This window comes from Macrobrachium rosenbergii, chromosome 39, assembly GCF_040412425.1.
Source record: "Macrobrachium rosenbergii isolate ZJJX-2024 chromosome 39, ASM4041242v1, whole genome shotgun sequence".
Lineage (NCBI taxonomy): Eukaryota > Metazoa > Arthropoda > Malacostraca > Decapoda > Palaemonidae > Macrobrachium > Macrobrachium rosenbergii.
The window spans coordinates 7426643-7495000 of NC_089779.1; the positions used below are offsets into that span (position 1 = coordinate 7426643).

The window sequence follows — 68358 nt, forward strand, 5'->3', positions numbered from 1 at the left end:
GTTTGTGCATAAGACTACTGATCGACTGTGTGTGTGGCATCTGTAACTTACGGTAATTTAATGACACTAGTGGCCGAGGGATATTAAAGCTAATTGCATATGGCACCTATTGGCTGACTGACTGTGAAGGGTCCTCCGCAATGAGTGAGTTTGGCATTACTGACCATTAGTGTATTGTGTTGCTGTTAGTTCAGTCATTTTGCTACGGATTATAATGGCTTTGCATTTTCAATCTTTTATAAAACTATTCACATTTCATTTGGTGTGTCGATAAATGAACGTATAATACGATGATAATGCTCACGAAATACTCAAGCAGATTTTCAGTAGCTTAGAATACAACATGACTTACAAGTAAAAATTTTGAAACAGACGCAGCATAGAACACAACACATACTATAAACATGCTACGATATTTCTCTCTCACTCCTACCCCACCTCCATTACATCCACGTTCCAAAGAGAGACCAATTACCTTAAAAGCCCAATTTCTTTGCTCCGCATATGCACATAACCACTACACGGGGGGGGGGGGAAACGCCTCTTGAAACAACTTTTTCACTTCAGTTTCCTGGAAAAGTATTGATCTGCATGCAGTGCAGATGTTGCCTTTATCTGTACATTTAAAAACCTTTAAATTATTCAATTTCATGCTTTCCTTACTGTATCAGTAACATTATGAATATAGATATGAAATTATTAAAGAACAAACTACATTTGAACTGCTCGGATGACTGAATTAACATTCAAAGCATCATCGTCACAATGCATTGAGAGAGAGAGAGAGAGAGAGAGAGAGAGAGAGAGAGAGAGAGAGAGAGAGAGAGAACACTGTAGCATACAGAAAGTGTATCTGAACATAGAATAGATACAGTATGTTTGTGTGCAAAACCTTCAATGGTTCCAAATAAAAAAATTGAATTTTAATATCTAATCATTAATGATCATTAAAGTTTTACTTTGGTAGTTGGTAGATCAGTCTCTCTCTCTCTCTCTCTCTCTCTCTCTCTCTCTCTCTCTCTCTCTCTCTCTCTCTCTCTAAAAATAAAACTGGAAAGCATAATACCTAAAAGACGACTTAGGAGGGACATAACTCGAAAAGTTCAGGCATAAATTGTGCGTGCGTAAGAGGGCGTTTGAAGGATGTTTGGGGGAAAGGGGGACGGGGTGGGGTGGGACAACCCCCCATAGCTGATAAGGGCTGGGTTCGGGAAGGGAAAGGCAGTCAGGGAAGACTTCTCCTATCGATGGCTCTCTCTATAAAACTTTGGTCGTAACAGAGGCCACAAACTTGCACTACGAATCTGATTGATGTGTTGTGTGTCACGCCATATGACTTCTCTTCCTGGTTGCTACCGGGCCAACACGTACTAGAAAAAGTTTGGGGGGTCGTTTTGGTTGATCTATCTGATTTTGTGGAATTTAGGCTGTCAAGCCAAGTACTGGGTCACTTTCGGATATTCAGCGCTGAAGACAGTGAACAGTATGATAAAGGGATCCACAAGTAACGATGATGAAGTACAAGGATCTAAAGTGGAACTGTGAGAAAATGCCACAGCTGCAGTAAGTATACTAATAGTTAGAATGGTTGGACAGCTGGACTGAAAAAGGATGAGGAATGGAAACAAAAAGCTAAAAGAGTTGGCTAACTACGAGCCGAAGGGACGCTGCAAACACCCTTTAGCAATGCCCACAGTGCACCACATTAAGTGCACTGACGACACTACCCAGCTATGGAAGGTCGATTTGGTGAAAACTATTTGTAGTTAGCGAAGGAGGCAAATGAAACCAATAATTAGGATAGACATGTCTCGTAGTGGAAGCTTCGGAGACATATTTTGAACGTGTAGTGTTTATCGAACATGCCTACGAAAACTAGACTTTGAAACGTCCTGGAGATAAGACTTCGGAGAAAAGTATCAGAAGTCACTGGTCTAGTGGAAAAGTTTTCCATTTCCTCCCGACTGCCATAACACGGCGCGCTGAACCTCAACTTGAAGTTATCTCTAAACCCTCAACTTCAAAGAACTCACTTGTTCATCTTGTTAAAGAAATATAAAAACATTTAAACATGCGCGCATATTTCTTTGCTCACTTACCGACTTTCAAAAGTTTTATACAGGGTATGAATAAAAGCATCAAAATAATAAAAGTGTTGCAACAAGCTAATGTAAAAAAAAAAATGCAATGCTTTGATAGTATTGGAACAGCTCATTAGCTCGCCGAGTGCCGTTATTAAGTATTTCAATAAGAATAATGAAATTGATTTTGAAAAAAAAATGCAAATCTTCCGAATATTCGAAGTCAGCCTGACAACGTACACTAGTAACTGAGAGAATATTTTCTCTACGCAAAACACAGGTATGAAGTGTATTCATAAAAAAAAAAAAGTGGCACTGATTTTAATTAAAAGTCGGAGTTTTAAAGAGAACAAACGAACGAGGTTTAATGAAGAGGGGGATTTCCATTCTACGCACACATACACGGCTACATGCTTCTTACTATCCCCCCCTCCCCCTCCAAACCCGTACCACCCTTGGCCCTCTCGTAGCGCTTGCCCGTAATTGATATGGGCCGTAAGTTCGAATTAATCACCGCTGTTCTGCTCACACCACGACTTCTTTAAAGAGGAAGTGGAAATCCGAATAAGATAAAAATGTTTACGGTCATGCACGAGTGTTTCTTTCTACCAGTAGCTTTTAGGTTTACTTATTAGTTAGGGGTACAAGTGATTTCAAAGAAATCTGTCGCGGTACATGAAAAAAAAAACAGGGCAATGTGCGCACCAAGAAGAAACACAGTGAATCTGACAAAATGTTTTGAAACGTGTCTTACTCAAGAATCAGGTCAATGGAATTAGAAAAAACGCCTTCTTTGTAGCAGTGTTGGTGTAATCCATAACAATGTTAAGCTTCTGGTAAACATACTGAAGTTTTTAGAGCACACAATGGTATTCAAAATACGAGGTTCCTCTAAACAATACCTAATCATTACAACTTTATGCAAGACCTTTGCGATAAAAGACAGTCTGGGCAATCTTTATTTACAGTAACCACTTTAAATGGAACAATCTTGCAGCTGTTCACACTATACAAATTTCCAAAGCAAAAGTGGGTGAACAATCAAAACGTGTCCATTCCAAACAAGTTAATAAGTATTACCTTTATCTCCATTATCTGTTGATCTTGGACCGCGAAGGATTCAGCACTATCTCTAAGTTTCTTGCAATTATTCAATCTCTTGATCGATGGCTCTTTTTCATAAAATTTTCATAAATCCTAACATAATACACGCTTGACAGAGCTCGACCCTAAGAAAAAAGCAAGTGTTAAGAGTACGGTGTATGTCAACATTCAAGTATTCGCTCAGTCCAGCCAGGGCAACAATTCAGTCTGCTCTAAGATCCAATCTTATGCTATGAAGTCTATTTATACTGAGATCTTAAAGTCTACACTACCTCTGGGGAAGCAACTTCTATCGTCTAGTTAGACTCTAGTAGGGGAAAATTTGAAGCAGTGGATGGGTGGGAGCCATATCCCAAGGTAACAGATGAACAAGAAAATTGACAGCATGCGTCTATAGTTCCGCACCTGCGTCAAGAACGGTGACGCTGTACTGGAGAAAAACTTACATTTTTTTGCATTCTGAACTGAATGTAAACCAACTCCACCTACTCAAACTCATACATATTTCATACACATGCATACACACTACTTGACAGCATGCATATGTTTATCATATATTCACAGTTTATAACTTTTATATCACACATCCCACTGAACTTATGAGATCAAGTCTTACAGGTTCAGAGTTAGTCAAGCCATCAGAAAGTATATGGTTATATGCTGAGAGAGAGAGAGAGAGAGAGAGAGAGAGAGAGAGAGAGAGAGAGAGAGAGAGAGAGAAATAGGGTCTTTAACGTAGGTGTGTTCCAGCACGTGCTCACCGTTCTGCACCGTAGCATTAAACTTCCGACGAAGTCTCATAGTTGCAAGAAACATGTCCCAGTGAACGAGTCAATTATGTACGGTTGCTGAAAAGCAGCAAAAAATTACTGGAACATACTATTCTTTAATATACTATATTAGCAGTTCACGTGTAAAAGAATATACTATTCTGAAATGTACTATATTACTAGTTCACGTGTAAAAGAATATACTATTCTGAAATATACTATATTAGTAGTTCACGTGTAAAAGAACATACTATTCTGAAATATACTGTATTACTAGTTCGTGTGAAAGTTGTTAGAATGTATGGGTTAGAGACTACTATAATCTCCGGAGAGAAAAATAAAATTAAGATTTAAAGGTTGTGAGTAGCTTGACAGATACGATGTGTAGTGTTCTAATGACCAACTTATCGTCATAAACGAAATTACCTCTTAACGTGTATGTACACATATGAAAAAAAATCTAAATGCCTTGCTTAACTTTGTGTTAGTTATTAGTGCTATTGAGATATGTAATATTGTATATTATATATACAGATACTATTGTTTTTACAGTAAAAAAAACTGTCTCCCTTCCAGCAGATACTATTTTTTTTTTCTTAGCGACATTTATACCATCCAATTCAAGTGAAACTGATGAAACAACAATTTGGTACATGCAATATGGTTAAAACTACATGTGCAAAGTTGGAATAGTAGTCTATTACAAAAAACAGTAAAATTATCTACGATCATTGGAAGCAAATAGGCTGACAAGAGGAACTCCAACCACTTCAACTCCAACCACCTGGCGCTGTAGCAGTCCCCAGAGCGAAACACGTTCTGCAAGACGAACTTGGGAACCCATCAACCAAGGCTCAGAAGGCGTAGACAGACTACATAAGACTGTATCAGCTCCTCAAGCATAAAAAAGGAAAACTATGACTGGCTGTGAAGATCAGTTACGCATTTCAACCCCAGAGTAAAACAACGAAGGAACTGTTTGTGATAAATCATTCATACCAAGAAAGTCATATTTATCAATGGACCACTCGTGCCGAAGATGGGCACCTTTTCACCCTGTACTCTATACACTTCGTCATGACACGAAGGTCTGTTCGTGCGGCAGTATAAGCCGAGTAATATTCAAAGAAACAATGGCGAGTCGTCAAAAGTACCACAACCTATTTTTGAGTTTAGTTTTCATGCAATTATTCTTCTTGTTGCTTTGTGTGTGTGTTACTGAAAAATAGTCACGCAACTTTACAAGATGATAATCTGCAAATTACAGGAGTCAACATGTTACCTAAATCCCACACTTCGTTGTCTACCTATTTTCCATTGCTTACACAATTCAGTTAATGAGTCTAATTGTTCGTACGTTAAACTAGATTCCCAAGATCATGGACTAATAAGGGGAATTACGCATAAAACTTTAACAGATCGCATGCAATGCACTCCAGCTTATTGTACGAATCTAGTTTACGACAAGTTGGTTCATTAGGCGCATAAGCCACTGTTGTACTGAAAGGATATGCGCAGAGAGCGACGAGGTGTCAGTTGGCGGGAAAGGGTCTGCGGTTAAGTGCGGCGGGCGGCGGGGAAGGGACCCTGGTCACGATAGGACCCACCAGGTAGGAGGGGGTGACGGAGGAGTGATCCTCCATGGCCGGAGGGACCCCGGTGGAGGGACGGGTGATGTGAGATGAGGCCGAGTGTGACTCGGGATTAGACTACAGAACTGCCGCTCGCCATGTTTAAAGATCCACGGTGGGTTTTAAATTTGAACGCAAGAACGGGCATTTAAATTTGAAGCTGAACTTAGTACAGCATTGCTGATGTTGACCGGAAAAATTTATTCTGTCTTTACCAGAGAACTTGATGGGATTCTCCCTTCACCGCAGTCTACGACTGATTACAAAATTAAACCTGGTTATTGTTATTTATATAGCATTGTTGAAATTAAGAGAACTGGAGCAATGAAAAAACTTCAAAATCATTATATATTGTTATATTAAAATGTTAATGTTAAAATGTTTCTTGATTTTAATGAAATAAAACAGCAAGGCACAATTTATCACACACGGTTAGCGGTGTGTGGCAGTCATTACCCTGACACAGGTGCTCATCTCGATAAAGAACACTCCGCTTATTTCCTCCCTGGAAGAACAGGATGTAATATTACGTTCACTTTTTTTCGGTGCAATTTCTGCCTTGCTGCGTCTCCCGTTTCTACGGTCAAAGTGAAAATATGTTTGGTTTCCAATAAATGTTAAAATTTATAAGTTTACGAGCAACTTTTGACACACAAAACGTGGATGGTGTACTGACATTCACGGGAGAATAGCACCTTTCAAAACACCACTTTACGTCTCTCGCTGGAGGGTGTTACTCTAATGACATATTACGAGGCTGCAAAACACAGCTGTCAAGAATGCAAATTAATACGTCCCCTGGCTCTGTTAAATAACTCAGTTACTGACTAGATCTGCCACGCATACCTTTCTTCGCCTCATACACTACTCGCACGGTGTACAAACCTTGAATTGCATGGAAATTTTAATAAGGATATGTTCTGTGCAATAGATTTTGGAGATTAAACTGTTCAGCCAGTTAATTACATAACCAAGAGCACTAACCTGTATTAACTGTTATAAAAATTTAAAAATATCTTCTGTGAATATTATGACGATAAACCTAGACTCATAACTACTGAAGTAGAATCAAAGTTAGAATGAGAAAGAGAGAGCCGTACTATACGCTCATAACCTCGCGGCACAGGCGAATAGTAATGCTCCGAGCCCGCGAGGCATGAGTAAAGGTCACGTGAGGATCAAAAGGTCAAGAATTCCAGGTCATAAGAGAGGAAGTGATCACCTTAGTGACATCAGGTGTTCCTCCCTTCCACCTGTAACTCACGGCTCTACGCGGGACGCAATACCATGCAGGGAAAAATCAGTTGTGATATATTTATATATACATTATGAATGTGTATGCATGCTCGCAAATGCATCTCTATGTACATTAATTTGGAAGATATAATCAGTGCTGAGGGAATATGCATTGCCTTATGTAATAAATAGAGTGGAACAGTTTATAATATAACGTTACCTCATAGGTTATACGAGTCTTGTCGAGCAAGACTATTTCGAAAATATCTAAAAATACTAATTCGTCCTATTTGATCGAAAAAGATACTGAAATTACAGACTTCTCTCCAATTTGTTTTTCTAGGATTTAAATGTCATTACAGTATTTTTTCGAGTACAAATACTGTACCTATAAATAATTTTTCCCGCATATTTTCTATCTTCAGGTAAAAAGATATGTCAGATTCACTTTCTTTTATGATACCAGTTCAAGACAATGGTTTATTATGCTAAAAGATCAAGTCATTGGCAAATGTATAAAATTAATGTGGGGAGGCTTACTTCATTCAATAACTGGCAACGTCATTTTAGCAGGAAATTTACTTTCATGCTACCAAACTTATTTCAAAGTTGTCCAATATTTTTTCCTAATGTGAATTTTAGAAAGTGAACTTTCCATTTAAGAAAGTTTTCCGACATACTTTTCGCCGACATTTTAAGACTTGGTTCACGGTCCCAGTTTCACACCGGGGCGATGGTTGAAATTTTCTTATATACAACTTCACGACTAAAAGATGTGAGGACTGGCTGAATTTACTGAGGCCAAGTTTACAATATATTCCGTAAAAATCACCAAAAAGTTTCGTTTCAATAAGAATGTTTGACCCCAGTTTCATGAAAACTTAATGATAATTTTCAATAGAAGATGAATTCATTGGCATGCTAAATTAATCATCACAGCAGGTGGTAAGCAAGCACACTTTCCCATACGACAAAAATTCAAGGAATTAAAATTTCGAAAAAGAATTTCGTTAAATGCCACAATTAAGTTCAAGATGATTTTGCAGTTTAAATTTAGAATAGAAAATAGAATTTAGGATAAAGGCCAAGCGCTGGGAGCTATGAGGTCATTCAATGCTGAAAGGGCAATTGAGAGAAAAGGTGGTTTGAAAGGTGTAACAAGAAAACCTTGCAGTTACACAATGAATCAGTTGTTATGGGAGGATGGAAAGTAAGATGGAAGAGGGAGAATATGAAAGGAGGTACAATAAAGGGAACGAAAGGGGTTGCAACTAAGGGCCGAAGGCAAGCTGCAAAGAACCTAAGTAATGCCTACAGAGCACCGCATGAGGTGCACTGACGGCACTAACCCCCTGCTGTTTAGCCTTAGGCAAAAGTACGATCGCCCTGGAAGTGTTTGACAAGCTGGGCAGAAAGACCCACCTGTGCGACTTGTGACCATTTAGCCGATGCTATCCGTATCCGAATTAGTCTTCCCTTAACCGATACTGTAACCGATTAATGCGTATAATGCTGATATAGTCTCCATTAAAGATTATCATCTCTGTCCGTTTTTACTTATTCTTTTTTATTGTTAAATAAAACTCTTCTTCATGCCCATTCTTAACACGCACTCTGGGTGACTGGCTGTTTATAAAAGTTTCTCTCATCATACCGGATGTGACGCTCTGCCCTCATAAAATAAATAATACAGAGAGTATATATACATTTAACTATTTGTTTTCTGGCATTGTTCTATAGTCACCTGTAACTAGAGGAAATACATACCTCTAGGAAAGATGATATAGAATTCAACGCTTGTCCGGGTACCTGGGCTTAGCGCTTATCCGGACGGCTGGGTTCAATGCCTATCCGGATTTTATATTGGAGGGAAGAAGGATAACTTATCCGAATTCCAGAAAGCTAACTAAGAGAAAAGAAGGGTTCGAGACAGGCCTACAATGTCAGTTTCTGTGCACCAAAGAATTCTTAGCTAAAATTTCTCAACACTATTTGAATTACTATGTCCCTTAAAACTAGTATTAATACTAGTTATGAAAAATATCAGTTATTGTCAAGCAAGAAACTATTTCAATACGTGCATTCCTGATAAAAGAAAGGAACCACTTTGCTTGCTTTGTGTGTATGTTAGGCAAAGTATGATCCTACATCTGGAACAAATTTGTAAAGTTCTCATTCAGTGGGACATTAAATGAACAGCTTAGACTTTAAAAAATCAATATCTGCCACATAAAAACTAAAACGTAAAACAGTATAAATACTTTCATAACAATGAGCAATATAAATCTTCCTGCAATAATGGGACGATATCTGTCCTTATTCGGTCGAATAACTACCGCCAAATAAAAGAGCGATAAAATACTGTAAAATACAACATTTTATGAGGCTTATTGAACTTATCGGTTCTTGTCATTGCATCCCATGACTGATGTCCTGTAGTCATAACACATCCACCCACACCACCTCCCAGGTACACCCCCCCAACCAACCCCCTCCCTTAAAAAAAAAAAAAAAAAAAAACTCAGGTCCGGTTGCATGCATCTGTTCCTCCTCTGCCATCCTCTCTCTCTCTCTCTCTCTCTCTCTCTCTCTCTCTCTCTCTCTCTCTCTCTCTCTCTCTCTCTCTCTCTCTCTCTCTCTCCCCCACAAGCAGAAATCATAAACAGCCAATAATTGCTTCGCATGATGAATTTTAAAAATTTTATAAACTTCGAATGACAAAATTTCAGAAATAAAAAGTAATAGTAAGTAATAGTGAGTTTAACAATAAAAGTCAGCATATAACGAAAATTTCATCAAGGAATCAAGGTAATACGCAGGCTCAAATTTCGCAAAGCCCGGTAAGTGCTTGTGGAACAAAGGTAATTTTACTTCACAACATAATACACTACAACGACCAAAACTCTAGCGAATCTATATAAAGGTGTGACGCAAGGTGTACGTAACAACATGCGTGATATCATCAACAGGTGTACGTACACTTGTAAACCTAACTTCAGTTGTGTCAGACACTTACCCTGAACTTCATTCATTTTTTTCAAGCCATGATTGAGCAGATCAGTGTTTTGCTTCAAAACATCACTGTCCAACGCGAACGAGAGGATAAACAAGCATCATCCCTCTCTCAAAAGGCTACGTTCAAACGACCCTAGATATTCGAAAAATACTCTTGTTTTCTTTGTAAGAGGAGGAGGGATTAGTCTAGCGAGCGCTCTCTCCGCTCAAGTGCTCCGGGGACTTAGCCTAGCACGGAGGGCGGAGTAAGGAGTATCCCGGGGACGACGAGGAACGCTGAAAAGCGGAAAGGTTGAACTCCGGAGAGGAGGAGTGACCTGGAACCCGCCATCGGCGAGGTAGCTTTTTCAAGTTCAGTCACACAGCAAAAACGACTGACCAAAATGTGAAAGAATGGAGCGGTCTCGTCAAGACACTTAATGCTTAGTTTTTTTTTTTTTTTTGTGCTTTGATCTTCTCAAGTACTTTGGAAAAACATTGTACAAGCAGTACGAAAAACGCCTCCAGTGTTATTTCATGGGATTATGTGCTGTATAAGTAACCAGTTATGCAGCTTAACAGTAGATATGTCTTTAAAATCGAAATTATTATTATTATTATTATTATTATTATTATTATTATTATTATTATTATTATTATTATTATCATCGGTATATACCAAAGAAAACATTCAAATAATTGTCAGTCGGGTACCGGCCGCCGGCAACCCATGCCTGGCAAGACCATGGGCAAGACCCACTAAGCAGCCTGGTAAGCCGTACCCGTGGTCATCAGTGGCAATCGCGCTAGAAAAATAATGTACAAGCGTCAAGTATCAATATAACCTCAGCAATGTCATAGATACCAAAACGTGATATAACATTAACAGCATGAGTAGGCACTCATCAAAAACCTATGATTATACGATTATACTACAGATTATACTACAGGGACCGCTGTACATTCAGTGGAATAATGATTACTGTAAAGATGATAATAAAAGAATTATATGAAAATGCATTCGCATGCTTGGGATTTCTGGTGACATTTCGTCATTGCAATTATGTCCGCCAATAAAACACGATGAATTACAATAGAATTACAATAAACACCAAGACATTAATGAACGTTTCCGTATTCTCAGTCACACTTACAACTTCCATTTGTAGTTACAAATCTCGCAGAAATTCGAATACAATTAAAAACGGCGCCAGAGCGAAAGAGGGTCTTATCCCGTATCTTGTAATGAGCATGGCAGAAGCAGAGCCTTAACACAAGTGGAAGACTGTTCTAGCACCCTCTGGAGTAAAACCTAGTTAGCGCTGACGTCTTTTAGAGAGAGAGAGAGAGAGAGAGAGAGAGAGAGAGAGAGAGAGAGAGAGAATTCTTGCTACGAGGAAAACAGGCGCGGGTAACAATCGAATCAACGACTCGAAACGAGGGGTGTACGTCTTAATTAAGACGGAAACTTAACGAGAACGAGTCGGAGGTCTGGGAAATCATTCCTAGCTCTTTTCTGCTCATGTTGGAGCTAGGAGTCGAGTGGAAGAGATACTGAAGATAGCTTTTCTCTCTCTCTCTCTCTCTCTCTCTCTCTCTCTCTCTCTCTCTCTCTCTCTTCAGCCTGTTCTTCATTCTGAAGTAAATTGAAACAAACTCAATACCTTCGGAATAATGCACAAAGAATGTTTCAGTTCATGAAACTAAGATTTTTTGTTAAAACTGTCCATATTTATTGTCTAGATCCAGAACGACACCACTTTCTTCACAGACAATGACAACGAAAATAAACCGAAAATCAAACAAAATTATTATTCTTATTATTATTATTATTATTATTATTATTATTATTATTATTATTATTATTATCATTATTATTATTATTCTTCAGAACATGAACCCTATTCATAAGGAACAACTCCGCAGAGACCGTTGACATGAGATTCAAGCTTCCAAAGAACATGGAACAGAATTTATTTTAACAAATATAATACTAGCAACAGGCATTCATTGCATCTAAATTCAAATTCTATTATTCTGTAGCTAAAGGTGCGATTCCCTTTCAATCATCAGGGCTAAGAGAAAAGCAAGCCGGAATACGTGCATATTAGAAAGTGGTCCCTCGCCCTAAAAAAAAAAAAAAAAAAAAAAAAAAAAAGTTGACTGAAAGAGAGGAAGATTTAAACAACAGGGGAAGCAGGATGGGAAGGTGGACAGATGAAAATTGCAGTTTAAACAGAACGAAGATAAAAAAAAATAGCTTTGATGACAAGGGTGTTTCATAGGATGTCAGGAGGGCAGCAGAAGAGAAACGCACCTAAAATAGGAACAGGGAGACGAAACACACAGAGAGAGAGAGAGAGAGAGAGAGAGAGAGAGAGAGAGAGAGAGAGAGAGAGAGAGAGAGAGAGAGAGAGAGAGAACCAGTTCGCGTAACTAAGCAAAGGAGACGTGTGGGTTCAGTCTGAATGGAAGTTATGGCAAAGTTCGTTTTCATCTAAAATTTGGTATAGATAAATGTCCAGTAACATGCAAAGCAAATTAAGGAAATCAAAGATTACAAAAAAATAATAATAAAAAAAAAGAGGACGTTCACCTCAACCGTAACAAACAGTTGACTTACAAAAGTCGCAAAATATACTGAGAAGCACGATACCTCCCCCAAGGATCCAAGCTATCAGAATCCAGGTACCAAACGGAATTCAAGAAAAATTCTTAACCTGGAACTCAGTGCCAAAGAATAGGCTCTTTCCAGAATAGGAAAACGACCAACGTTCAACAAAAGGACCATCTTACCGAAAATGATCGATCTTCCTTCGGCCACGATCATCAACACCGAGCATTTACGAACTTTATTCTTAATAAGTATTCGCTCGTACGAGAACCAAGGCAGAAAGACTAATGCCGTCTCCCCAGGGATTCCGAAAAATGCTTCTCATGGTCTGACGACAATGCCAGCTCGTAACAATGTGAACAAATATTATTCTTTCCTAAATCATGACAGGGGTTGGCAGGGATGCGGGCATAACAAAGGTCATGCCCACTTCCCAAGACCTTTCGTAATTCCATATAATGGGAACTAGGACAGGCAGAAAGTTTGATAAAGAGTTATTCAGCCGATATGTCTGGTAAGCTTTGATTTTATTAGAATGGAAAAACTACACAATCACACAAGGATATGCTCGCAGTCTGAGAGAGAGAGAGAGAGAGAGACCCACCTCTCAAGATATAATTTCTAGCCTAACTGCATTAAAGGACTTGTTTACAAAGGTCAAGTCTCCACTACAAACCTACAACACGTGACATCAAAATTACCTAATTTTCAATATAGTGATTGCTGTCTTCTCGACAAGATTTCTAAGGAAATATAGATAATACTAAAAGTAATATCAATGTGAAAACCGAAACCTTACAATCTTTAGTTTCGTCATGATTGAAAGAACAGCGTCGACAAATCCATAACACAAGCTTCCTGAACCGGATGATAAGCTTATCTCTGCCCTTTGTTAAAAGCAACTCTAGGCCATCCGGTCTCCACAGCAACCGTCTTCCGAACCATTTGTTTCTTTGGCAGAAAGGAAGTCGCCTTGTTATTTTCCTTGACCCGTGTAAGGAAAACATGACTTTTTTATGTACCGTATGTGTGACGATTAAACATATTAAGAGCAGCAGCATTTCGCAAGCTCAACCGTTCGTCCGTCTGAAAACCATTTTAATATCCAGTATCCTAATTCCATTGCATTACTTTTGATAAAAGTTTTTACCTAACTGCATTCTCATTCACTTCCTTCAGTATGCGCCGTTAGCTTATGCACTTACAGTATTCACCATTATCTTAAAAAAAATTATACTCACAAAAAAGATCACTAGAACCAGACCTGTCAACTAGGGTCCAGCCCTTAATACCTTTACATTTATATTAAAAAAAAAAGTGTTAGAATGGATTTTTTTTTTTTGCCCACTATCAGTATGTGTAACCTTCAATAATCTACCTCAAATCAGTACCAAAATACCTGACTTTTTAATGGAACAAATCTGCTAAGTAATCAGAAAAAAAATGTATGACCTTGAAATCCAAATTCTAACTTAACTATTTCATCCAGGGTCAAGGTTACCGTGACTCCCGACCTGTCGTTGCAGCAAAATAAAATCCGAAGGGATTACAATGAGTTAGAAGCTAAGTAATCTGAAAAATGAATTTATGCACGGATGGACAAAGATACGAGTAAACAAAACACTGTGGACTATCATATCCACAAAATTGCTGAAAACTAAATTGTTTGATTATTGAAAGCAAGTCTTTTGCTATAGTTTTAAATTTAAAACATTCCATCGAGAGCAGATGGAAGAACTAAATGTAGACCCTTGCTATAGCCTAAGTAAACTTTTTTTTTTTTTTAACTCAAAAAGTAAAAAAAAAAAAAAAAAAAAAGCATAAGATGATTCTCGACTGCCCTGGCAAATCAAATGGAAAATCCTTAGGAGACGCTGAGCAAATATTAAATAAAAAAATTAATAGAATAGGCTATAGAATTTAGGCCAAATGCCAAGCGGTGGGACCTATGAGGAAATTGACAGTAAGGTGGTTTGAAGGTGTAACAGGAGGGAAACCTCGCGGTTGCACTGAGAAACAATTGTTAGAGGGGGAGGAGAGTAAGAGCAAAGAGAATATGAACGGAGGTACAGTAAAAGGAATGAAAAGTCGCAGCTAGGGTCCGAAGGGACACAGCAAAGATCTTGGAGCAATGCCTACAGTGCGCCATGTGAAGTGCGCTGACGGCGCTAATCCCCTACGGGGGGAAAAAAATAAAAAAAAAATATCTGAAAACGAATGAAAGTAATAAAAACACGTCAATCTGAAAATCACTAAGAAGGAAAAAAAACCGTGATAAAGATGAGGCGAAGGAAGGTATGGATTGCGTCAGCAGTGTCAGCCTATGAGTCATGGGATGCGCTGCTGGCTGCTGCTGCTGCTGCCTGGCAGCTGACACAGCTGTCAGAACGATCAGAATCATCGTTCGTGCCCCTGACCCGAGAGGCCCCTCTACTTCAGTTTCTTTTTCTCTGCATTTCATCCTTTCTCTGGTTAACATTTCCTGGATATCACCGGATGCCTTGGGATACTAAACCACTATTATTTATTCACTTGGAATTAAATATTTGAATTTCAGATACACTCTCTCTCTCTCTCTCTCTCTCTCTCTCTCTCTCTCTCTCTCTCTCTCTCTATTGCATTAAAATGGAATACCTCTAGTGCTACCGTTCCATGCCAACTCATTATGTACGTTCCATTAAACTTTTTAGATCGTTAACGAAACAGGTCAGTCAAAGATTGAAAAATAATCCCGATTATGTTAATGTAATAACTTAAACATGGAACGTAGATGGTACATAAGATAAATATCTTTCACTCACTTAAACCCTCAAAATACTTATCAGCGCTTCCCCTCCAGAAATGTTGTTGATAACCACATATGAAGGAATAAGTTTTCTCAGCCGCCTATAACCCGAAAGGTGGTACAGACTTCAATACTTCAATACTGATAATTCCTGTCATGTATATATATATATATATATATATATATATATATATATATATATATATATATATATATATATATATATATATATACTGTATATATAATATATATGTAAATACACACTGTTCAAGATTTAAGTATCCATGAATGTGGATCTTGACTGTCAGGTGGTTTTGTAAATGTATGCAAAATGCATGCAACTACAAGACACGCAATTGTAAGTATACCTTGAATATGCACATGTATATGTTTGCGCCCAAATACGTCGAAATATAGATATAAGAGATATGTATGTACACTCCGTTGTCGACAGTAACGTATACAGTGTCACAGATTCAAGGAGGAGGGTTTCCCATCCTACACGAGAAAAATAAAGACAAGAATACGAGAAAACAACGAGAATAATCATCTCGGGGGAGAAGGGCGTGGATTAAAGATGTGACAGAACGCATCTCCCAAGCGGTTGCCATGGTAACGCCGTTGGAGGCCCTACAGTAAAGGAAATGAAAGCGAGGTGAATCGGTTATTAATTTTCCTTCATATATTCACTCGAAATAAGCACAGTCGATAAATCCAGGCAGAAATCATCATAAAGTTTAGTAACAGGAAAATAAGCAAATAAAAGTTCTTCAACTTGAACGAAAAAAAACCAGCGATGTCATCTGACCACATTCCCCTCTGGGGCTTGGAGGGGTCTGGAGATGATGTTAGCCGAATTACCTTGTCTTCTAAGTTTTATTTTTTACTTTTTCATCTCCCCAACTCTCTCTCTCTCTCTCTCTCTCTCTCTCTCTCTCTCTCTCTCTCTCTCAGATAAGAATATGGTTTAAGAATTTTTTTTTTCTTTTGCCCGTAATCAGATTTGTTGCTGTTAAATTTTTCAACCCAAGTAATTTGCATCTAAATGAGGCCTAATATTTCATTGCATGTATGTATTTATGTATGGAAGCGCATCAAAAGAAATATATTAAAAAATAAATTAGTACGCCAAAGGGTTACAGCTAAGACCTTTGCCATTTTTGAGATTCGAAATTGCAACTGCGAATTTATTAGTCACAGATTAATCGCAATCACCGAAAACTTCATCCAAACTCCTAGAACAATCTTATGCCTCGACTTGCTCCATCTTTCACAAGTATCGAAACTTTTTATTTTATTTTAGAAGACTTCAAGATGATTATCGCTGAACTTTCTCTCAAGATGACCAAAAAATTGATGACCAAAAAATCGACAAACTATCAACAACTCCCCTCAGAAAAGTGTTACATAATTTTCAGTCTTTTGTACAGTAAGCCACCATGAAAGGAAAACAGCTCAAAATAGTAATTCTGTATTATCTATTAAAGCAACGAAGTCAGTACCACGGCAGAGTATTCTTAATAAAACATTTCAGCTCTGTATGAAGCGTGGTACATTTTAGATGCCAGACCAGAAAAAATCTTTCGTGAACGTTTCAGCAAGTTTATATAATTCCGTTTGATATTTCATCTTAACTTTTTTGTAGATTTTTTTCAAAAAGTTAATTCATGTGAAAATAGCAATCATATACTCGTGACATAAGAAAAACACTGCTACCCAGGCGCCCTCAAAAAACAAACTTGGCAACGGCTGCAACGCTAAAGGATTTCCCCTATGAATAATCGATCATTCAACCAGCACTTTTGGATTTCTTCCCACACCAAACCCCCGTCCATCTACGGATCCAATGATCCAAGAAAACATTGACGGAGAAAGAAATCTCCATCGAATAAAAAAAAAAATGCAAAACAGCCCAGACCGGAGAGCCCAACTTTATTCCCTTTTGTCAATAGGAAGACTGAGGGCCGGAAATGCAAAAGGTGACGTTGAGGAAGTTTTTTTTTTCTTTCAAGTTTACAGAATACATTTTGAAGTCGAGTTCGTATGGAGAACTTTTTTTTTCATCTTTAACAAGAACGAGGATGCCGAGTAGACCTTTGTTTTATTTGGCAGTTTTTAGTTATTCGTATAAATCTAGCTGATTATCAGAGTCTGAATTCTAAATTTTCATTACTATAAATTGCAATTACCTGACTAAGAACTGCACTGGAATGAGATACTCGCCCCTCCCCCCAAAAGAAATCCTAAGGTACTGAAAATAATAAAAATAAGATGAAACTTTAGTGCAACATGAACTAGTTTATTTATGCGTACTATACAGTACTAGCCTGGTGTGCGAGCGAAAGTTACACGCATCAACATAATCCAACTCTCCCAAATAATCACGATGACTGTCCATAGAACAGAACATAGAATTTAGGCCAAAGGCCAAGCGCTGGGACCTATGAGGTCATTCAGCTCTGAAACCGAAATTGACAGTAAAATGGTGTTTGAAATGTGGAACAGGAGGAAAACCTTACAGTTGCACCGAGTCAATTGTTAGGAGAGGGTGGAAAGTAAGATGGAAGAAAGAATATGAACGGAGGTACGGCAAGAGGAATGAATGGGGTTGCAGCTAGGGGCCGAAGGGACGCTGCGATGAACCTTAAGTGCCGCGTACAGTGCACTGCATGAGGTGCACTGACGGCACTTCTCCCCTACAGAGGATGACTTTCCATAAGCACAAATACGACCCGAATGTTATTTATCTAAAACGCGAAAAAATCCCATTCACGAAGACCAGTAGAGAGACCAGTGCGAACCAATGACTGATCTGAATGCGGCACCGTTTGATGGAAAACGTGCGCTAGCTTTTTAGATAGCTTATTCACCCATAAAAAGGAAGTAAATAGGTATCATGACATTAGTACCATAACGCCTATTCGTATTTGACGACGTTAACATCGCAACCCTGTGTGTGTGTGTGTGTGTGCTTTTAAGGGAGGAAAGGAGGAAACGCAATAACGATGGAAATTCCGATGAGGTAATTTCCTGTGACAAGTGATATAAATTTCCGATCGCCGCCGTTATCGGCCGTATCCTTTTCCCTACAGAGATGTTCCGAAGATTTGCAGCGCCAGGGGTTTTTCGCCCTCGCTTACGAGGGGGACGCGTTCATGCGCACGAAACATTCCGCCCCCCCCCCCCCCGCCCCGCGGAAGAAAACCATAACTTTCGGAGCGCTGGCTTGTCAGTTGACTATTTCAGTTTTATTTAAGAATTCGGTAAACCTTAGTCAACTGTTTTGAAGCGACCACCTAATTGTCCATTGTCACGGAGTTGATCTTGTTCCAAATTCATCCTCCATCTAAAATCTAATCATTTGGCGGGCTTTCATAGTGACAGTGCAGTAGGTCTCAAATAATAATAATAATAATAATAATAATAATAATAATAATAATAATAATAATAATAATAATAATAATAATAATAACAACGTAAAGTAACCAATAGGAGCAACTACGGTATGTCATTGTGCGGTGTAGTTAAGCGAACTGTTTTGGGATATCCCCTTAACGTCAAGAAACGCACCTTACGGATATCGGAAGGAGTTATCTGACAGGCCAATCACTCAATTCGCCCACAAGTTCCGACAGCTACGACTTCCGATTGGAAAATATAGCCGATCAGCAAGAAAAGGAATAATGTACGAAAAGGAAAAAGCTAGCGTGGCGATAAAACAGAACTTACAGAAAGTACGAGAAACTGTACATTTAAAATCACTCAAAATACGAAGCATTTTCAGACCGCTTTCCGAAGTCTAATACTTATGGAATCTGGATCAGAATAAAACCGAATTTGGATAAGAATAGATATATAACCCAGCAGTTACACATTATGATAAAATCAAACACCAGGCAAGATATTACTTCTTTAGAAGTCACTGCAAAACGTCATAAACACGGTCATGAACATCATAACTTCTGTCATGTGCGTATTTTTCCGTCTGTGCGTATTTTCCGACGCACAGAACGACCCCAGGCAATATTTCGATCGCACATTCCAAAGACAAATAGATAAACGAATTGCCAGAATGAGCTCTCAGAAGAGATTGTAAACCTTCAGGTATTTATCTCGAATACCAAGGGCCTTTTGACAAGCAGCAAAGCTGTGGTTCGTCAGTCATACGGGATCAGCATCCGTGTCTAATTAGGTCTCGTCATCTCTTGGTAATTACTACCGTCCGGTTATGCAAAGTGAGTCACTCTCTCGCATCGTTATCTCCTCCTCCTTCATACACCATACTCTTCCTCTTCCTCCTCCTCCTTCATACACCATACTCTTCCTCTTTTTCCTCCTCCTTCATACACCATACTCTCCCTCTTCCTCCTTCATACACCATACTCTTCCTCTTCCTCCTTCATACACCATACTCTTCCTCCTCCTCCTCCATACACCATACTCTTCCTCTTTTTCCTCCTCCTTCATAAACCATACTCTCCCTCTTCCTCCTTCATACACCATACTCTTCCTCTTCTTTCATACACCATACTCTTCCTCTTCCCCCTCCTTCATACACCATACTCTTCCGCTTCCTCCTCCTCCTCCATACACCATACTCTTCCGCTTTTTCCTCCTCCTTCATACACCATACTCTCCCTCTTCCTCCTCCTTCATACACCATACTCTTCCTCTTCTTTCATACACCATACTCTTCCTCCTCCTTCATACACCATACTCTTCCTCTTCTTTCATACACCATACTCTTCCTCCTCCTTCATACACCATACTCTTCCTCTTCCTTCTCCTTCATACACCATACTCTTCCTCTTCCTCCTCCTTCATATACCATACTCCTCTTCTTCCTCATCCTCCTCCATACACCATACTCTTCCTCCTCCTCCTCCTCCTCAAACCTAAATGCTTCCTCCTCCATACACATTGCACAAGACATGTTATTCAACTTGTTCAGTTACTCGCTAACATTCATAACACGTGTATTCAATTCTCTAGCTTTATTTCTTCTGTCATTCATCTTATTCTTTGCATATATTGAAATATTTTTTTTTCCTCAATATTCATCGATAATTCTTCACAGTAGCGTGGTATCACGAATCTCAAAATCTAATTTGACACATCATGCGACCTTTCATATTGAGAATTGGCGTCATACATCATCTGGTTTACTTCTAAATAACTTTTTTTAAATCCCGCTGGCACCGTCGATAACACCTAACTCCCACCCCCCTTTTCCTCTCTCTCTCTCTCTCTCTCTCTCTCTCTCTCTCTCTCTCTCTCTCTCTCTCTCTCTCTCTCATAAGAAGTCTGGTAAAAAAGAAAACCGTGGCCATTCGCGTTTGGTTTCGAGTTATTTGCGTGTGACATCCACAAAGGCAACCGACTGTTACATAGACGATTAGCACGAATGGCTAATGCACCGTCGCCTCTTGTTGTTAATCTTTATTACGTCTCCTGCAAGACTGGGCTCTTGTCCTAAGTGAACCCGTAGAAAAACTAGAGCAATACTATGATGTCATAGTTATATTATATATTATATATATACAAGTACAAGTATATACACATTAGGAATAAAGTTAATTCCTGTTCTGTCGTTCCTCCTACGACTCTCGGTAAATCCTAACAAGATAATCCAGCACTGCTTTTGCGAAACCGTTAATTCGTACCGGAACCTGCGGCAGGAGGCACAAGGTGTTGCGAGGACTGACTAAAATAAAAAGAAAAAGTTGTCGATGAGAAACTAGAATATTTAAAAGTAACAAATTTCAATCTGATCATGGGAGAATAAGATAAGTCAGAATTCTGGTTAACTATACCGAAGATATTGGTTGATATGACTGAATGGTTCTTAACGACAAAAATCGTGGCAATTTACCTTGAAAACACCTTTACTCTTTAAAGAACCTAATGGAAAATGAAGTTAAATTTTGTGTTAACTTTCACATAAATTATTATCTCCAAACAAGATGTTGCAAGTGGACCCCAACACTACTTTATGTCAGCAGCAGGAAACGTGCATAGGAACTCCAGCACAAACCGTATGCAGTGAGATTGCAACATATGGCAACCCCCTCCAACTTTCCATCTCTTATTTCATAAATATGCAGATTTCTTTATTGCTGCCACTCCCTCACTCCCCACTCGACCCTCTCGGTCATAAGAAATACTATTTCCACCGATCTCCCCTTTTACCCTTCTCCAGCTTCCCTTTCCTTCCCTTTCCTCTGCCCACTTTTTATAGACGTCCGTACCTTTTCCCTTTAGTGGCCCTATTCATCATTTCCTCTCTTCCCACGCTCCTCCCCCGTCCCTGCATCTCCCGGCAAAGATGCTGATGCTGCTCTCCTCCCCTCGTCTTAGGTAAGCTCGAAGGTAATTAAAACTGACATGCCGGATGCTGAGCGAGATGTGTCGATGGCACTTTCTGCTCCATTTGAAAAAAAAGTGACAAAAAATGACACAAAGAAAATGAAAGATGTGACGACTATTTTACACATTTCCCTTGCTACATTTAATGTTGGCGGGATACCTCTAAGAGATAATGAAATGTTTACAGCATGCAGTTTTTGAGTAACTTGTGTATAAACCCACGTAAGAAACTCAGGTAAAATTAATCATTATTCACTCTTGGAAGGTCGGAAGATTAATGTTACATTCTAGTGCAAATGGAAGAACTGGAAGCCGTATGAGAAAAATTTATCAGCGCTTATCACTCACTGCATACTCACTTCGTAGCGAGTGAATAAGTGCTTGTTGATGTGTTATGTTCAACTTGTAATATTCAAAAGAATAGCCACATATATAGTAGTTTTAGTGTACTCAAATATTGACTACAGGGTGTACAAATACATGAAGCTACGTATTAAATGATTAACATGTTATTCAAAAGATGAACCCTATTCGTATGGAACAACCTAACAGGGGCCATTGACTTTAAATTAAAGTTTCCAAAGAACATGGTGTTCATTTGAAAGGAGTAACAGAAGGTAATGGGATATGCAGAAAGACGAGATCACTTATTAGAAAAGAAAAACTAAAATAACAAAATAATAAATAAATAATACTGTACGTATGTCTCAACTACACACTTAAGCGTACCTCAGTCATCTGTGCGCTCAACATGAAAGCATTACTGGTCAAAGTGTATCCCTTCAGTGAAGATATTTCCCTGGCAGATTGACGTGTCTGTTCTGGCGAGCACAGAGAGAGAGAGAGAGAGAGAGAGAGAGAGAGAGAGAGAGAGAGAGAGAGAGCCATTAGATATATCTCAACAGAGTCGGGAGGGGTTAGGAAGAGGTTGTCCGAGGTGTCGGAAATCTTCAAGGTTCTTCTCAGGGGGCCAGGGATGGAGTATGGCTGGGGATTTATTTTGGGGGTGGGGGGAGGGGGAGGCTGTTGCGTTAAGTAGCGGGTGGGAAAATGCTTTTCCCCTCATGCCGTTCTCAGGAGCCTTTTATTACGTGGTGGTATCTTAGGCTCTTAGATCCCTAAGGGTGGGATGTCGTATAAACTTAAGCATCTAGATTTTAAGTTCATCTTATGTATAAGTAACTCTAACCCTGTATCTAACTCATTATCAAATCAGTTTAATAGATCAAGTAGAATTCTTTCATGTACATCAAAGCAAACATCTAAATTCACCATAAATACCTTGTACCACGGCCCTCTCTACCCAAACAACCGCCCCCCATTACCCCGTGGATTAAGGTACGGTAACGAGTAGGTCGCTCGTTGCTGCCAATCATGCCCAAACCAATATCGGAGACGGAAACCCGCAGCTGCTTTCAATAAGATTAGCCCCTGACGCCTTCGGCGGGGCAACGTTGCCAAGTATCTTCTGATAACGACGAAAGAGCGATCGAGTCTGAGAAAGGAATTATCCGCCATTAAGAGCTCTCGCAAAGAAACCACAGAAAAGTGTCTAAGATAGCGCTATTGATTTTTTTTTTTTTTGTGCTAACATCATGCACTTGAAATGATTAAAACATTACTTGCACCTGCGCGAGAGAGAGAGAGAGAGAGAGAGAGAGAGAGAGAGAGAGAGAGAGAGAGAGAGAGAGAGAGAATAACTAGCTTGAAAAGGAACGCATGAACGGAGTGTTGCGACCTCTAAACCCTCAGACGAAACGCCAATATAAAATATGGCTATAGCAATTCCCGTAGTCCGCAGCAACGTTAGAGGGGCCAAATTTTATGACCAATATTCAGAGAGTTGTAAATTAACCGGTATCAGGAACGAATCACTAGGAATGACAAATTTATTTAATACTAGTATGTAAATAGGAATTACACTGACATACTAACCGCAATATAAAATTACAGTGAAACTGGGAAAACAATGGGTATAAATCTTAAATCATATTATAATCACAAATGCCAGTATTATAAAAATTGGAAATTGCATAAACCCAAAGAATCCACTGATGATAAATTTCTATATTAACCAATTTCCAAAGCATGCAGGGAACCCTGCAAGCAAGTTGATGCAAAATATTCGATTAAACACGTTCACTACAAAATATTATCACACCCTCATCGCAGTGAGAATTATCAGAGGTTCGGTCCTTTCATTCAATGACAGCTTATAGCGAGTTCCTGTGACAAATATTTATCCATGGGGAAACTTCTAAGTTTTTATTTTTTTATGCGAGGCTATGGATTTGGGGAAGAGGGTTTTACGTCAAGATTCAAGCGTGTTTTCAAAGTCACGGACTAAAGGACAGTGACCGCCGAAAAGCAACGCTTAATCTTGTCGGGCTAGCAATAATCTCAACATATGATACTGACATTTCTGCTTAAGGGTTGTTAAAACTTAACTCGATGGATGCAACGTATTAGGCGCATTGTAATATACCTTTATTAGCCAAACTAATATGGTTTGGTTAATCATATCACTTGGAATTTGACTCTTCTTATGGTGATTGCCATTACCAAGTTTAAGCCTCAAAAATTTTGAAAATGTAAAATTTTTTTTTATAAAACTTAAAAGAATTACCTTCCAATTTTTAAATCAATCATCACATAAATAACATTTCAAGATTTATTCTCTCGACGTGTGGGGGCCAAAGCACGTATCCGCTACTCAACGCTTCGAAAGTTTAAAGGATATCTAAAACGCAAAGAATATAGAATATAGAATTTAGGCAAAGGCCATGAGCTGGGACCTATGAGGTCATTCAGCGCTGAAACGGAAATTGACAGAAAAAAGGGTTGCAAGGTTTGACAGGAGGAAAACCTCGCAGTTGCACTGTGAATCAATTGTTAGGAGAGCGTGGAAAGTAAGATGGAAGAAGGAATAAGAACGGAGGTACAGTAAAAGGAATGAAAGGGGTTGCAGGTAGGGGCCGAAGGGACGCTGCAAAGAACCTGAGTAATGCCTACAGTGCACCGCATGAAGCGCACTGAAGCACTGCCACCCTGCGAGGCCTAAAATGTGAAGTTGCTGAACAGAAACGTGGAACTGTTTGACTAAGCAAATATCTCCAACGATCTACATTTGCCAAATTATCTACCTTAAGGCAGAACTGGAATGATGAAAGTGTACATCAAGAAGAAGAAGTTTCACCATGACAGCTTTAGATGATACTTTATTTGCTCTTAAGGGTTCGAGACATCAAGAGTATGCGATTAAGATGTTTTCGGCCAAGCATACCAGCTGATGTCTGTCTGTTGATACTAAATCTGCCTTTTCTCTCTGGCTGGCTCTCTGCCTTGCCCTATTCACATATGCTACAGCAAAACGCTCTATCGGCTTATCAGGAAAAAGAAACTCCTTTCACATGCAAATTTAACGCTTTAGAAAAAAAAGGTCAATAAATGCACGATCGCGTGAATGGAGAAATCAACCCACAGCTGAATCATTCAGGAAATGGTCTCGGCATCAGTCAATACACTTCAGTCATCATCCTACAATTTTTCAAATCAATATCCAATGTATTCATATTTTTTTTATGCAACATTTCGATTCGTTATGATTACCCTTTCTTGTAGTAAGTATACATGCATACATTCATGCACATACACAATACATATGCATAAAACCTGTAGGTTTTTCTAAATCTTCAAGAATTCATGATTACCCTGTCTTCTGCTGAGTATACAGACATACATACATTCATACACATGTATACCTCCTGTGGGTTTTTCTAAATCTTCAAGAATTCGCGATTACCTTTTCTCCTACTAAGTCATACTTACATGCATGCATATATACACATACACAAAACCTGAAGGTTTTTCTAAATCTTCAATAATTCATTAGTTTTTTAAGCGTATTCAGAGTTACCACCTTCACTGACTTTTGCTAATAGAACACTGGAATCAATCTTCTTTACGAAGTAGCAAAAGCTAACTGCATTACAAACGAAAAGATTAAAGTTAAAAAAAGCTGAGAAAAGAAATGAAAAAGAATGAACGACGACGAAGAGAACTCCGTTTTAAGCCCGTCCCCGTGTCTAACAGGTCGAAAGGAATTAGTGTAAGACCTTAAGAGCCGTCTTAAGGGGCACTTACGGCGGGAAAGCGGGGTTCTAAGGTGAGAGCAGGAAGGGACCACTTCGCATTTCTGGACACAAGAACTCACCCAAAAGTATGACGAAAAGTGATGTCGTTAGTCGTCGAATGGGGAAGGCCATACCGAACGCCCCAAATTATCGTGACCCATGGCACTCCGCCATGTTTTCTTAGGATGCGTTAGTCACCTACCCTAGCAGACATCCCTTCCCCAGCACATGAACCCGCAGGTCATGCTTCTCTCTCTCTCTCTCTCTCTCTCTCTCTAGCGGCGTCTGGGCACACCTGCCACTCCCTCGAAACATTAAATGGTGTCCTTTGCTCTATTCTATAACGGAGTCTCTTGAAACTAGACAGTAATTGGTAAACGCATTTACCGGCAGCATTCGCGGAATTTTGTTCGCGTAAACAAGTCAATAAGCAGATTCCTTTCAGCTTTCGATACGTCTTTACGAATACCACCAAAAACACTACAAATATCGATGATACTCTAACATGAATTTTTATTTTCAACGTTTTAAATTTGACACTAAACCTGACCTGAGCGAGGGGTGGGTATTTCTGTCAAGAACGCCCTCAGTCACTCATACTTGTCAAAACATGAGACATCTGCTGACATCTGGACCTGGGCATACCATGCCAAAAGTGACGCTCTCCAAGTTACGCATTCCTCACTAATAATCTGTTACGGAAATGTCGTGCACCGTATTTCAAATCAAGATATTAGATCGTCTATCATAGAGTCGCTTATGTTTCGAACATTTAACTAGAAACATTTAATCTCCCGAGAAGTTTTTGGGAAGTGAGATAAGTTGCGGCTTTCGAGTTAGCTACGTAACACGAAGGGAAAAACTGAAAAAGATAAGAAAAAATATTAATCTATATGGATATAATTTTTTTTATCAAACTTTACGAATTGTAATGAATGAAATTGTCTTCCTTGTCATCACTGCTATTATTGCACGGTAACAACAGAATGAAATTAAATTTTGTATGTATTCGTATCTAAAACTCCAGTTATTAGAAATGTGTATGCGACCTCTTAACACGTTTCGTTCCTGACTTTGAAACCTGCTTACACTTACCGTCCTAAAATTTTAAATAACCATGAGAATTCTGGAAAAGGTACAGAAAATTTTCGATAGCTCCCAAAAAAAAACACGCACGCACAATGGTTGGAATGCATAAAAAGAATAAAAACGCGCGCGCGCGCGCACACACACACTCAAAAATATCAACTTTGTTAATGTGAAGATCATATTTAGGACTACATGATATACAGGTTGAGTCGACTCTTTAAAAACTCCAAGTGTAACAAGAGGCGGAGGGTGGGGGGGGGGCGGCTAATTTATTGCAAAATCCTTTTCATCCTACAGAAGGTGTAGTATGAATAAAACAAATCATGGTAGAGGAGTGTTAAAAGTGTCCAATCACTTAGCGGAACAGCCACATGTTACTGATTAGGAATAGGAATTGGAATATAAAACTTAGGCCAAAGGCCAAGCGCTAGGACCTATGAGGTCATTCAGCGCTGCAAATAATGATGAAACAATTGTTAGGAGAGGGTGGAAAGTAACATGGAAGAAAGAATATGAACGGGGGTACAGTAAAAGGAATGAAAGGGTTAGCAGCTAGGGACCGAAGACGCTGCAAAGCACCTCGAGGAAGGCCTACAGTGCACCACGTGAGGTGCACTGACGGCACTACTTCCCCTACGGAGGTTGTTGGTTAGGGTTCTAAACCGACTTTTCACCTCCAATTTCTGCGGCAATTACTTGCCTTTGGGCAATCGGCAATACAACCGGAGGTCATTTTGGTTTGCCCCAATTATGAAACTGGCAACTCTTGCCAGTGATACTCATTCTCATGTAAACCAAATCTAAAAATGCATACCAAAAAGTTACAGATAAGACAATGTACATATAAGAGACAGGTATTACCCAGTTACTCTACAGTTAGCGAGAACAGCTTATTTACAACAAACTGTGTTGCAGCAAATGTTCAACTTTATCTCTTGCCCTTCTGGTCAAAATGCATCCATTTATGATCTTCATTAGCAAACATGACAAGATCACTGTAGTCGAAACGCAAAAGATCATTGTAGCTCGATCATTGTCTCACCTTAATAAAAAAGGTTACTGTATAAAGTGAGACTTGCACGAAGACTTAACAGCGCGCAGTCGCTACATTTAAGCGTTCTTAAAAATAAACGTTCTATTAACACCATAATATTATTCTTTTTTTACACTTTCGTTTCTCCCATGTCTGGGTTTCATAAGAGTCATCTGCAACCACGCGTGAAAACTGAAATATAACTCGCAGCGAAATGTATATCTTCAGGAAGTGCTCCTTTTTTACCACTTTAATTGTCCTTGCTGAAGACAATATTGCCAGAGAGAGAGAGAGAGAGAGAGAGAGAGAGAGAGAGAGAGACTGGGCTACATAGTTACTAGCTCCATAACGACAACCTTCATGATGTTATATTTTAACAAAGCAAGGTTAATTCTCGGCTTTCGTTAAAAAATGCGTGCATACCTATTTACTGACGCTCTCTAAGAAATACTTACGTAGCGAGCGTTTCGTTATTCGGCAATGAAACAAATATTTAACTGACATTGCAAGATAGGCACAATATCTCATATTTAAGTGTTATCAGTAGGGTCGCTTTGTCATTAGAAACTGCGTAGGGTTAGAGAATCTAGACACGCTTGAAATAGTGGCTATTTAGATAAAATATTCACTGGCTGCCTGCCTTGAAATCCTACTACTGAGCAGCTATAACTATTTACTACTGTTAGCACATGACAGTCATAAAACTATCTAGTCCTAATAGTATGTCAAAAATTCCTTGGGAATTTATCATATAAGTAAAAACATCGCAGTTATACAAGTATGACTAACAAAAAACTAATGATGTTTTATGCCACAAAACGATCAAATCCTAAAAGTATATATGTAAAAAATTCCCAGGGAACTTTCTACATATATACAGTATATATAATTATATATATATATAAATAATTTATATATATATAATATACATATATATATACATAAAAACATCGAATGTATACATGTATGACCTCAAAATTATAATAATGCTTTACAGCAACTTGAATGGTCGTAATGGAATAACACTTATAAAACAAGTAGCCTGCCTGCTATCTGACCTCACCGGCTCTGTGTGTGTGTGTGTGTGTGTGTGTGTGTGTGTGTGTGTGTGTGTGTGTGTGTGTCAGCTTCTTTATCCTATCTATCATCACAAAAAATAATCCCGCTTCTCCCTCCGTAGCTTACTCACCCACGTGCGGATGAGACCGTCATATTTTCGGTGCCACACTTCATAACCCGCGAAGGGTCTGTGCTTATAATTAAGCCTAAGCTGCCCATCCGATATTAATTATTGCGACAGGTGACGGCTCGCTGGTGACGTAGAGAGAGAGAGAGAGAGAGAGAGAGAGAGAGAGAGAGAGAGAGAGAGATAGAGATGGTCTATTTCAATATCTTTCCCTTTACTTATGCGACTAGTTTTGAAATCTTTAAGCTTGTGATCATGTTTTGCAAATCTACAGCGCTAGACCTAACAGCATAAACTCGCATGAGAGATATGAGGTGCGCTACAGAACCCTTTGTTAGGACAGATAAACAGAAGGAAGAATATATTAACAAATATATGAATAGTGAGGCAATTGAGATGCAAGAGGAATACGGACCCCACCCAAAAAAATGAAATACCACCAACTGAGGAACGAGAAAACACGGAAGTGGAGGGGTGGGGGAAGATAAAGTGGGAGATTAAAAGATGCAGGGAACATCGCTTTTTAGTTTGGATAAACATCACGCATGACATCAGAGATTCTTCCTCTGTTTGACTGTGTAGAACGGTTATGATTTCGGGGTGATTCACTGTCACGTAATGACGTTACTTAGAAAATTAAATCTGTTCGAAAATTACAGCAGACAAACATCAGACCTAAAATGTTAGTTCACGACCATTATCGTTGTTACACCGAATTAGACATTGACAAATCATATTTAAATTGAGGTATTTATAAGCTTGAAAACAAGTTTCGGAAGCTCATACCTAAAGTGGGTAACTGATATGCATTTAATGTGTAAATTACCTTTTATTTGAGGCGAAAAAAGCAAACATCTTATTCCTCGGTCGCGTCCGTTAGGACTTAAAACTAGACACTGGGCAGAAGTGTGTCCCTACGGCCCTACCAATATTAAAGGAAGGAACGTGACACTTTTATTGCGTACTCGGGATTAAGATTCTCCGGAACAAGCGAGTAGTACGAGTTACTGCTAGAGAGACAGAGAGAGAGAGGTGGGGGGTGGGGAGGGGTGGTAATTTTGGGAAAATGAAGAAGAGGAAGCTGATAACAGTAAGTAAAAAACTGTCAAGAAATACTTAGACAAAGTCAAAAACTTACATCGAGGGAAGTAGAGTCTGATCACAGGAAGTCGAGATTTCTTATAACAAGAAAAGGAAATGTTACTAACTTGAAACTAATTCATTTTGATTGCAACTTCAAAACCAAAAACTTTAATTATCATAGACACCAAACAAACCATTACACCTAACTTCATACACAAACCTCCATATTTCTTTTTCCCTCGAGGTACCTTGAGGTAAAGGCAATTCTTCTTGTCAGAGAAGTGGCACAAGTAGGTTAGACTTTTGTAAACAGGTGGAATCATTTGTAAATATCCCCAGAAGTCGGCGTCAACACTGGTAGCTTTCGGCCACGCTGCCGAAACTTATGTAACATTTTCGTCAACTAAATATGTCAGCAAGCTCATTAAGGTAGTGGTCTGGGTTTACCCTGGCGTCAGTCACATAGTTCGTAATTGTCATCTTCTGAAAGGCATGTTCAACGTTAAGGAAAACTAAGTGACCTCGCACAACTTATAAACTAAGCGTTGACGCTCTTTCCCAGATCCGAATTACGACGAACGCAACTGACATGTTTAACCTGTGATTAATTCTGGGATAGTTAATTCGTTTATATATCAGCTCCTTCAGTAAATGAAAGATATCAAGAAATAAAGCAAAAGTTACCAATTCTCGGAAATGTACACAGCCTAGAACACTGAAAATAATAAGATTTTACTTATTTGTGACATTACCTCATTTATGAAGAGGAAAACCTGTCATAGCTACCACCTCACCCTCCCCATACTCAATTTTCTATAATTTCTAGTCTTTAAATCATTTGTTCAAGCCTGAGATTGAGCGCTGTTTGGTTACATTAAAATATTTAAATAAATAAATCCTAAAGTTCAATATCTTTCCCAGATAAAGTTTGTTTTTACACCAATTCTTTAATTTTTACTTGGGGAAGGTGGGAAAAATGAAAGACACTTGTTTGTTCCGTCGACTACTTATGAAAACATCTTGCAAAGTAGTTGTATTTTCATCGTCATTTAAAACTAGTGGTAATCCAAAGCATACTATTGTGTGTTCATGCGCTACAGTGCATGAAAGTACTGTACTGTACTTTTGTAAGAGAAAGTTACAAATACGTTTTGCATTAAATTAAAATTTTAAGCTTCAGTCTTGTATAAAAATAACAGCCACCGTAACGAAAATATCTAGACCCAAGGACAATATTGCAATTTTCTAGAACCTTTATACCTGGAATAAAAAGTTCACAGACTTTATTGTGATGCGCTAAGCTAAGTACAGACGAACAACGCCAGATGTTGGTTTCTATTACGATAAATTCTTGAAGCTCAACTTTGGACATTCAAAAGGTAATGGGGTAAAAAAAAAAAAAAAAAATCTACTTCAAAGAAAAACCGCTGAACGGGATGCCTAACAGTTAATCTACGCAAGGTCTAGCTTCTATGGACCAGGTTTCAATGGATATAAGAAATGTTAAAACTAAATTTATGTTGTTTAAGCAAATACGCATGTCTTAGAATATTTCCAAGTTAACTTTTCAGCTGTTAACAGAGGAGTCTTTAATATAAAAGAACATACCGCAATGTTATTAAATCAACTGCTAGCCACCGACTAACCACTTAACTGGTTTGGTTGTCTGCGTCGGCGAGTCTGGTCTATGCACGTCCTACAGTTTAGCAGGCATTAAAAAAAAATACGGAATTTGTTCTTATCTTCCAAGGTTCACCATATTCCAGATATTCGAGTTCATGAAACTCGTCAGTTACTGTACAAAACAATTATCCTTTTTTAGATAAGTTCCCAAGACAATGGCATTTTACCTCCACAATTATCATACTAATCTGAACGCTCTCACAGTTACTTTATGTCCCATTAGTAAAATATAGAACATTTTGCTATGCGTTATACACGAATACATAGCGTTATACACTATTACATCACAAAGGATATGGCAAGCACCTAAGAAACTGTTTCTTAAAACAATATGACTTCACTTTCTAAGTAGGACCACAACATTAAACATTGTTCAAAGTTCTTCGGCTTCGGCTTCTCTTATGACTATCGACATCAAGGCGGTTGAGAAATTGCGGTTTCTCGGTATTAAACAAGTGCTCTGGCGGATATGCATCCTAGACAACAACAACAACAACAAAAAGAGCCTTGTAGCAGTATTATTCTGTTATAGGGAATCTGAGAAATCTAAATCCACGTCTATAAGTGGTAGGAACCTTCGCTTCAGTAAATATACTAAGAATGGTTTTTTTTTTTTTAGCATTTTCAATATACGCCTTTCGATACGTTATTCCTGGATACTGTAATTACCTGAAAATGCCTCGACACTCAATCCTTTTCTGACATTTGTAGGCTATATCCTAAGGTCTCGAAAATTCTGTAAAGAATTATGAAGAGATTGTCGCTAATTTTTTTCCGCTTCCTGCCTTTTAGATATTGGAATAATACCAAACTAAAACTAAAACGCACAAGGAAAAAGTCATTTTCACAATGTTACCCTGTAACTTTTGGTAATCTGACATCAATAACTCTGCTTGAATCAGTTCAAAACTTAAGCCATGCCAAATCATTTACCAGTTGGTTCCCATAACGTTACAAGTTTATTAATCTGCAAACAAAACACATGCTAAACATCATGACTTAGAGCTGTACACCACTACCTTTATTTCCATTTTCCAACACTGCCTCTCATATTGACATCCTGTCTTGTTTAAGCTTGCATGGCAATTAATAGTCTGTTAACCTTTGTGTGTGTGTGTGAACTATTTCAATTGCCAAATGATAATATTGCAAGGAATTGCAAACTGAATATGTATTCTAAGCCAGGAATTGTTAAGGAATTTACTTTGTAAAATGTGGCTCTATCAGTTGAAACTCAGCACTCAAAAGCAAGGTATAAAACCTTATGGAGTTTTTCTGTTTAAAAAAAACTGCAATTACCATTCAACATACTATTTTCATATGTTTCTTCAACGACAATCAGGCAATCTCTATAAAGTACGAAAGGCACTCCTAACTCCACTCCCCACAAATCCGGTCCCTATTATTACTCAAGCAAAGAGTCAACTTTGTTTACGATTATAACCGTGTTCTGCAAGCAAGTCCTCCGGTAAATTTGAAACGTTTACTACAGTAGATGTTTTTACAGAGTTTTAAGCCACGAAACTAGCAAGACACGCACAACACAATGACAACTCTAAAAGGGAAAACTAACACACAAGAGACCAAACGACATAATTCTAAAAAAGGGAAAATCAAACTCATTCAGCCTATTTTGGAATTAACCGGAGCATTACTCTTACGACTTGGACCGTTACATAAAAAAATACTGGTTTTTAAAATAAAACTTGACAGTCCGCTCGCAGTAAAACCCAGTTAGTTTCCCAGCAAATACACTTTTAAGACATGTTAAATGTATGTTTTTTGTCCAAAAGAACGCTCTCGATCTTGTGTTTACGTTTGTTAAAATGTACGTTTAGCGTCTAAAAGAACGCTCCCTATTTGTTTACATTGTATCAGTATGTGGAAATTTAAGTAGATTTACTGAGTATTGCTAAACTTTACTTATATGACAATTGTGGAGTGTGTTTAATCAGGTATATATGTGTTTGTGTTGTAAAACAATTATTGTTTTGCCCCCCTTATGAGGGTGACGCCTTTTGAAGTTCCCCATTCCCTGTGCTGTGTCGTATTTATGCCCGTTCTTTTCAGAGTTTCTTGCTATTTTTATATTGAAGTTGTAAATTGATGTACCAATTGTGTTTTGTATCTTGTTTGTACCGTTATTGTGAATTTTTGATTGAACTGGGAATTATAAAAAAGAACTGTGGAACCTGTTACGTTCTCCCCAAGCTGTTTGAATTTTGAATTTTTTGTGAGAGGAAATAAACGATTGAAGGAAGAGCGCGTTTCTCTCTCTCCCGTGAGAAAGTTGAGTATTGAGGAAATAATGTCTCACGATGAGGGCCCAGAGGCCCCAAATAACCTACAAGACAGAATCTCTGGAACGGGTTACTCTTCAGTCAAGAAGGGACAATCAAGTATGTAGAATAATATTTTTGGTCGGACACCAGAGTATTTATAATTCTACGACCCTGAAATAACCAAGAAATTCGAATGGAATAAATATACTACCTTTATTTACTGTAAACAAAACCTTCGAAGCCAATATTCAAGTCAGCTGCTCATGTCTAACCGTCTCCAAAAGTTTTCATTAAAGCCTTGGTATTTGCGCATTCTTACATTACGTTGTATTTAGACCGGTGAACGTATCTAACATGCCTTTGTAATCTTCATTAACCCCCTTTTAGTTCCTTTCGGTTTACTTAGGTGGCTGTTAGGTTTTATGCTATACGACTGCTCTAAAGCTTTTTAAAAATATGCACTAACTGCTAGCATCTCTCCAACAGATGTCAATGGTTCATTATACTCCAATCCTATCACTGTTACTAAGCTTCAGCCTCTTATTTCAGTGGTCTGGTAAAACTAAGGTATACTTAACTTATAGCCTTACAACACTCCTGTGGTATCTATATCATTTACAATTATACAGAATATTCGTTAAAGTTTGTAATAGTCTTCCATGTTCGTTTTCTATGACAGTTGTTAAGTTTTCTATGCTGAGGATAAGCTAACATTTAACGGTAACTAACCTAACCAAGGGTTTACCACTAAGAAAAATTATTCCACCAATACCATTAGATACTAAAGTTAGATATGTAACCATCTTTAAATTTATTACCAAATTTTAGTCTACAACTTCGAGTCAAGGTACTTTATCAGCTATTCGTTGTCCAGAATAATCAGTGCCCAGCTTCAGGGTCCGGGGACGATATCGGGTTCACATGTGAGAGAGGTGCGAAATAATGAGCAGGAAGAAAAGTACTGCTGGTTTATTGATGAAAACTAGCTGCTTATAAAGTGGGATGAGGACGTCTGCGAAGTTCGCAGAGACCGCTGGTACAAAGATTTACATGTGACCTGAGGTCAATGATCAGCAATGTCTGATATACATAACTCGTTACTTGTACATAATACATGATTGTTTAGAAAGACAACATATACACAGGTTACAATTATGATAAATATATATTCCGATCGACCGTCTGGTACCGAAGTGTTCTGTCTAGAACAGCGAACCTGATTATTCCCATGTAAAGAATAACGAACCCAATAACCTTCTTGTAAAGAATAGCGAACCCTGCTGCGAGCGGGTTCGCTGATCTTGACATGATCCGATATGTTAATAAGATCGGTAAATTGGTTTCATGTTAATCATCTGAACAGCAATTGCGGTTATTCCATTAGTTTTAAACTAAGTATTGTACAACTTCTTCCAACATAAAAATACGCATTTATGACCACAGAGGTTCATCAAAATTGCTAATATGCCTGCATAAGTGAAGGATAAACAGAGATCTATGCCTCGCTACAACTGAAGTCTGATTATTCTTCAGATTACCATGACAGTGCAGTGGGTGTTGAGTATATGTTGGTTGATATAGCCCTCGCAAACAACAAGTTATAATTGGCCCTTTTACTTCTATTTCTGTTTGGAAAGTGTTAAACAGTGCTAATACATAAATAATGTGAAGCATTAAACTAGTTCTCAGGATCGCCTTAAAAACTGTTGTGAACCCTTAGCCTTTAAATGAAAAGATTGGATGGCTGCCTTTCCAGAAACTTGAAGGCTTTGAAATAAAAAAAACTCACAAGAAAATGTGCCTAACTTAGCACCTAGTGACCTCTGCAACAGCACTCTGTAATGTATGGGACCACAATGCCAAGATACGTTACCTAGACTAGACATAACTATTGTTAATTCAAAGTAATACCTAGATACTTACTTCTTGTACTTGTAAAAAGTTACTGCCCTATATACGTCTGAAGTGCTCCGTGAATAAGCTTCTATCAGGAGCAACATTATACCACCTTCACTTAAAACCAAGGCGTTGCTTGGAGATGAAGTAATCACACTGAAGCAAAAGACTTATGTAAATCTAGTCCATCTCCTCCAGTTATCTCGTTGACACGACATTTCTGGCTGCCTGAATACTCAAAGTCTTAGCTGAGACTGTGCCAAACCAGTAATTATCTGTTCACCATCTTTTCTTCATGATCCGGTAACTACCGTACAAACAGCTCAGTACCTTGAGTTCCTGGAAAAAAAAAATTCATGTATTAAGAAGCGCATGTGCAATTTTTTTTATTTATTTCGAACCATATTTCAAGAAAAGATCGCTCATACAGCCACTGTTCAAGTTAGGTAAAAAAAAAAAATCTGAGTTCTGAAAGCTTAGTGGAAAAACATTCAAACAAAAAACTCGATGCTTAAATATCCTTTGTATATTCGCTTTCACTTAGTTTCACGTTACAGGGGAAATTCACATAGCTATGAAATTCTCTTAATGGAACGTGCGGTTATTTCAGATACACAACTCGGTTCAACTTATTACTGCTTGCTTTTGGGGGAGACTCATGAAACATGATACATATAAATTTATAAATAGGCGGGTTACTTTTATCTAGAAACTAACTGCATTTACGGTCATGAATACTTTCATAAGTTTTTCGACTTTTGGCAGAAATAAAGATTATATACATTTAGTAACCACTGGATAATTTTGCATGCGCAGAAAACTAATTAGCCTTATCTGCAATTTACTAATTAGCCTGATCTGCAATTTACTTATATAACATTCTTAAAACCTCTCTCATCGGAATGCAAATTACAAATAAAAAAGGATACCACAATAAATTGTATATTTAAATACTTCAGTAATACAGAATTTAAGCGTTGTTACAGTTCCTTCGAATTTCTAAAATTTGTATCATGAATTCCTACCTTTCACGAAGGAGCAAAAATACAATTTGCTACATATATAAAAAAAAAAAGTCCATTAGGGTATAATCAAGTACATTGAATACCTCGTACCTTTACAACACAAAGCAAGTCAGTGACCCAGGCAATCAGCCCCCTAAAACAGAAAATTACTTAAAACCTAAAGATTTTCACTTAACCTTTGCGAGAACGTTTTCTATGAATCATCTGCATTAATATAATGCACTGAACAAAACTTGCTAAGGACAAAGCATTCTTTTCTGGCATCCCTGCCACTCAGGAAAAACAAAAATAATTGGGAAAAGCTCTTTTCTCTCTATTGCCACACACTAAAAAACAGTTCTAGTCTCGCTGTTTTCGAGAACTGGTCTCGGCTACAATGTGTAATGCCGACTACTACCAATTGTTTACGAAAGGTAAGGTACAGAGAGAATCTACGCAGGCGTGTAGAAGTCAGGATCATGTAACAATGAAAAACCCTCAGACTGGAGCATTTGTTTAAAAGTAGCATGTCACAGCTCTTAACGTTATATGCTCCGTTCAATTAAAATTTTCAGCAATACAGCAAACAGTTAATATCCTTATTCCTTCCACGAAACAATTTTCTTCTAGAGGGAGGCAGGCCTACCCCCACAAAAGTACAATTCTACAGTCTAGCATAAAATAATGGTGGTATACACCTTCCCCTCTACCACATTAAAGCAATGACTGATGACATATGTTCATAGACAATTAAGAATATTCAGAACTCCAAACCTTAATCACTAAGAAAATTCAAACCATCTTATTGATCAAGTGGCTTTTACGCGTAGCCTATTTTATATCAATGCTAAATATTTCACTATTTTGCGTACACATTTTTGAAAATCTACGTTAGTTTTGATACCTAAGTATTGCCTTATTAATAAACCTGTAACGCCAAATAATGGCTGTTAGTTTTCTAGCCAGACATTACTGTATAAAGCATTCGGTCTATTGGCCCCTCGCCTTCAGAATGCTGCAAATTCAAGCTAAGGGCCTCTCGGAAATAGATGCAGGAATCACTATCTCGAATTTACTCTAGTCTAGTAAGGATCTTCTAAGGCACCAATATTAAAAGCTGAATGGATATCGAGACCAGTCGAATTTAACATGCAAACAAATTTAATGCCTAACTTTCAATGTAATCAATACAAGTAGCAGTAATTCGGAGCACTTACATATTATAGTCTACCTAGAGACAGTTAGATGGTCGTCATACTTACTTAGCAAAGCCAGTCTCGAAGATGAAAATAATTCAGCTGAAAATGTGATCCCCATGATTACCTAATCACAAAAAAAAAAAAAATCACTAGTTCAATATACTGACGCATCCAGAGTTCAGAATAATCTGTTTCTCGAGAGAAATCCCTTGTAATCAAGGAGTAGGAACAAAGAGCCTTAACTATCCTTGGTAAAGAAATCAGTAGCGCCATCTATGGAGAGCTATCTCGTTTTCTGACATTTCATATCTACGGAATGGAAAGTCATTAAGTAACGGTAAATTTGGAAAAAAAAAGTAAAACTATAAACTCGCCGTTTTAAAAGTTGATCGGTTTATAAATGTGATGTACTTATAAGAAAAAAATACTGAGAGATCGCAGCCACGTACTGGATTTAACCGATGGTTACGAAGAAATGGGACGATGTTCCTTTTAAACGCATATTCCTCCATCTTAACGAACAAACGCAAAATACAAATATGATGTTTCGTATCAAATGGACTTAAGAGCTTTGTCCACAAGGTTTCGTTAACACTCATAAAACTATCGGCTATGATACAAATTTTTCTTTACAGGACCATAAAATTTAGTCGTGAAAAGAACGTATATAGGCTACGTACATACAAACACACATTCATACACCAACTGGGATGAACATGTGGCAGTATGCCGTGGACAATGTTGCAGTGCTGCTTTCAATGACAAATCGTAAGCACCTGACTGAATATAGGCCTGATCTTGCAAAGATCAAAGATCCTCATTTGTACGTGTACGTCCATAGACCGATTGTCGAAGGTTTGCTATGTACACATTTTAAGCAGGATTGGGCTGAAATATAAAATTTAGACCGAAGGCCAGACGATGGGACCCATAAGGTCATTCAGCGCTGAAAGGGAAATTGAGAGTAAAGAAGGTCTTAAAGGTGTAACAGTAAAAAAACCATGCAGTTGTACTATGAACATTTGTTAGGATGGGTGGAAAGTAAAATGGAAGAAACGTATTATGAACAGAGGTACAGTAAAAGGAGTGAAAGGGGTGCAGCTAGGGGGCCGAAGGGCCGCTGCAAATTACCTTCAGTAATGCCTAGATTGCACCGCGTGAAATGCACAGACGGCACTACCACTCTACGGGAATTACCAGTAGGCCTTTCATCTTCAGTAGTGTCCTTCCTTTCCTCGATTTGCACCATATATCAAAGAATTTTATCGACCATTTTCGCGAATTTGGGTAAAACAATTCGCACCGTCCTAAACGGAACTTGACAAATGACCAAATACAACTTACTGACAACTGTGTGTAGAACTTACCGAGCAGAATACCTGAAATATTACTGGAACGAGTCTGAATACTTTTCAGTAACATATTTATACTTGCGTAGCAAAATGGCGATATTAAGCAGATCCAAATTACAATGACATACTTGCAGAACTAAACATGAATGTTAAAATGCAACCATATTTAATGATACACAAAACACTTCACAAGTCAGAAAAAATAGTTTTACGGCTCACTTCATTCTACAAATTGTCTGGTTACAATTTGTAAGTAGTTATCTTCAAAGTGCACTTCAGGGATTCTATATCAAAGGCATGGCCCAGGGGTAACTATGGAGCATGGTACCGAACGTTCGTCGTCGGTTACTTATATTCATTAAATTTTGCCGGGCAACGGCGACCCTTCGCCGACTCATATGCATCAAGGTTCCTTTTCTTTGGGCCTTGATATTCATAACGTTTATTCGGTTCATTGAAAAAAAACGCAATAGTTAATGTGTTTTATTTACTGAATCCTTCCCTTTACACTAGTACTTTGTGAACAGCTTAATTGCTTGTTTGTTTGTTTGTTTTTGTTCCACGCTGGTGTCCCACTTCTAGACAATCGAGGGCCACGCAACGCCACTAGCGACCCTTTCCAGTATTTCCAACTTTGCACTTTAGGTTCTCTCTTTATTTTGGCCAGCGTGCTGTTTAGTAGCCATTATTTCCAGATATATATCACAATAAAATGTCTAATGGAACCCAACACAACAAAACGTTTTATTTCATTCCCTTATATTTCAGTTATATATATCACTTTTTTCCTGTAACTTGTCTATCTTTACAGGCTGAATTCCCTTTGGAGCCTAGCTGGGCGAAAAACAGAAATAATCACTCGACTACCGAACAAGGCTAGCGAGCACTGGCTAGATTCGCTCGGCCTTGTCGCTATACGGCGAATTCCGCTGTATAGAGGTTCAAATACAAGTAATGATTTTTTGCTTCGATCTCATGAATTTTGTTAAATAGCCTAAGGCAGGTAATATGCTACATAATAAGTAACATTTACGAGTGTCTTACGCTCAGTCAATTCTGTGGTGATTTGAGAATATGAGACGAGGGAAACTTTTTTTTTTTTTACTTAGGCTACCACTTTCTCCCTTAACCACTAAATGATCGAACAAGATTTGTTATATGAATGTCATTCTCCTAAGTCTAAGACCTACCAAGGAATTTCTATTTGGCATTTTTCTGAAATAACCTGCTGTTAGTTATTCAACTTCTTAGAAAGTACATGTTAGTAATTCTTTAAAACATCAACCAGTAGGCTGTGTCAGAAAACTAAGATTTCACTGACGACAATTTTCACATAGCTACTATGGTAACCAGAGGCAAAAGACTTATTTATTCTGTCTTTCTCTTTGTTCTGAAATACTCTGTGTCTCTATGTTTTAGAACAGCGCATTTACAGTTTGTAGACAGTACAGGTGAAATTAGATTAATTTAAAATTATCTACTGTACAGGTAAAGACATACAGAGAAAAAGTAATATGTAGGTTGCGCTAACTACGAACGAGAGAGAGAGAGAGAGAGAGAGAGAGAGAGAGAGAGAGAGAGAGAGAGAGAGAGAGAGAGAGAATTACGTAAGAACCCTTTGACCTGATAATCAGCAACACTCCCACTTCTTGTCATGTTAAAGTGACATGTCTGACAGCTTCACCTTCGAGCTTCTTCTCAAAGTATGAGGGAAAGATATTGTTTAAAATACGTATCACATACGAATATTGTAATTACTGTTTTATTATTATTATTATTATTATTATTATTATTATTATTATTATTATTATTATTATTATTTGAAAATTAGTACTTATTATTAGGTAAAAAATTTATTTATCATGCAAAACAAATAAACATATACATGTACCATAAAAATTCTCTCATCTCAGTAAAAGAGGGAGAGAGAGAAATTATTACTTTTATTATTTAATGTTATTTACTTTACACATAAAAGCTTGAAAACTTATAAATTACATAAAAAATTAAACAGAAATGCTTTTGCAGGGTTTCTCAATATTTGCAAATGTCAGCTTGTCTGGGGAAAACTCACGTATGACAACTAGTTAGGTTCCAGTGAAAAGTTCACGCATCTGTGAATTCGCACAACTCGAATCGCGCAAGTTCGGGGTATTACTGTATATCCGAATGTACAGAGAAACGCCTTCAGTATCTAAATAAAGGGCTACTGGAAGAGAAGCATTACCACTCGGTCATGTCCCCTCTAATACACCCTTGGCCATCAAACCCAAGACACAGACGCAGGGGAACGACGGCCTATGCAAAGCTATCACAAATCGTGGGTTTGTATATTAATAAGTATCAAAAACACATGATATATAAACAAAATACTGAAAGATCCCACCGAGATAAATAAAGAGCTTAAGACAGTCAGGCAGAGATCTAATAACACGCCTGCAAACTGGAATGTTTACACCTGGGCAGGCGGGTATTCCCGCCTACCTGACGGTAGTTACTGCCTAATCACCTTATCAGTATTAAAAAAATTTTGTTTGTTTGTCTTGCACATCTTGGCTGTCCTCTGTTCTGTATCAACAGGTTTGGTGGGGAAAACAGAAAAGGAGGGAGATGGTGAACTCAACTGGTGAAGGAAAGCCAAAAATCCACTTCAGTGAAGTTGATTTTCATGCTAATAAGCGCAAATAATTCAAACTTACCCAACATGTGGTAGTTTGTGAATTTACTTAAGTACAGAACATTAGTTTGTCATTGCTAATATCTTGGCTATTTTCTTTTAGTCAAGTTTTCGCAATTGGTGCTCCTTACTTTGCTGTGTAGTCATTACTATTAATGTCATGATTTTATGGTTTGGCAATTTAATTTGGCAGACCCATCATAGTAGTTAGGCATACTCCTAGGCTAGGCTACTTTGGGTTGGTAACTTAGCCTAGACTTTCACAGTTGCTTCAGTGCTCTAAACTAGTCCACGAACCTGTTAGGTTATCAATAGCCTATGATTTTATGACATTACCATTGCTTGCAGCATTGGTGTGTTCCCATTCTTGGTAACTTTGATTAGCAGCAATCTTGTTGCCAGTCTGACCAGACTCCCTCACTTTGCAGTGATTGCTGTTATGCTCTAGAGCAGGAAGGAGTGGCACACGACAGCATTAGCCTTTATCGGAGCCTGAAACTTCTGGGTCTTTGCTAATTCACTACATAGCCTAACTGGTATCATTTTTTTTTTTGTCAATGTTTTACTAACAAATGAGTGGCTTAAAAGATACTGAAAATCCTTATATTCTACAATTGTGGGGGACCACAGTGAGAAAACAGGATTTTTTATTTAAGGGGAAAATATAAAATAAATTAAAGGTACTCTAACATCACCATGACAGCCTACTTCTACAAGTTCTAATTCTGACGAAGGTAAGATTTATTTAATATTTTGTAATTTAGTAAATTTTTACTGTAAACCACAATTTATTCTGGTGTTGAAAATATCTTATGTTTGATTTTAATGTTTCTTATGTTCATTTCAGTACAAGATTAGTAAGTTACACCTTGCATACAACAATTATTTGATTAAGGTATGGTTGATTGAAGGTTTTTAGTGATTTTATGTACAAGCTATGTAAGGGCCTGGTAAACTGACTTATGTTAGATCTGGACCAGGTGAGGACTTGGTGCCATTAGGTTAGGTAACTTGGGTCACAACCCTATCTTAATTTAGAGAGCCCTTCACTGAGTTAGGTGGGAGGCCGGAGAATCAAAGCCTCCCAACTAGGTAAGGCCCCTGTGCTCTACACCAGGAGACGGTCCAGGGGGCGGGTGAAGGTCCCCACCCCTAGCTAGATAAGGATCTGTCCCCCTGGGTTAGGTTAGGTTAAATCTACCCTTGTATTTCATTCGTTTTGTGTCTTCACTCACCCAAAAACACTGCTTTCCCACTGTGGTCCCCCTTAATTGCAAGATGAAAAGGGTTCCTTCACCTTTACACTAAAAATTTGTTACTGAATAGCAGTTCAAAACCTGAAAATAAAACATCCAAATCAGCAGAAATAACCGTAGGAGCAAGCGTTCCATTTCTGGGTAAAATTTTATAAGTTGCCAATAAGATTCCTGCCAGCCAGTTTTGCAAGAAAAACCCAAAATGCTAGGAAATGATAGGGCACTAAAGGAACCTAAAAATGCCAACCTAACGTAACCTAGGGGTGTTTACTGGTTACAATTTTGCCGTATTAGCTATGGGGCGGGGGGGGGGCGGTATTGTCTTACCTTATGAGGGGGCGGATGGCATGGTCTTACCTTAGGCTATAAGTCGTAATTTGGTTAATTTTTTATTTATCATTTCCACATAGTGTTTATGGGTTTCAAAATAACGAAAATGAGGAGCTCTTTTCAAAAATGTGGGTTACAATTTCATGTCATGTATTGGCAACTTATAAAATGATACCCATTTCTGTACCACACAATGACTAGCCTAGCCTAAGCTACGAACTGAAGCTGGGTTTTTCAAGCAATGCCCGATTTCCAAAGCCCCAAAGATTGGTGAAACTCAGAAATCAGGCTTCAGCGTTGTCTACATGCCCACAATTCCATATGATAAAAAAACCTCTACGTTACGGCACTAGAAAAACAAGGACTGATCCACATTTAAGTGAATAAACAGTAAAAATACACTCATCCTACAAACATAAGTATCCATTAGTAGTGTTACGCCTAGGCCTAGTCTACAGCAATATAAATACCTCTGATGTTAGGCCACCCGTAGATTTAACCAAAAATTTCTGGGAGAAGCTTCTATTACCTTGAAATACTGGAAGCAACGACTGACCATGAGAAAATCATGTAAGAGATCCTTGGACTGTGAACGACTGAACGTCATTAGGGTTGATTTTCACAGTTGAGGCTTTGCCTTTGCAGCTGCGCCCCAGTTACTCGTGCGGTGTTTTCCTAAAAGTTTGGATGGATCCCCTTTTTTATTTCTTTTGTCCTTTCTCCACAAATGATAACTTTTTATCTTTTCAGTATTACCAACTATTTCATCTGTGTCGTTTTCACAGAAAATTTGCACAGAAATTGCAGTTGACACTTCCTCCTGTATATCTACTTATTCAATTTTAATGTATTTCTACTCACACGGAAGCAAAATTACTGGTGCAAAAGTGTTGTATATTTTCTATTGTTTTATTTCTCGTTTCAGCTTCTTGTACATTTCTAAACTCAATTTATTTCATAACTCTTCTATTGTTTTACTTCTCATTTCAATTTCTTGGATATTTCTAAACCTACTTATTTTTTAGCTCTCCTTTCCACTTATAATAATTCTATTGCGTAGTTTTGAATTTTGTTTTTATTCTCATCATTTCCTTTATTTGTCACCTATTCAATTTTACTTCTTGCATATATTTTACTATTGGTTTCCACCATTTCCATTATTTTTCTTGAATAGCCAATTGTCATCGTTTCTACATTTGTTCATTTTTTTTTTTAGGGTACCATTTATAAAATGCAGCTTTCCACTGACTACCCTATCTCCTATCTCTCTCCTAGTGTGACAACAGCTATACTTTTGTGGCACCTAGTATTTTCCTATATATCCCATTTTCAATCCTTTGTAGCTTTTCAATGTCAAGGCCTAATTCCTTATGAAATGCAATGTCCTCCCTAAGTGCTTTCCCTATTAGTACTTGCTGTAGCTTTTTCTGTAACAGATTATTCGTGACTGTCTTTTAATTCCTACGTAAATTATATGTATCCACTACTCGGATTCGTTCTTAGCTATGTATTTTTCTATTGTTTATGAATTACATTAAGCTGGCAACGCAATGCAAAAAGTATTTCATGTTGAGAATCTACCTGACGGTATTACAACGAAGGAAGCTCATTTTAAGATCAAGAATCGTTAGCCTAAGGTCTGTGAGTCAAACCATGCATTCCATGAATCATATTTATGATAATAATCCTTTGTAAATTTTGAGATTTAAACTAGTAGGGAATTTTGCAAGTGTCTTGGTAAATATAGTAAATTTACATAGTTAAACTAGCAGGCAACTCAACAGCCAGAATAGACAAAGATATAATATATATATAAGTATGGAACACAGTAAAATCGCTGAAAAGTCGAAACTTGGCAACACTATAATTTTTTTTATGTTCAGAATACAGGGAGGTAGTGGTAGTAGTATAGTAGTAGTTGTAGTAGTAGTGAAGAAAGATGTACAATGGTCGAGCTTCAACGGGCATTTCATGAAAACATGACAGAAGTGGCAAAAATTACTGTATCACGTAAAGGTTAAATACTGAGTCTTTCAAAATTAACGGAATCGCTTCAGTCTCCTGCTATTTACAGTTTACACGTTTTTATTTCACTGTAAAACTGCCAAAATCATAGGAATCTTACATATGCTGGATCTTCAGTATTGCACATTCATAATATTCAAAGGTTTTCACCCTAAGAATCAAAGCTGAAAATGTGATTATAGACTTGAAAGAAAGGAAAGAAAACAACCAACAGAAATAAAAATTATAGATAAATATAACAAAGGATAACAAAGATGGCTGCTTTCCTTAGCTCCATTTATCAAATTTGATTTCTCTCCTAATACTGGCAAACAACAGGGTCTCTATTACCCTGTTTCATTTATCGGAAATACATTGGAGTAGAAAAGGAAAGGCTCTCTCTTTCTTTATATATATATATATATATATATATATATATATATATATATATATATATATATATAATTATATTTGCGTGGACCTTTTGTGCTGCCTAGTGCTACGTATATTTTGTAAAGTCTACCATATATTAGAGATCATAGAAAACGTAGTAGCTCTTATAAAAGAAAACTGTAAAATCTATTTTATGGGTTAGTATTTTTTACTTTGTGCAGAGCACCGAAAACTATCTCAAATATGATGATGGCTATGTTAATGGTAGAGGGGTAGTGCACGAGCATTTATGACGACATAAAACGCGATAATTATGATTTTTATGATAATAATCAATTCATGGTAAAACTGAAGACTACTACCGGGCCTCTTTGGTTCTGTAACTACTAGTTCTCGTGCAAAATGGGTGTTGTGTTTAGTACCAGCAACCGGGGGATGAACGTAAAAACATAAATAAAGGACTGTAAATATCATAAACATAAACAAAGACATAAAAATACGCTAACTCATACATAAACCTTTCTTCCTCTTCAGAGTTACGTTGGGTAACAATGGGCAGCCCATCGAATCCCAACACCTGTGATACTCTTCTCTAAGTTTCAGGAACGGTTTAGTTTCATGGATGTATAGGCCCCAGAAATTTCACAATATCCATAGAAAATAGCACTTGTGAGTACATTTTTCACTTCGAAAATGCACATCTAATAATTTACACAATATCAGCTGCCTTTAAAAATTGTAAGAACACTGATAATATTACTTTAGGTTCTGAATGAGCACTTTCCAGTATTTCTCCGACATATGAAATGTGATAGTAACCACTGTCAAAATGTAAGAATGTGTATAAAATTAAGCAGTCACATCTGGAAAATTACTTGGTAACGCAGGGGATAACCCTTAACACATAATACAGAGTTTACAAAAGATTAGTTTATTCAGTCTTCACTAAAGCATAGGTTAGAAAATATAAAGTAACGCGTCCTCAAATAACAGTTTTGAAGCGTAGGTAATATTTTCATAAATAAGCCTAGATGCATAAGACTTACAAATAATCCATGTGGGAAAATATGCAGAAATCGTAACTACTTACAAATAGTGATCGCTTTATGACAAGTTTGATTAAGTAGCTGTTTTTGGAATTGATTTCCTATTAGTTTCTTTGACACGTATTGGCCAATCATTCCACATTTTTGCGCTTAAGACAAATATAGCTTTATTAGCTAAATAAGTCCTCTTAGTACTAAAAAATAGTTTGTCCACTGAAATTAGCTGTTTCAGAAGAGAAGGCTCGTGCTAGCGAAGGACGAACTTAATCAACAAGTTCGCATGTAGCGTAATTCATTGGTAGAGAGGCCTGTGTCACAGCTTAGAATTTCCTCGTTGAAAAATTTAAAGGCACACAAACAAATACCATATATAACTTTGTCTCCTATTTTAAGCTATCCTAATTCCTTGGTGGGATGAATATAGAGTGATCATAATCTCTCATTCTGCTAATGGCGAATATAGAGGCCAAGTTTTGTCATTTCTGGAATTTTTCTGAATACGTTTTATCAAAGGCATTCCAAACAGGTAAATAGTAATTAAAATGATAATTAACTAATGACCCCGCTACTACCTTTCTGTTGTCGTTATTCAAATAGGCTTTATCTTGATGTAAATAATATAAAATCCAAGTGCCTCCACATCACTATTTTTCAGGTTAAAGTCGAAACTAAAAAGTGATCCAGTGAAATCCTTAAATTCTTGATGGTACTACTGTACTAAGTTTGGTAAGTGATGATCCAGTTTGAGTGCATTTATTTTTTGGTATTTTAGAATGTTTTGTACTGGGACTAGTAAAAAAAATGCTTTCTCTGTATTGAGATTCAATCCATTGCTTGCAAGATACTGCATTACTTTTTCTAAGTTAAGTTAACTTCCCAAATATTAGAAATCTAGTATATCAGCATCTTGTATAAACAAAGAGTCATAATTGGTTTTCTGTTTGTTAGTCATTCAATATTAATAAAAGGGCCTCAAGGAACACTTTATTAAATATCTGTTCTCATTAGATATGTAATTTTCTGCCTCAGCAGATGAAATCTTTTCACTAAAATACATGTCAAGCTAAAATTCATTCAAGTTTATAGAATCAAGTTTTGCCTCTAATAAGCCACTTAACAAGGATATACCGTTTCCATCTTTTAATTACAAAGATTTCAAATATAATTACATGAAGTGGGGTTACAGTGGCTACTCTTTTACGGAAGAAACCACAAAGCATTAGAGTGCAATAAAACTGCGTTGCCATTATAATATTTTTAAAGGCTTCAGATAGCTGAGTTGTCGAACGTTATTTAGATCGGGGTTTCAGTACGAAAGACAAATGCAGTTTTGGAACTATTCATTTAACAACTGACGTAATTACAATAATATTCATGTATGAAGTTGAAACTGCAAAGGGATATTTTAAAAATCTACCCTAATCTCTTTAACTCTTTTACAATTTGTAATTGTCCTGACAGTCTGGGATTGTTGTCTGAAATGTTGAGGCAAGGCATTCAAATATGCGTTCCCGAAAGCAAGGACATGAATTACAATAACATAAAACACAATTGGTTGATCGGCTGTCAGCTATCTATCGTCACAACTGCTGAACAAGTCACGAGATTGTTGGGTTACACAGAAACAAATTTTTTTATAGCTAACTCATTAGGTTTTCTGTTGTTTCTTCAACTTTACCAAAGAAACATTTATGTTTATCATTTTCTTTGGACGGGACAATTTTCTCTATTACATTCCAACCGTTACCTTTATTCTGTCTATTTTCTGGAGTTTTCTTTGAATATGCCAAATTTTTGCATTTTTTATCATTTGGTTGTCATCTTTTTTTATTTCTGTAGATGCCAATAGAGGATCGAAAAAAATTGTTATATCGTATCATGCGCATGTTATTACAAATCTGCTTTATATCTCTTGTTTACGCTGCCAGTCACGTTGCCTGAGTCCTGGTCCCTTGGGTCACAACTGAGTTACAGGAATCCAAGCGTGCTGATTTCTCCATTCGAAAACTAAGATTTTAATACCTGGTTCTCTTTAAAGTTTATTTAAATGAATCTTCTCAGCTACAGTGCACTCATTTGGAAGTAATAACAAAAACGACACCCGATAAAGCGATAACATCAGATTTATCTAATAATCATTACATCTAAGAAGGTTTGAGAAATCTCTGCCCTGCGCCTAATCGATCAGTTCCTCGTAATGCGAGTGATACATGAAAAATTTCGAGCAATTTTGCGTTATTGCATTGTAAGCAAACATTCAGATCAGCATGACTGAAAAATTTTACTCTGAAAAAGGGGAAATTAATACTTCAAAAAGATAGTGTTAAGAATCAACTGAACACTTCTGGTGGCGGTAAATAGCCCCTACAATGATAGAACGTACAGTAGGTTTCGGCTGCATTTGAACCGACGTATCGTCAGCGTCATTGTACAAGAGCAAGTTGAATTTCGACTTTGCACAAGTATTTAGCCATTCCGTTATTGGATTATCTAACATTGCCTTCATCTTAAAAGTTCATGGAGTAAAAAGTATAGTGCCTGCTCTTGTTGGCAGTTCCTTGCAGTTTCCATGGCATTTTATAATACTCGTTCCTGTTGATCTGTACACCTCCACGGTGATTGTAGACGGGGAGGTTAACTGAGTTGATGCTAATGCCGAGACACGAGGTGTAATATCCTACTATGTGCTTAGTCATTGTTGACCCTATCATTAGGAACTGGTGCATGTGAGTCCTACTCTTTACAGACGAGAGAGAGAGAGAGAGAGAGAGAGAGAGAGAGAGAGAGAGAGAGAGAGACAAGGGTAATCCCTAAGTAAAATTCACCCCTCAAAGATAAATATAGTCAATGAAGGATTCTAAGGAAAGAAGAAAGCACAAAAGAGAGCTCCAAGCTGTAAAAAAAAAAAAAAAACACGAATGTAAATAGACCTGAGATAAAGGTGTGTAAGCAGAGCGCGGAAGAGGGGAAAGGACGTGGCGAACTAGAGAGCTTAACTGGGTAAGACCGGATAGATAGTGATCACCTGCGTAACATGCGATAAGAATTCAATGGACACCAACGAGAGGAACCTTAGATCTTACTCAAGTTACCTCTCTCTCTCTCTCTCTCTCTCTCTCTCTCTCTCTCTCTCTCTCTCTCTCTCTCTCTCGTACATTTTTTTTTGGGGGGAGGGGGAGGATTGACATTTAGCATGCTTACCTGTTTTGCTTTCTAGTGTTAGTGTATGTATCTCGTTTCCTTGTTCTTACATTTCGGTATTACATTCATCGGTTCGACTCGCTTCCTGGTTATTTAATTTGCCACATTTCCTCGCTTTCTCAATATGAATAACATTTATTTTTTGTGTGTCCCGTCCTCCTCATTATATCCAGAGCAAGAGTAGCAGTCGTCCGTGTCCTGTGATACTTCGGGAATCTCCTGTTGGTCTATAAAATCCCTCTCTCTTTTCGAGAGAGAGTAAAGTTGTATGTCATTGATCAGAAAGTTCAGGCAGCATCTCAAAGTTCATTTATGTTTCAGGGGTGTTAAAGTTGCAAGTTGCTATTCAACGTTAAAGCAACTTTCAATTTTGTTTCTTTTTCCAGTCTCTTAACGAGAGCGTAGCCGTTTCGAAGGCAGATCCTGACTTCTACTGCTAATACCACTATCACTCAAAGATGACGCAATGATGCATGACTATTTGAGTGTATCAAAGTTTTATGCATCTATTACAAATTGAATGAATCACTAGATGACTCCATCGATTTCAATGTTTTCATGTGGCACCTCTTGGTCGCCTCGGCAGGATCGGATGGTCGCTAATGTCCCTCTTCTTAACCAATGACCATCACACTGAGGCCTTTGGCGCACACACTTTGTCAAGATTAATGGGTCCAGTGTAGCTCTTTTTGAGGAAAGGGGGCTTGCGAGCAGATTGTGATAAAGATGATAGATTGAATAAAACTCAACTTGGCTTGGCTCTGAAAAACATTTTCCCGGTATGACCAGTTTGCTATCTCTGTCCTCTGTGGCAGAGCGATCCATGGGTCCACACCAGGCCTCTTATTACCTTTCACACCTTGTTAGCATAGGGCCACCTCAGTTTAAACCACTCAACCTCCACGGTGAAATAGAAGGTTCCGAAGTGTCCGTTCTGTAATGCACGTGCTATACTAGCATTACTTATAAACTGCTCAGTGTTTACTTTTGCTATTAAAATGGAAGAATCATTTGAATTTCCTTCGAAACATGATTCAAGAACTTGTGCAAATTCTGTAAGGTTTCAAGTGAGAAATGAACAGGCAGCTTACTCAGAATTCTTGAAACTTTATCCACTCTAGCCCAGGGGGCATGTCGCTTCACAGGTAAGACAGCTTGAACATAGTAGTCAAAATGCAGTAAGCTATACTTGTATTACAGGCGACTGATCTTTTTGCACTGTTGTAACCTTTCACGAAACAATAATCAGTGAAAACTTGATGTATAAAAAAGTTAAATAAAAAATGGCATTTTGTGTAGATGCAAATACAAATGTGGCAGGTACAGATATACAGTCAGCCAGCATCCACACATATGTATATGTGTGTGTGTGTGTATGTGCGTGTGTGTGTGTGTGTGTGTGTGTGTGTGTGTGTGTGTGTATGGAAAGGTTTCAGTTCTAGAAAGTCAGACTAACCTTATGTCTCAAAACTAATTTCATGTTACTGTTTATATTAAGTCATCGTAAATTTTGTATTTTAGCCCTGGTGGTTAAGCTTCGCTTCAAAACGTTGGCCACAAATAAATGGAATCATACATCACCTAATTTTAGTCCTCCTGTATATGTATATGTATATGTATATATATATATATATATACAGTATATACATAATGTATATATATAAAATATATATATATATATATATATATATATATATATATATATATATATATATATATATATATATATATATATATATATATATATATACATATATATACATGAGTAGTAAACAATAGAAAAACTATCCTATTTTTATGTTTTTATGGACAACCTTTATCAGTACATATATACATGTATATGTATGTATATATATGTATATGTATATACATATATACATACATATATATATACAGTATATATATATTTGTGTGTGTATGTACATAACCAAATACGGACATTCAGTCCACATTCCTTCTTGCCTGGCAAGAGGACGAATTTTACGACCTGGTTTAAGCAAGTCACAGAAACATCACGCAAGCAGCAAAGGCGAATCCGGTATTGGGTAACCTCGGCGCCGAAGATCCCGATTTCAGAAGAAAGCTTCAGGAATCAAGAAGTTGGAGGAGAGTCCAGGACTCGAGAAAGTGAAACTTGAAGAATCTAGTCAGGGCCTTCGTCGGTGATAATTTCGACCCACAACGAGGATTTATATAACACAAACAGTTCTTGATAGTTTAATGACTGCTTGGGAAGCCTTACTGCACCATGTATTCAAGAGAGATAATTCATCTTAATGACTATCATTAAGAAGAGGCTACCATAATTGGGTGCAAAATGAAAGGCGTTTGAGTTCTCTCTCTCTCTCTCTCTCTCTCTCTCTCTCTCTCTCTCTCTCTCTCTCTCTCTCTCTCCCCCCATTTTGAATTAATTAGCTGTTCTGCCGTTTATAATTTTTTTTTTAAGAACAAAAGCTAGTTGGCAATGCGACCTGATACCCTTTTGTAGCCCAGGCTGAAATAAAACAACTCAAAGTAAATGGAATTAAGAAAGATAATTATTAATCACGAAGGAAGCGATAGACAGCGATCGTCAAACAGCATGGGAAGTCGATCAATAAATTGATTAATTCTGGTTCTCTGATGATGATAAAAGGAAATCACTGTGTAGCGTTGGCTGTCATTTGACAGCCATATTTAAGGATAACAGATGCGGGGTCCAAGCAATAATTTCCCTCTCTCTCTCTCTCGTCTATAAATTGTGGGACTCGCATGCGTCACTTCCTAATGGTCTCTCTCTCTCTCTCTCTCTCTCTCTCTCTCTCTCTCTCTCTCTCTTCTATGATTCGTGGGACTCGCATATACCAGTTCCTAATGCTCTCTCTCTCTCTCTCTCTCTCTCTCTCTCTTCCCTTTAAAGGACCCGCGTGACGGCAGTTCCGATAACCAGCGTAAAACCCAACATTGTATCCCTTCCAATTGCATTTCTAAAAATTTTTGGCTGCAATCCGGTGCCCACAAGTGTATTCTTAAGGGTCGGTGGACCGGAATGAACAGCAAATTGCAGTTAAATGATCATAATTATTTTCCACTCTGAATTTCGGAACTATTCTTGGGCCAGCTCTGGAATTGCTGATTTTTAAGTTTTACTGTCGTTGCACATTATGTAAATATGTATAAGATATATACACACATATGTATAAATATATATATATATATATATATATATATATATATATATATATATATATATATGTATGTATATATACATACACATATATATATGCACACACACACACACACACACACACACACATATATATATATATATATATATATATATATATATATATATATATATATATATTTCTGGTCCAATGACGTTTTCTCCGCTTATGTGCCACCGCAGTTGTCTAACTGCCCGATACTTAATTCACTGCTGAAGTCAACAGGGAAAAAATTACTCTAACACAGATTGCCCATCCACCCATCCTTACCCAGGAGTCGAACCTGGGTTTTATTCGCTTGGTATACGAGAAAGCTCCCGATCACATTACGCACGAAGATATGCATCTAGAATATAGAATTTAGGACAAAGGCCAAGCGCTGGGACCTGGGAGGTCATTCAGCGCTGAAACGGAAATTAACAGTAAACGGTTCAAGAGGTGTGACAGGAGGAAAACCTCGCAGTTGCACTATGAATCAATTGTTAGGAAAGCGTGGAAAGTTAGATGGAAGAAGAGAATATGAACGAAGGTACAGTAAAAGAAATGAACGTGGTTGCAGCTAGCGGCCGAAGGGACGCTGCAAAGAACCTTAAGTAATGCCTACAGCGCACCGCATGTGGTGCACTGGCGGCACTACCCGCCCACAGGGATATATATACATATATATATACATATATATATGTATATATATATATATATAATTATATATTTGTATGTGTTTATATATGTTTATATAGATACATATATATATGAAAGAATTGCCTCATTTCGAAAAAACCTCACCCTCTATCTGTGTCGGACACATGAAAGCACAAGCTATATCTATCTATCTATCTATCTATCTATCTATCTATCTATCTATCTATCTATCTATATATCTATATATATATATATATAACTTGTGCTTTCATGTGTACGACACACAGGTGGAGGGTGAGTAAGGTTTTTTCGAAATGCGGCAATTCTTTCTTTTCCACTCGCGGTACAATCCAGATGAAACAACCAGCAATTTGTTCAGCGATAATAGGAATGACAATAATGGAAATTAGGTGTTTTAGATGATAACGAGAATCACAAGAAATATGGATTAATTCTCTCTCTCTCTCTCTCTCTCTCTCTCTCTCTCTCTCTCTCTCTCTCTCTCTCTCTCTCTCTCTCTCTCTCTCTGTGAAGGTAATTTTCACATTCTGGAGTTATTGCAGAAGTGGCAAAAGAGTTTGAAAATCGTAAGATTTTTGGAAAATATTTTAAAATCAAATATTGCACTCTATCACAATGGAATATTTTCAATGAATATCTGGTCTAAGGTTTTCAGTGAGCAAGTTCACATTGCCACTTTTAGTACACCATTTAACATTTCCATTTTCTGGGCGTGTTTACCTTTCAGCATCAGCAATATAGGCGTTATAACATCTCACTACAATAGTTGTATCAACGGGGATATATTTTGAACTCCCTGAAATCGTAATGAGCTAATCGACTGTATTATATTATTTAGAAGCCAGTAAACAAGAACTCTTTTTTGTATTATTTTAGTGTATTGGCCCCAGGAAATGAAATTGAGAATTAAAAAAATAAAGCTGTCTAGTCTACCTAATTACTTTCAAAAAAGAAATGCGAAAATTAAGCGCCGACGTTTCCCTTCTTTGGAAGTTGTTCTAATATTTTCTCTAGATAATAACATCATAACAAGGCCAGACATCTTAAGAAACATTATTATTCCTTTAAATTTATATTCTCTGAATTCTTGTTAAACAGGTGGCTTTAAACAGAACAACTTGTCTTACCGCTGGAGAGTGATAAAGGTGATACCAGGGATCAGATAATTTTACATAACTCTTCGGTGATTTCAGGCGATTGGAAAGTAATTTTGGATAACTTTCAACGGTTTCAAACAATGATTAAATCATCGTTAGGCAATTTTAGGCACATTACATCTAGTACTCAAATGTCAGGACGACAAGTTTACAATAAAGAAACAAGTAAATGATAACCTGGACGTCACTGATGATAGGATTGGTAGCCAAAGTCCAGCAGCGAAATTGCATAGATTATGTAGAGAGAGAGAGAGAGAGAGAGAGAGAGAGAGAGAGAGAGAGAGAGAGAGAGAGAGAGAGAGAGAAGGTGGAAGGTCAGAGAAATTTGGTCAAACCATAAAAATATGACAAATGAGTATGTAAAGGTTAGGATAAGCGAAAAGCCGGAAGAGAAAAGGCGTGGTGAGGTGGCTGAGTCATGCGGAGAGAATATGGGATTTTAAGCAGGCTGGTGAAGACTTGGAAAGAAGAAGGATATCAAAATAGGCTAGAAGGGCATGAATGCACTCAAGGTAGGAGTGCCGCATTGTTCGTTGGGGTTAATGCGTTGCTGATGAGTCTTCACTACAGAAATCTTTAGCAATTTGTTATCTGGAAGTTATTGTGCTGAAGTTTCGTCACTGAAGCAGAAGTTTCAGAATTTATGAGGCGATAGACACGGCCCATATATATATATATATATATATATATATATATATATATATATATATATATATATATATATATATATATATATATATATCAAACACAAAATTGAAGAGACTTTGTGATTTGCCATGACCGGCAAATCACAAGTCTCTTCAATTTCTTGTGTTTGGATGTTACGGCTTCGTAGTTACATGCATATCCAAAAGCATTTGAGATATATATATATATATATATATATATATATATATATATATATATATATATATATATATATATATATATGAAATATATATGTATATATATAAATATATATATATATATATATATATATATATATATATATATATATATATATATATATTATATACATATATATACATATGTATACAGATAGATATTTATACATATATAAACATAAATTATATATATATATATCTATATATATCTATATATATATATATATATATATATATATATATATATATATATATATATATATTTGTGTGAGAAAGAAAGCCAAATATGAAAGTTCAGGCAATGCTTCTGTTATAACTACCCCTTGCGATAAAAAACAAAAATCAACTTTGTATGACTAAAGTTTATCTGGGAGAGAAAATGAGGTCGGGGTTCTCAGTGCATTTTTGGGTAATGAGCCATTCAGTGTCGAAGTTAGTCTAGTCAATATAAAACCAACACAGGTGAAAAAGTTAGGCTAGGTGGGGGAGAGGTTATGTCAGGTTAGGTTAGATAAGGGAAAACGAGGTTGGTTGCCCTAGATGAGTTGATGTTTGTCTTCATTAAAGGCGGCCACTTCTTTGCCTATTTTTTGTCGTATTGTACTCTGAATCCACAGATGCAGTCCTCCAGAAAAACAAAGAGTTTTCTTTTCAAATCTTACTAACCTTTGCCTGGGAGGTTTTGCTGCCACCTTGCTGTTACTATTAGCCGAGGTTGATTACTGTCGTTACTGCTGTCCACTACTGCAGCTGTTGTTGTGCCGTCACTTGCTACTGCTGTCACTATCAGCTAATATGCGTGTTCTTGCTGTCGAGTCAATACAAGCGCTGAAGGCGAAAGACCTTTCGGTGACATCGTCTTACCTGCCAGGTATTCGAGACAAAATGCATCCTCCGAGTGACAACCACATTCACCAGAAACAGATCTTTAATAGCTATAATAATCCACTTCACTTCTTGATTCCTCACACTTTTTTCTGCCTTCCCTTGTAGGACTCGAACCCACACACGGTGGGGAAGAATAAGAGAATTGTCAGAGTTTTTAGTTTTCTGTAAAAGAAAACTATTGTGCCGGCTTTGTCTGTCCGTACTCACTTTTTTTCTGTCTGCCCTCAGATCTTCAAAAAAATACTGAGGCTAGAGGGCTGCAAATTGGTATGTTGATCATCCACCCTCCAATCATCAAACATACCGAATTGCAGCCCTCTAGCCTCAGTACTTTTTATTTTATTTTAGGTTAAAGTTAGCCATAATTGTGCTTCTGGCAACGATATAGGACAGGCCACCACTGGTCAGTGGTTAAAGTTTCATGGGCAGCGGCTCGTACAGCATTATATCGAGACCACCGAGAGATAGCTCTCTTTTCGGTGGCCTTGATTGTACGCTGTAGCGGCTGTACAGAAAACTCAATTCAGCCGAAGACACTTCAGCGCATTGTTTACTTGTCTCATTTGTTTCCCGTTCGGATTCAAGTTTTTAAAAAGGTATTCAAAGAAGTGTGAGGAAATCGATTGATTTACCATTCTTGAAAACGTACAGTGCACACATACACACATACAATATTACCGTTAATTTAATTCAAGTACATAATTATGAGAGCTCATTTTGTAAGTCAAGTCTATGGAAGTTAGAAACTAATTGCCACGAGCTTGTAACATGCAAATGAGACCACGAGAACATATAACAATCGCTTCAACTCGTTTTCAGTCTTGTCAGTGTTAATGAAACCGCAGGGAACGGATCCAGAAAACACGTCGTATGTAAACTTGAACTTATCTCTTAATTGGCGCTTCTGCGAGACGACAGTCATTGTGGGGCCAGATAGGACGGAACAATAAAACTCGGGAACGGATGAGCCATACGCTCCTGTGCGTAAGGGAAGACGAAATTTAAATATGATTCTGTCAGGCTAACCTTCACGATTTTGTGACTTGCAAAACACCGCGAGAGAAATTCAAAAAGTCTTGGCCCATTCTTGCGGATGACACAAGAGAACTTCTGGAATTATGTGCCCAGTCTCTCGCACTGTTCTTGGTTAAGCCCCACCTTTCTTCCTCTTCTTCTTCTTCTTCTTCTTCTTTGTTTCTTGTTTTCTTCGAGCCTGGGACAGAGAAAGTCATATTAATCATCACGCCTATTGGCCTTGGCTCATAAGGGAGTACGCGCGCCGGAGGTGAAGTAAAATTCGCAAATGTTACAGTGATTATTAACCTTTCCTGTGAGAACAGTTACAGAAATTATTTGGATATATATTTTACTTATTCAGTGAATATGTGGGAATATTTGAATAATGATTTATTTGTTGCTTTTTTTTTTTACGTTTCTTAGTGGATATCATGAAGGATTAACTGTCAATATTACCTAGAAAAATAGTAAAGCTATGCCTGTTTAACGAAAAAGATTACGTTACGGTTCTCAGCAGGAAGAGGCTGCTAGCACCATGCCCTCTAGCCCCGACTATCATGCACCTAATACACTACCTAGGTTTACAGAGGCACCGTGGGCTCTTAACTGAGCATGCCCACCTATTCGTCCTCGCCTGGGAGTCGAATCTAGGTCTCTTGTTTAATAGGAGTATACTACAGATCGCGCAATGATGCCAAATATATATATATATATATATATATATATATATATATATATATATATATATATAATATATATATATATATATATATATATATATATATATATTGTAAAGGGCATAGCATGCAAAGGTCACCAAATAGGAACAGAAAGCTCTCAGTTTTGCGTAGGAACTGTGGAAAATTGCAGGAAAAAATTTACGGCTATCGTCTGAATAGGGATATAAATTTAATTACCAATTCTGCTTTGAGTCACTGAGGCCTTCTCCGTTCATCCTATAAGGAAATAGAAATTAGAATACATAACTAAATTCTTTTTCAGTTATAGTTTCTCTGTTTATCTAGAAAAAAGTATAATCATAAAAGAACTTTTCTCTCCGTCACTTTTAAGTTCTTCCTCTTTTCATCCCCCTTGAAAAGATATCATCATGAAAAAATATTTGGCTTTCAATCTCTCGAGCTATCTGCAACCACCTCTCTCTCTCTCTCTCTCTCTCTCTCTCTCTCTCTCTCTCTCTCTCTCTCTCTCTCTCTCTCTCCTTTAGGATCGAATAGCTAAACTTCTAATCGCTCGAGCGGTAGAGAGAGAGAGAGAGAGAGAGAGAGAGAGAGAGAGAGAGAACAGCTGACTTGTGATGCTTTAGGATGCCTCAAGCACAAGCAGGCACAATAATATATTCAGGCACGTCTTCACATACTTGAGATGCATCTCAAGCTGTGATGATGTTGGTGAGAGGACTTTGTGAAAGTCTCCGTGGATTGCATGGGTGAGTTGTGGAGTATAAGAAGAATCGAATGTAAAAATGAACGATTAAGAAGAATATCATCCGAAATACCGATTCAGAAACGATTGCTGTTCAAGTAAAAAGATACACGAGAAGATAATAAAAGAGAGATAAAGGACAACAGCAAAATTAAATGCAAGAGGAACGGGATAGAAGCAGAGTATAATAAGCAGGACAGCAACTACTGTATAACAGTATGAAGCACAACGTTAAATAAAAATCAAAATCCGAAGAACATCTGCAGAGATAATACTAATGAAATAAAAAAAATCAATTTAAGGTTGACGCTGAGGCGAAATAAGTCGATGAATTTCTATACAATGTCGCCAGAATATCCATGGTCACCATCCACACTAAGACACATGCTGTGTGTGTGTATGTATATATATATATATATATATATATATATATATATATATATATATATATATATATATATATATATACATTATATATTATATATTATATATATGTGTATATACATATATATATAATTATATATATAAATATATATATATGTATATATATATATAATTATTTATATTTATATTTATATATATTTGTGTGTTTGTGTGCGTGTTTGTGCATTCATTTGGCGATGTTCACACAACTCAGAGTTGCTTTCCGTTCCTAGATCCCACAGGAGTGTAAAGCACGACAGTCATTGGTCTCTGGGAAAATGGCCTATGTGCCATAAGCTATGGGTCAATTTCCTCAAAATAGAGGATCCACGACCCTTTATAATAGACGATCCATTCCCTTGAGGTATATTTTCCTTGTACTAAACCACTGGTAATTCCTAGTAGAGCGATCTTCAATACATCCCATTTATTACATCCGCATTGGCAATCCTCAGTAGAGATTGACGCAACTTACGTGTGTGCCGTTGGGGTTAAGAGGAAGAAGCGTATCTGCTATTTAGGGGTCATCTCTATTCCAAGTGGTTCACAATCATCCACTAGAAGCTCCTTTGTTTTGGAATACGGTGCATTAGAATCAAACGCCACTAGGATTTACTAGGGAAACAGTGTCCTACTAGTGACGTTTGCAGTTACCACGGCAGCATTCAGTTTTTAGTGAGAGACCAAAAGATCAAAGAGTTTGAATATGAATGTGGCAGTACCCGTTGTGCGTTTTTATGGAGTCGTCCCAAGTTAGTTGAAACAAATTCATGCTGAAAATGAAATACGGGTATATGTGGATGTGTAGATGCATAAGCATGTATGGATATTAAATACACCCGCAAGTGTAGAAACATACATTGGAAATAATACAATTTGCAAGAATGAAATAAAAGACAGTCCTCCTGAAGGTTGTATTGTGGAAGTTTAAAACCATATAATTAGAAAGTACCAGAGGACGGAAATTATATAAAAATCTTGCTCTAAAACTTGGGTATATGGTTACGATTTATCTGATGTCATCCAGCGAGCAAAAATTACACAGAACCTTAAGGAGTTCCTTCTCTAACGTTGAAATCTCCAGAACAAAAAGATGAAAGGTAATTCGACAACATTTTTCGTTTCATTTTATTTCTTTTTTTTTGTTAGGTTCAGGTATCTCACAAAAAAGTATTATATTCATTTTTGATTTCGAAGTTCCGATTTTTCTTTCAAGGATTTAGAATATTACTGGTACTGACGACTTGCAATTTTGTCTTTTTTTTTTATGTCAACGTAAAAGTCTGTTGTAGACTTCATGGACCGTGTCCAGGATAACTACATGTTTCGAATCTGGATCAAACAAGAAGACTTCTGTCCTCACCATTACATGAATGAAGGCAAAGCTATTTCACGAAATCTTCAACATTCATAGCCTATGCAGATGATTCTACTCTTCACAATTCGCCCTCCTTCCCTGCTCTGCCTTCGTCAGATACCCGCTCTCCTTCTCGCTTAATCTGGTGTGACTTTATTCATGCAAATCTGGATAGAAAATCAGAAATGGACTGACTAAACTTTATTCGTTTCAGTGATGTAGAGGCTAATTTCCTTCCTATATCTTTGTCTCATACTCTTAAGACCTTTACAATAATGTAAAAGTATTTTAACTTGGGCTTCTTCATTCAGTCCGCATTTTGAGCAAAGAATTTAATAGAGATATTTCCGATAGCTGGTTGTACTCCATAGGTGCCATTTTCACTTGTTCCCAGAACAGCTCCTTTGGGATTATAGAGGATTTATCTTTTTTCTTTTTTGTATGGAGTACTTTGCGCATGACAAGGAGGCTCTTCACGCACTGCTCTTGTCGTCAGAATAGAATCAAAGGTTTGCCGTGTGTGCAAATTATCTGAATCTTACTTCCAATTTGAATTTGACCAATTTACCTGACTTTTTTTCTGGAGATAGGTGTGGGGATAGGGACCACATCCCTGTCTATTTATTTTGGCCGAGAATCGAAAGAGCAATCCGTTGTGAAGTACCCATTTTGGGAGGAAAGGAGTTTATACATATAAATAAAATATATATATATATATATATATATATATATATATATATATATATGTGTGTGTGTGTGTGTGTGTGTGTGTGTGTGTGAGTGTGTGCGTGTATGAGTGTGTGTGTGTGTGTGTGCATGTACCAAAGTGACAGAATCAGTGGCGAGAGCTGTTACACGACTAGCTGCCTCCAGTACCTCAAAAAAGGGGATGAATTTTGGGAAAGTCTTGGTTCCTCGTTATAGATGCTTTATCACTAATAAATTGTCGCATTGAGACAAATCATCAGTAGTTTGCATGCAATAAAAAAGTCTTTGATTTATCGAGAAGTCTCATGAATGTGGGAGATCGTTTCGCACTGAAGTGAAATTAATAAGAAGAATTAAAACTTTAAATAAAACGTCGAGGAAATGTTAATGATTTCTGAGACAGACTTGCTACGGATGATTTTCTCGATTCCTTTTATCAGACCGACCTACCGGGTAAGTTTTTTAAGATACTCTAATTCTTATTAACAAACACATTATCATTATTAAAGTAGGATCGATGATATTAATACCTTCTTTAAGATACTCTCATTTTCATCAACTGACATTACCTTTCATTATAGTAGAATGGACCTTTTTAATGTTTTTTCTTATAATTTTTTGTCAAAAATTTTACCTTATAAATTTTGTAAATTAACAGGACTGAAGCGACTGGTAGCCTTAAAAATAGAGACTTAAATGGCCCAAAAATTAACAAATGGGTGTGCCCCCATTCATTTCCTCTTTGCTGTATCGGTTTCTCTCCCTTCCTGATTCAAAGCTTGTGACACCTTCTCACTCCGCCAAGCGACTGGTTCTGTTTGTCCAGTTGAAAAAAAAAATGTACGCAGTCAAGAGAAAGTTAACAGCCAGTCAGTGATACTCCATTCCATTTCCATCCCTACTCTACGGCGAACAAAAGCAAGTTCTAAAAGATATGACCATTAAATACTGATGTCCAGGGAAATCGAGAGAGAGAGAGAGAGAGAGAGAGAGAGAGAGAGAGAGAGAGAGAGAGAGACTGGACTCGTTAACTGGTTTTACCATTTGACTCTCTTTGTCGACTAACGGACCTCCGGTCAAGTGAAAGCGAGACTTCTGAAAGTTAAACTTTCGTACAGGACAACCGGAGCAGGAGGAACACGACCTACGTAGTATGACTAGACGGCTAGACATCTCACCAGCGACGCCTAATGATGCGGAGAGAACGTGCATCGCTCTTCAGCTCATGCCATACAATGTCGCTTCGGACAGACGTTTCCAAGTATTGTTTAGGATCCCTTTATCTGATAATCAAACACGCACACACGCACACACACAGCATCCTACGAAAGGACCAGTACGGACGCGCGCCTTGCCCAATCGATTCGAAAGATGCCCTCTCTCGCCTCATCTAGGTTAAGCGAGACTCTGTAACCTGGTTTTTAAGGTTACCTGACAGAGAAAAACGGGGGAAAAGGCTTAAATGTCACCTGCTACAGTTTTTAATAGTTGGGGCTAATATCAGGCGCGGGTTGCTGAGGGTCAAGATGTAACTGACGGAGTTCTCGGGGTAGCGTATCGCTCACAGCCGACTGCTTTTTAAGTATCGTTCAGACGATCTCGGCAACCCGTTATAGACTCAATCCATATGCTCGCTTACTGTACGAAACATTGTGGAAAAAAGCGGAATTTATGGGACGACGTAATGGTAATGTTTAGTAGGCGTCCATGGGACGCTGCGTGTATGAAAGTAAAGAAAAAAAAATAAAAAAAGAAGAAAGGGTAGGGAAGTTGTGGGGTGGGGGCTATTGGGGGTTGGGGCTGGCTTTTAAGGAAGGGTTGAAGAACGGGAAGAGGAGATTGTAAACCGACACTCGCTTTCAATGACGTAATACTTGAGGCAATCATTCAACCCCCCCCAAAAAAAAACACTTCTGCTTCCAAGAAAGTAACGATATGTCAACAGTGCCAGGCCATTTTGAACCACAAGTGGCTCCCTTTTTAAGGAACTGCTGGCCAAAAATGTTCCTCAGTTGCTTTTAAGCTTCTCGGCGTAACAGAAGCTATGCATGAGTAACCAGATTTTTAATATAGAATATATATAAATATATATATATATATATATATATATATATATATATATATATATGTGTGTGTGTGTATAGTTGTATATATTTATATATATATATATATATATATATATATATATATATATATATATATATATATATATATATATTTATATATCTATAAATATATATAAATACATACATACATACATACATACACACACATATACATACATATATATATACATATATATAAATATATATATAATATATATATATATATATATATATACAGTATATGTATATGTATATATATATATATATATATATATATATATATATATATATATATATATATATATATATATATACATATATATATAGGCACATTCGTCCTGTAGCTGTTGAATCAAGGATGGACATCCTTCCGTCCAATTTTCCTGTCATGGTTCCCTCCATACAATGCTTGAAAATAAAATAAAACGAAGAGGAAAAAGCAGTTACTTAATACATAAAGAAATTCAATGATCACAGCAATCGATGGATAAACTACAGAAAGGGAAAGAACAATGAATTGACAGACAATTCCAAAGTAAATCAAAACAGAACTCAAGCGATGGCGATAATGGAAGGAAGCGTCAATGGGTCAACCAAAAATGGATAACAATTGGGAAATAATTGTCAATGAGATGGAAGCGGTAACGGTTATTGGATGAATAAAAACGAGGTGAAACAAAAGAAGGTATCTGATAAATAAAGCTGGCTGGAATAAACGAAGGACATACGGCATTTCAAACACCCTCGGTGCTGTAGGAATTAACAATAAATAAAAGACGGGGAAATAAAAATGTGGGAGATACGTATAAGCCTCGCCAGATATTTCCCGCGTCGACGGCAGTCCATAAATTGATACTAATAATTGGACGACTTCTAAAAACGGAAGTAAACAAAATCAATTCATAGATAAATCAAAGCAGCCGTCACATAAAGGACTGAAAGGTGAAATGAAATGACAAGAACACAGAAAGAAAAGAAAGGATGGCCTTGCATGACCCAACTCGAGCTTTGCGTGCGAGGCAGCCGGGAGCGAAGGTAACTGGACCGTCTACGGCAAAACGGTTCGCAAAAATCGCATCCGTAAGGAGACAAATCCCCTGCAGCCTCTCTCTACTCGGTTGTCTTCTAAGAGAGAGAGAGAGAGAGAGAGAGAGAGAGAGAGAGAGAGAGAGAGAGAGAGAGAGAGAGAGAGTCAATGTTAAATCACACCAAAGTTTGGTGTTTTCAGAGGCAGCCTCTCACTCCTCGGTTGTCTTCTGAGATATGGTAATGAGAGAGAGAGAGAGAGAGAGAGAGTCAATGTTAAATCACACCAAAGTTTGGTGTTTCCAGAAGCAGCCTCTCTCTACTCGGTTGTCTTCTGAGATATGGTAATGAGAGAGAGAGAGAGAGAGAGAGAGAGAGAGAGAGAGAGAGAGAGAGAGAGAGAGAGAGAGAGAGAGAGAGAGAGAGTCAATGTTAGATCGCAACAAAGTTTGGTCCTTCCAGAAGTAAATTTTGGTTCAAATTAATTCAGTGTTTTTTAAGAATCGCTGATGGCGGAGGAAGACGTAAGTTTCGAAGAATCTATGACATTCATAAAGTATCTTAAAAAGGCGTAAATGCAAATTCTGGGACACTTGTGCAACAGCAGATGCCATGGATCTAGGTGATGAGATATGAAACAACTTTCTAGAAATAGCTGTTCGTAGTTCGGATAACTCCGTCACAGTTTTCACGTTAAAAAATTCGTTTATTTAAACCTTGGTAGAATGCAATTTTAGTCATGCGTTGAAGTTTGATGTCGTATATATCTGATTTCCACAGAAATTTATTGCGTACATAACTAAAATATTTTGTCAATAAAATACCGTTAAAAACGAAATCAATAAAGTTGTTGATGAATTGATGAAATTATTTCTCCTGTCACAAGAAGTGGAGTTGATTAGGCTGAAATCCTAAACAAATTATCTTGCGCGTTCGCGCACGCACACACACACACATCCACACACACGCATATATACATTTATATATATACATACACACACACACGCACACACACACACACACACACACACATATATATATATACATAGCGATCAACTATCGTGGTAGAGATCGGCTGATCTCGGTTCTAGGTACAGAACCTGAATTCGAGACGTGCATGTGCCACAGAGTCGAAATTAACTCTTATCTCTCTTGATAGCTATCGCACACATATTACCCCAACGAGGCATCGGTTCGAATCCTGGTCACAGTAGATGTGCTAATCATAGATAATTCACTTCTGAAGTAGGGTATTCCCAAGGTTGAGTAAATTCGATATTAGTGGGTTACTTGTGCCGCAGTATATAAAATGTGTGTCAACAGAGAGAGAGAGAGAGAGAGAGAGAGAGAGAGAGAGAGAGAGAAGTTAAGTAGGCTATACCTTAGTTTAACCAGACCACTGAGCTAATTAACAGCTCTCGTAGGACTGGTCCGAAGGATTAGACTTATTTTACGCGGCTAAGAACCAATTGGTTACCTAGCAACGGGACCTACAGCTTATTGTGGAATCCGAACCACATTACAGCGAGAAATGAATTTCTATCACCAGAAATAAATTCCTCTAATTCTTCATTGGCCGGTCGGAGAATCGAACGCGGGGCCAGCAGAGTGCTAGCTGAGAACGGTACCCACCCGTCCAATGAGGAGCTTGGAGAGAGAGAGAGAGAGAGAGAGAGGTGGTTGCTGGATAAAGGGTATATGATCCTACTTCTCCCGAAGACCTTCAGCCCTACGTCTGCTGTGCGAATTCGCAGCATCTCGGGTAAAACCAGAGCGAAATCTCGCGAGATGGCCCCAGGCGAAACCGGATGGTAAGCATCCATTTGCCGCCGACCTCAGAAGGCTGGCTAGAGCGTCCGTCCGTCAGTCCTAGAAAGGACCTCTCGTGGAGGGGTGGAGGACTGTCGGTGGGTAAGAGAGGGAGGGGAGTGGGGTGGCGATGAATAAAGTGGCATTTCGGCTGAAGGTCACGTCAAAACTATTTCCAGACTCAGTCTCTTCTGTCTAGGACCGGAGGCAATGCGTTCCGCGGAGCTCATTCTTTTATCCGGAGACTTTTTAAGAAAGCTCACTTTTACTTGGCGTTTCATTGGATTTTTTCTCTTTTTTGTATCTGTTTTATGATTAGAATCAAGGACATTGCAGTCTTAGCATTATTTCTTTTTTTTGTTTCTGTTAAAAAATTAACAACAATTGCAGGCATGAATGATAAATTATGACAAAGGATGTCATTGTTATTATTGAATAAACATTCGAGGCTATGAATGTAAGTATGCATGTATGCATTAATGAGAAATCTTAATATTTTATGATATACCTATGTATTATAAGTGTTTGTATGAACATACAAGTTTTCAACATGTATCTGAGTATGGATATATTTTAAGATTTTTTTGCGTAACGATAAAGGCATGTTAAACATAAGTGAAAGTACAAAGATTTGTATTCTACAATCAATAGAAATTAAATCAATCAAAATCTACGCGCAAATACGAGATATATACGAACGAAGGGTACTAAAGGTTTTGATAATATTCACTGTCTTAGGGATATTTTGAAGCATGACTGATTGTCGCTTTAGTTTCTTCCTTTATGTCTTTACCGTTTCTGTAACTGGTGTTATTATTATCCTCTAAAATCTATTTTTATTAAATAATAGCTACTTTCTTGAAGCGTTTTGTCCTTATACGAGAGCAAGTAAAGGGTTTCTCATATGAGGGACTTATAAATGGAAAATCATATTCAGAGAAAATGTGTGAAATTTCAGAAATAATAAAAGTTCTCGCAGGCTGTTATTAGTAGATTATTAATACGAGAGAGAGAGAGAGAGAGAGAGAGAGAGAGAGAGAGAGAGAGAGAGAGAGAGAGAGAGAGATTGGTGGGGGTATTAGTAACATATACCTGGAACCTAATCTCACTGATTTTCCTCAGCTTGAATTATTGCCCCGACTTTCTGCCTTGGAATTAAACCATCAATTACCAACAACCTTCCCCTCCTCCCCCCCCTTTCTCTCTCTCTCTCTCTCTCTCTCTCTCTCTCTCTCTCTCTCTTCTAT

General features: G+C 37.6%; 1 long non-coding RNA gene across 2 annotated transcripts; it reads right to left on the bottom strand.

The window, feature by feature from the left end:
- Positions 1-35318: 35318 nt before the first annotated feature.
- LOC136825694 (uncharacterized) lies at positions 35319-39494 on the bottom strand. 2 transcript variants are annotated; one of them, XR_010849408.1, is made up of 2 exons: positions 39301-39494; positions 35319-36305 (listed from the first exon to the last, which is right to left on the bottom strand). It is a non-coding gene; the product is annotated as an uncharacterized lncRNA (long non-coding RNA). The 2 variants fall into 2 exon arrangements; XR_010849407.1 differs by lacking the exon at positions 39301-39494 and adding an exon at positions 38233-38354.
- Positions 39495-68358: the final 28864 nt, after the last annotated feature.